General features: G+C 45.7%; 2 protein-coding genes and 1 non-coding gene across 3 annotated transcripts in view; 1 reads left to right on the top strand and 2 right to left on the bottom strand.

The window, feature by feature from the left end:
• Positions 1–9,708: 9,708 nt before the first annotated feature.
• LOC113597187 (U1 spliceosomal RNA) lies at positions 9,709–9,872 on the top strand. Its single transcript, XR_008295690.1, has one exon. It is a non-coding gene; the product is annotated as a U1 spliceosomal RNA (small nuclear RNA).
• A 6,533-nt stretch (positions 9,873–16,405) lies between these two features.
• Positions 16,406–49,006, bottom strand: LOC113599164 (neuroblastoma breakpoint family member 6). Its single transcript, XM_053214830.1, is given in 17 exon segments — positions 16,406–17,567; positions 20,714–20,928; positions 23,132–23,371; positions 24,955–25,136; positions 25,927–25,978; positions 27,289–27,464; positions 28,306–28,357; positions 29,419–29,594; positions 30,384–30,435; positions 31,422–31,636; positions 32,472–32,532; positions 33,560–33,774; positions 38,208–38,304; positions 40,585–40,795; positions 40,896–40,943; positions 46,765–46,926; positions 46,928–49,006. Coding segments are annotated over 16 exon segments (2,277 nt in total). The 5' UTR covers positions 47,060–49,006; the 3' UTR covers positions 16,406–17,567; positions 20,714–20,722.
• Positions 49,007–70,748: 21,742 nt separating this feature from the next.
• Positions 70,749–72,089, bottom strand: part of LOC106970854 (cornifin-A) — a 1,809-nt gene continuing 468 nt past the window's right edge. The window contains exon 2 of the mRNA XM_015067538.3: positions 70,749–71,341. Within this exon, the coding sequence (XP_014923024.1) occupies positions 71,053–71,322 (270 nt within the window). The 5' untranslated portion in view covers positions 71,323–71,341 and the 3' untranslated portion in view covers positions 70,749–71,052. The remainder of the gene's footprint in view (positions 71,342–72,089) is intronic.

Genomic DNA, 72,089 nt, shown 5'->3' with positions numbered 1-72,089 from the left:
AAATCTCAGAATTATCCCTTGGGATACCCATTCTTGAAAAAGAAACAAGGGCCTTGGGAACCTACCTTTCTAAGCAAATACATTACCATTTAACTGTCTCCTTAGAAAACACTGTTAGGGGACAAATGTCACAGTGGTATGCATTGTATTCGGTGTGATGGAATCTTATGACTTGGACCTGTTTTGTGTGAAAAAAAAAGGCGGCATGAAGGGTGTGACATTTAACAAAGACAGAGCTTTTGGAGTTATCACACATTTGGATTATAGTTTATAACTTCTCTCTGGAGACTCTGACAACCACTGTAGAGTTGATGCCACAGGTAGGGAAGGCTCTGTTAGCATCATTTCAGGTGAAGAAGCAGAGAAGGAAGGTCAAGATTTGCTTAGCACTAAGCAGTCAGTGCTCATTAAAACGAAAAGGAACTCACATTGTCACAATTGCTTGTACTGTCCCAGATCCCTAAGGGTTTAATATCCTCTCTCAACACAAAAGTGGAGCTTTGCAATTATGATGCTTGACCATCATGTAGGGTTGTGATACGTTTGGTTTACTCTTGTACCAAAGTATGTGACTTTAGTTGCTTATTTTATTATGCTTGTTATTGTTGAAATTTGATATCGAGTCAGAAAATATTCATCAAAATCATTAAAATGAGAATTTTTGGCCCTTTAGAATGCAAATTCCAAATGTTTAGGTAGCTATTTTATGCAGTGAAACAGATTGTAGAATTTTAGTCTGAAGATGTGCAGTATGTTTTGGGTAGTATTGTATGAATAATAGTGGTCAAAATTCAGTTCTTGACAGTTGTGCTCACCTTGATTATCTCTTCAAATCCTGGACCTTAGACTTGGAGGCTCAGAATCTCCACATCTGATACAATATGCTGACCTCAGCTACAGAAGAACCTGGCATCACATAGATGCAAATTACTAATGCCCTGTGGGAAATGCAACAACCAAATGCTCATATCTATTTGGTTTGCACATTTTATCTTTTCAATTAAGTTAAGACAAGTTCCCAAAGTGTGAATCTGATTTGGTGTTTGATGGTTTGATGACATCAACTTCAAAGATCATTGAGGTCTCCATTTGCACATCAAGGCTGAGCTTCTCTGTCACACCAGACACACTGCCATTGGCAAGGAGTTACTCCTGGATACCATGTGTGGATGGCCACAGCTAACATTCATCAGTGTGGCTCTTTTGACTAACCATAAACATTTTTTACCTTTACTTTTGGCAAAGATAGAGTTAAAGAACTGGATTTCTCCTCCTGCCTGGATAAAAGTGGGGACAAATTATTGGAAAGCAATTTAAGGACATTGTACCTAGGAAATGAAGCAGAGTGATCCATAATAACAGGGAAATAAAATGAAGGTGAGTTCTATGAGTGCCACAGCACACTACATGCAAAAAGTTTCCAGGGCAAATGGTGAGGGAAGGGGAGGAAACTAGGGCAAACCACAGCAGGACTTGCTGAGATGACAAAAGTAGAGTTGAAAATTTAGGAGGTCCAAGGCAGCTAGGATTTACAGGAAGCAGTACCATATGTGCAAGCAGCACATAGAGGAACTACAGAGATCTACAGATGGTCCTCATCTAGTAATTCAGTAAGTAGTGATTTAGTGCATTTGTGTGAGGAAAGTTAAAAAAAAAAGTGTTACTGTAAGCTCTCAACCACGACAACAAAAGGTGTAGCTGATAAGCCATAAAGGAGATGAAATGAAATATACGAATTCCTCAATCCAACATTTCTTAAAAGGAAATAGAAAACAAATAACCAGATTGGATAAAGAGAAAACAAAGGGCAGTTGTTAAGTCTTAAACAACCAAATCAAAATCATAATTAAATCTAAAACTGTTTATCCTACACTCCCAGTGAAGATTAGAGCTTGTACCAATTGGGTGTTAAAAATCAAAAAGGCAAATACACAAGTGTGCATGTGCATGTGCACACACACACTACACACTTAGATTATAGGTCTATAAGAATAGAAAAAAATATAGCATGCTATAATAATCAGGAGTCAATATTTGATGTTTAGATTAAAGTGGATTTCAGAGAAGAGTAATATTACTATGGAGAAAGAAAGACATTTTACATGGTTAAAGGGACAAATGTATACCACATAACAATTCCTAAATGCTCACTGACATAATTGCAGAGCTTCATAATACATGAAGCAAAACTGGTTATATCCGCAAAGAAACATTTTTACTTCTACAAATATAGCTGAATATTTCACACTCCTTTCTAACCCAATTGGTGGACTAAAATCAGTAAGAATATAGAAAAAAACTATAAACCAGATGTGACTGAAATTTGAAATTATGGAGCCCTTCTGAATGACAGCATACATTCTTTTCCAGTACATATGCAAAACCAAATTACCAAGACAAAGTATACTCTGAACCACGAAAATAAGTTTCCACATGCCTATGAAAGGCATCAATTCGCCCCCATATCCTCGCCCCTCGCATGTCGCAGCCTGACCACAATGGAATTAAGAAGAATCAGCAATAGAAAGATATCTGGAAAATCCTCAAATATTTGGGAAACTAAATAAACACTTCTCAATAATCCATAGATGAAAGAAATAACCAAAAGGAAAATTAGAATTTAAAACTGAATGAAAATGAAAACATTATTGAAATTTGTTAGAGTGAAAGCAGTATCTACTAATAATGGCATTATTATAACACTAATACAGATGTTTTTAAAAGAAGAAATCTCAATCAATGTTCCTCAACATTCACTTTAAGGAAACTGGAAAAATATAGTAAAGTAATCAAGATTAAGAATAGTGAAGGAGCATCACAAGATTCTATAGACCATTAAAAAAGCTGATAAGGGGATTATTCGTGAACTTTATCTCAAAATATATTCAACAACTTAGATGAATGATAAATCCTTGAAAGACACAATCACTAAGCTTACTAAGATGAAAATAGATAACCTGAAATAGTCTTTTTTATATTAACACAATTCAATTTTCGTAAAAGCCTAGCATTAAAGAAAGTACAAGCTCCTATGTGGCTTAATGGTGAATTCTATTACACTTTTAAGAAAAAAAATCAAGCCTACACTGTCCCTTAACAACACAGAAGAGGAACGAATGAATATTTTTCACCTCATTCAATAGGCCAGGCATTACCTTGATACAGAAACCAGCAAAGGACTTTACAATGATAAGAAAACTAAAGATCTATATCTCTCATGAGGAATGATGCAAAGACTATAAAAGAAATGTTTTCAAATTGAATTCAATAATGTATATTATCATGTGTGGTCTCACATTTAGGTCTTTAATACATTTTGAATTTATTTTTGTGATAGAGTAAGAAAGTGGTCCAGTTTCATTCTTTTTCATGTTGCTGCTCAGTATTTCCACACCATTTGTTGAAGAAACTGTCTTTTTTCCTGCTGGATTGATCATAGGGAACAGTTTTATTTAAAGGAGACGAGGCAAACCAAGAAACAAACTCTTAACTACAGAGAACAAACTGATGCTTACCAGAGGGGAGGGGAGTGGTGAGTATGGGTTAAATAGGTGATGGGATTAAGGAGTACACTTGTGATAAGGACTTGGGTGTTGTAGGAATAGTTGAATCACTATATGGTACATCTGAAACTAATATAACACTGTATGTTAACTAGTGAACAAAAAAAAAAAAGAGGCAGAAGGGACTCACTTCTTTCTGTCTGCAATATACTTCCATTGGAGCATTTTTTCTACATGGATTTATTCATTCACAAGCATTTTCTGAGGCACTACGATAGTGCCAGGGCAAAGGCTAAGAGGTGAGTAAGAAGCTGTGTCTTTCCCCATGAAAAAACGGCTCGTCACTCATCATCAGGGAAATACAAATCAAAACCATACTGAGATACCACCTCACACCAGTCAGAATGGCTAAAATTAACAACTCAGGAAACAACAGATGCTGGAGAGGATGTGGAGAAGGAACACTCTGCACTGTTGATGGAATGAAAACTGGCATAGGCACTCTGGAAAATCAGTGGGAGTTTCTCAAAAAATTAAAAAAGAACACCCTACAGCCAGCAATAACACTACTCAGGAATTTAACCAAGGATACAGGGTTGCTGTTAGAAAGGGCACATGTACCCCAAGGTTTATAGCAGTGCTTTCAACAATAGCCAAATTATGAAAAGTACTAAATGTCCATCAACTGATGAATGGATAAAGAAGATGTGGTTTATATATACAATGGAATACTACTTGGCAATGAGAAAGAATGAAATCATGCCATTTGCAGCAACGTAGATGGAACTGGAAGGTATTATGCTGAGTGAAATAAGACAGTCAGAGAAAGACAGATTTTGACAATAAAATTATGTTAAAAAAAAGAAGAAGAAAAAGCTGGGCAATTCCCTCTAAAGGAAGAACATTCAGGCATGGGGATAGGACAATTGAGTTGCAAGCATATACAATAACTTTAGAATGCTGGGGACTCAGGTTGAGGAGGAAATTAAGTTTCTGCCTGGGAGTGGTTAGAGTTATTCAAAGAGGTTCTTCCCATTAGAAGGTGCCACTGAATCGTCTGTGTAGAAGGATGAGGAGATAGAGGAAGGGGGTCTCTATGGGGTCAGATATGTGGAGGCTGTCTATTCTCCATACAGGAAAGAGCTCACATTAAGGACAAGAGAAAACTGCCCTCCTCACTGAACACTGTCCTTGGGACACAAGTTCCTTCACTCAACTTCAGAAGTTTCATGAAATGGACAACACAAAATTCTTGTGTGAAAGATTATGATGGGAAGCTCCACTTGTAGCAGTAAAAGACCTAGGAATTCCCATCAAACACCTACTTCAGTGGTCTCCAACCTTCACCATGTGACCCACAGACACCTCTTCACCTCCTCCTCTCCTCTCACCTAAGGCTAGCTGATATCAACACCTAGATGAGCTTGGAAGCCATATCTGATGACAAGTCTCTGAAGGGATCAGGAGTAGGCCACCCAGTGCAGGAGGGCGGAAGGTAGAGAGCCTGTCCTGCAGTTAAGGAGCACCATCAAGAGAACCACCAGCCAGGGTGCACTGGGCCTAGCACTGAGCAGAACAGGCATGGTTTGTACAGGGCCTTGTGACCCTGCTTCTAAACGCCACACTGGCCTGGGAACTCGCAACGGCCACTTCTCGCTTCAGTGCCCTCCCTCACGTGGTCACCCAGGGGAAACAGGACCCTGCTCCCTACGGATGGGACACGTGGTCCCCACACGGGAGCTCCTCAGCAGTTCTAAAGCACACGAGTGACAGCGGTGCCGAGGGACAGGGGGGCTCAGCCAGCACTATTCCCAGATGTACGCTTGCTCGGGGCCAGCTCAGCCCGGCCAGCGTGGGCTGGGCGTCCGTCTACACTGCAGCACCCGAGTGCTTTGAATCCACGTGGCGAAAGTGGTGGCTTCCCACGTGCAATGTCCCGCTTAGCCTGGCGCCTCCTATTTCCGTTTATGGCCTCCAAAGTGTGGCGATGACCGCGGCCTAGTTACCCTTGCCCCTTTTAACTAAGTCCTCTCTGGGGACCTGGGACTCGTGGCCAGACCAAGCCCATTGAGAGTCCTCTGTAAGACAACCCAGTGATCATACTTAAGTGGCACCTGAGAGGCCCCCAGTTGCGTGAAAGCCTCATCTGTGTCTTCGCAGTGCTTTAGAACGCGTGTCTGTGTGTATAAATGTACCATAGATATTTCTATCTGTCGCTATAGCGATATGTTTTGGGCAACATAACTGGTGGACAGAGTCTGTTAGAGGAAATGAAACACAGTCTTTTCGGTGGCTATGAAAGTAAAACGTGTATAAAGAAATCAAACATTTTTCTTCAGCTGCTTTATTTCCGATCTGGGCACCGTCTCTAGGCTGAGTGTGAGAGAGGAGCAAAGTCACACTGTCCCTAAGAAGGTCACGGTCCAGTGTTTAAAGTCTTCGGAGTAAAGGAAAAAGTTTGGGCTTCTTTGATCATTGTGTAAGAATCCCCAATCTAAAAGTAAAAGAGAGTGGTTCTTAGGTTGGGAAAGCCTTAGAGTCAGCAATGGAGGTCACAGAAGCTACCACCTGGGCTCTAACCCCAAGAGATGTAGTTGGTGTGAGGCCCCAGAATCTGCATTTCTTACATCAAACCCAGGTGATTCTGATGCAAGTGGGCTGCAGACCAATTTCAACATATTGCTCTCTAACATCGACCCAAAGGTATGAATAAAGTGGGTTTCCTTCAAGGGAGCATCTTTAACTGCAAAGCGTGGAAGTCCTTCCCCAAATGTGGCACCGAGATCTGCAACTAACCCTCGGCAAGTACCTTAGTCATGTCCTTCCAGGAACTAACACAAAGCTATCGCCCCACAATGATTTCCTAGAAAGAGTTCAACAACACAGACAGCAGCAACCACAAAACCCTCAAACACCATCCTCCCCACCACCTCCAGTAACAAATAGATCCATCCAAAGACTCACACCTGAGGCAGACACGGGTCCTACTTTCATGGTAGACGGAGTGACCCCACGTGTGCTGTCACACTTGGTTGTTTAAGTCTTCCCATGAGTGCCTTTGGCTGTCAACAGAGCAACTCGCTGGCCCAATCCACAGAACGGATGACGAGTCTGTAAACAAGTAGGACACAGAAGCCCAGAGCGAGGCTCTGCTGCCCCGGGATTATTCCAGGATCCGGACAATTCCTCCCCCATCCCTGTGCTGCCGGGCCTGGTCGCAGAATCAGTACTCATGAGAACTCGGTGCTTCCACAAAGTTCGTTTTATGTCCGTGACATTTACAAAAGCAACAGCCTATGACGCCCTATAAAGCTCAGGTCTGCTCGGGATCCAGTCACAGATCACTTTTGGGGGAAAGCCGTAAACGCCATGCTTGCATGTTCGCTCTCTGTGACATGCTGAAAAGTAGCTCTGTGCCTTAAGAGAACTCGTGCAACAGAAACGTAGCTGTGAGAGGAGGGGGTTCTCCCGTATTTTTCCTTTTGTAAGTTATGTCCTTGCCCTCCTTGGGAAAGGAGCACAGCCCACTCTTGAAAAGTGAACAGTCAATCTGTGTGACCACCAGTGGCTTCCACTTTGCAATAAGAACGTGCTGAGCCTGTGTGCAGGGAACAGACTTTGAATGTTACAGAAAAGAAGGGAAAGAAAAAAGATGGCGGGTGATGAGGTGAAGAAAGGCAAAAGAAATGTAGATGCAATTCAATTTCCTTCCACCTTGCAGCCCACTGGTCAATAGCTGACACAGGACCTCCTCAAGGAACTCACAACTGCCTTAATGTTAACGCTCTGCTGGACGCAAAAACCAACCTCTGCTTGAGGCTAACCAGACCTCCAGGGTCCTGTAAGCCTTCTGGAACGTATGGAACTCCTGACGGAAACTTCATTGGGCTCTACGGCCCCATCCTCCCCTACCCCCAAATTAAAACTTTATAACCAGTCCCACCTCACCATCCCAGTGCAGCTCTTCCTGTCCCCCTGTCCTGTCCTGTCCTCACGCTTTTTATACACACCTTTTTGCACCGAGAACGTCTCACAAAGTCTTTGTTTTGTTTTGTTTTTTAGTTTATTTATTTTGAGAGAGATACAGGGAGAGAGAGAGAGAAAATCCCCAATAGTCTCCCTGCTGTCAGCACAAAGCCTGACTCTGGGCTCAATCTCACAAACCTGTGAGATCAGGACCTGAGCCAAGAGCAAGAGTCAGATGCTGAAGCCACAGAGCCACCCAGGTGCCCCGAGAATTCTTTCTGAACCTTTCACTCCTGGCGCACCTCACATCGGCAGGTACCTAACCTAACACTTCACCGTGGAAAAGCAGCGCTTGGCCGGGCCACCTAAGACTCACGACCTGCAGCATTTATACAGAATTGATTCCATCCTGCAGATCTAACTACCGCTGACGTGATGAGCCAGACACCTGACATGGGTTGTCTGTCGCCGGGGTACCGACTCACCGCGAACTTAGAGGCTTAAAAGGACACACGTTTGTTACCTGACAGTTCTGTGGGTGAAAAGTCCCAAAAAGGATCTCACCTGACTCAGATGGAGATGTCAACAGGGCCACCGCCCCTTCTGGAGGCTCAGGGAGACTGAGCAATTTAATCCAGGGAAACCTCACTACAGTGCAGTCGGGAGGTTTTGGCAAGGGAGCGCCTGTGTCCCGCCCGCCCTGGTTTCCTCTGTCTCCATTTCCGTACCACCAGCTACAGCAGGCAGACATCTCCTCCTCTGCCTCCTCCAGGTTGAAGGCACCCCTGTAATTCCAGGGGGCCGCCCGGATATTCCAGGACGATCTCCCCATCTCAGGGTCCTTGACCTAAGCACCTTCGCAGAGGCCCGTTTGCTGTGTGATGGATCATTTTCACAGGATCCGGGATGAGGCTGGGGACCTCCCAGGCAGGGGGCATCCTTCCGCGGACCACCACACTATTGACTCAGGTGACAACTAATGTCAGACGCCCGCCCCCCTCCCCCCCCCCCCCCCGTCTCTTCTAATTTCAGCAGTCTAGTAAAAGTCAAGCACACGTCAAGGCCCAAGGGAGACAAAGGCAAATCAGAAACCAGAACGCGAGGGACAGGACCAGGAAATTGCCCCAGGACTAGTCTCTTCCCAGTAGGTGCTGCTTGGCTTTCCAGACCTGGCTTTTCCCCACGGAAGGGGGACTTTGCTGGCGGAAATCTCCTCCAAGGGGAAGCGCGCTGGGGGGGAGGAAGGGACGGCAGAGGCAGAGTGGGGCGCCCGGGACCCCACTAACCCCTGCTGTGACCTCTGGCAGTGGGCGGGAGGGTCTAAGTGAGCTCAAGGCAGGTTTCCGTGGACCCGCCCCCGCCTCAACCCGGGCATCCTGGTGCGCCAACCCCCGGCGTCCACCAGGGGGCGCCGCGGCCCCGCCCCGCCCCGCCCCGCGAACGCACCTGTAAAGCAGCAGGCACGCGGCAGTTCTCAAACGACAGGTGTGGGTTCGGTCCCCCCGCGCTGGTGTCCAGCCCTGGTGCGGGGGGACTGGCTTGGCGGCTGAGCCCCTCAGGTGGAGCCATCGCACTGTGTCTCCTTCAAACCGGGCTCTGGGCAGAGACAGAGCGAGAGACAGAGCGAGCGAGGTGTGTGGGCGCTTCTCCGGCTGGGGGACGTCCTCCCTCGTGTTCCTCTCAGGCGGGCGCAGTCGGCCCGGTGCTGCCCGCCGCGTGGGCGCCACGACGGGCGCAGGGGGGGCTGCGGGAGCTGCATGGAGAGGGAAGACGAGCGGGAAGCAAATCAGTGTGGAGGGGAGAAGACGGAGGAGACCCGCAAGGAGAGGAAGGAGGCGGGGGGCGGGAGGAAGAGGAGAAGCCTCAGCGCTGAGATCCCGGCGGGAGCGGAGCTGGGGGCAGGGAGACGGCGTGCGCGTGGAGCCGGGTGACGCGGGGAGGGGCGGGGAGTGAGGCGGGGCCGTTGCGTCCTGACCGGGGCCGTTGCGTCCGGACCGGGGCGTGGCCTTATGGAAATGAGGCCGCGGTGGGCGCGGTAGAATTCTACCGGGCGGTAGAATTCCCCGGGCTGTGGAAGTGCCCGAGCTGTGGCTCGGCTTGCCTGAGGACGACGTGTGTGCGGTGAGGATGGTTGAGACGGGAGTGGGTGCGGAGGGTTTTGGGGTGCGGGGAGGCCAGTGACCGTGTGTGTACAGTGTGGTGCGTGTGAGGCTGGGTTGGGGCGGAGGAGGAGGAGGTCATACTTACCTGGCAGGGGAGACACCATGATCAGGAAGGTGGTTTTCCCAGGGCGAGGCTTGCCCATTGCACTGCGGGCGTGCTGACCCCTGCGATTTCCCCAAATGTGGGAAACTCGACTGCATAATTTGTGGTAGTGGGGGACTGCGTTCGCGCTCTCCCCTGGTCAGCGGTCTTTCAAAGTCAGATGTGTCTGAGTGCTTCGTTGCCTTGTTTTTCTCCTTTTCCTCCTTACTTTAAGGTGTCTCTTCACAGCAGAGTAAATTGCTGCTGTTGTAGGCAGTTCTTTACTTGTTCTAGCTTTGGTACCGGTCTCCTGTGTGGTTGGTTGTTTCCCCCTTTTGGCGGTGGGAGCAATGTCCCTTGGGGGGTTCGAACTGTTCCTTACTGCCACCCTGATCCTGATACAAAGGCTTTTTTCCCAAGGCCTTTTTAAAAAGGGCGGGAGGGTTCTGATCCCTCACCACACACGTGGCGCCAGGACTGGCAGTGGGAGCTCAGGACCTGACCTCAGCTGGGTTGAGCTGGAGCCCAAGTCAGATGCTCGGGATGCTTGCAGTCTTGATGCTTAACCAACGGAGCCTCCTAGGCGCCCCACGTGTTCGCATTTCTTAGGGATGGCCTCAGTGCTTTCTCTGCAGGAGGGGAGGGAAGTGGGGCTGCAGTGAGTGGTCAGCCATTGCCTGACCTCCCCATTTTCTGCCAGCAGGTACAAGAGACCTCCCAGGAGCCTAAGGCCAGTGCTACTCAGAGGGGTCTTTGGGGAAAAAAAAAAAAGAAAATCACTCCAGGGCTGCCTGGGTAGCTGAGGGGTTGAGCGTCCGACTTTGGCCCAGGTCATGATCTCAGGGTTCCTGAGTTTAAGACCCACCTCCTGCTCTGGGCTGACAGCTCAGAGCCTGGAGCCTGCTTTGCATTATGTCTGCACTGCGCGCGCTCTCTCTTTCAAAAAATAAATAAGAACCATTAAAAAAAGAAAAAGAAAAAAGAAAAACACTCTGAAAGGAGGGGATTATATGGAAAAGACAAAAAGAATCACAGGGGGATTTGGTTGGGTTCCCACAGGGTCCCCATGGGTTGGGGGAAAGGGGACTCTCACACAACAGGAACTCAGGAAACATGCACGCAGGGATTGGAGCATATGGAAGGCATCTCACACATCTGTAAACATTTTGCCTCACGTGGAAATCGTGGTATGTGCTTGGCCGTCATAAGGTGCCTGAATCAGGAAATCTGGAGGTACTCTCCCTGAGGAAAGGATGGGGCAACTACCTTTGTCCTTGCAGATCCAGAGCCATTCTGAGCCCTGAGAGAATCTTACATGTTGACTGACATTCCAATTCAAGATCAACGCAGAGACCCTACACTTTTAAGTTTGTTGGGTTTCCCGTATGTGGCCAGAGGTCCCCTGGCGGAGAACAGTTGACACGCGGAGTACAGAAGTAGGCCAAGAAACAGAATATGACCTGCATATACCACATTACTTACCGCCCTCGCTAGTCTCACTGAACATGGGAGTGGGCATTTCAATACCTGGTATTCAACGAGGTTTATGGAAAAAAAAAATAATGGAAAGTTTGGGTTAATAGTTTACATTGTTGTGTCCACATTGAATTCCATGGGCAGTGAAGAAAGTTTTCTAGGTTCCGAGTGTGGAAATGAGGGACTAAAGGATAAAAAACAATTGTACAACTCAATGTAACTTTGGTAACTTAGTATCTTTCACACTTGACACAGTTTTCTTTCATTTTGTCTGATGCCCTGCTCCCCTGAGTAAGTCTAAGTGTATTTGTGCAGGAAAGCTGCTATCAATACGAAACGTAAAATCCATACCATTGTGTTTGGCCCTGCTTATTCCTAACGGTGTTTTAGGCTGGTTTCTAACTGCTTGTAGCCACGTTATGGCTCACTCTGAAGGCAGCCCATTCTAGCCACAGGCACACTTCTCCTTGGCCCACCTGTAGTCTAGGTTAAGCAGACCCTCTGAGCTGGCTCCCTCACTGGGGGAAGGATGTAGGTCAAGCAGGTAATAAAGGGAAATGGAGAGAGGATGCTTAAACCAGGCATTGTCATGAGTGGGATGGACAATGTGGGAGGACCATGGCATTGCTAAAATAACATGCCTGGCGATATCTCTCTCACTCGCTCTCTCTCGCTCTCTCTCTGCAAACTTGCACTGCCCAATGAGCAATGCTGGGAGAAACCATTGTATCTCTTCTCGGAGGAAGAAGATTGGATTCCTGCTGATTTATAAGCTCAGCCTAAAAACTCCACCCAGACAATTTGGACAGAAGAACAGGAACTGGGTTCCTTGCAGTTGCTCAGTTCCTTCAGTGACGCTGGCCTGGAAAGAAAGAAAGGTACCCCAGTCAACTTTCCGCATAAACATCGAGTGAGGAACCTCTTGGCAAACACACTCATGGTAGTTAGTGTAGGGAGAGTCCTTACCTACGACATGCCTGTAAGTGGGAGGGATCTCGTGTGAGCAGAACCCTGTAGGGACTCAAACATATGCCCGTGGATTTCTGTAGCTTAGTTTCCTGGAAACTGTCGCATCAGTTATGTGAGTATCAGCCTAGCAGATGACTTCTACCAGGTTCATCGACTTCAACCAGATTCATTGGGTACAAGTGACGACTTCATGCAGCACTTAGAGAGCACGTATGTTAACTCGGGGCCAGGACACGTCCTAAGGTGGGAAGAAGTTTCTTGCAGTTAGTGTTGGTTGTCCAAGATTTCTTGTTGCTTTGCTTGCGCCTCACACAGTTAATTTTATCCTTGAAAATGTACATCAAACTTGATACCAGAGAAGATTTTGGGTTTGGTGGGTCTGATTTGGCAATGCAGTATTTTATGTGTGTCCTTTTCAGATGGATGTGCTCTGATGCAATTCTCTGACTGTTCTTAAAGCACTCATCATGGCCAAGATAAACAGGGATAATCTGTGAGCAAAGCGACTGGTGGATCATGGATTAAATACGTAGCGGCCTTTATGGCCACATTTCTTGCTGGCACGTCTTCCAAAATCACGTATTGTTCTTTTTGCATGTGCCCATTTGTGACTCCCAAAGCCCAGAGCCACCTTTCCCTGCTACCTTGTGGTCCTTGTCCTCAGTTCCCTACAAATTCAGGATGATGACAGCTCTCATTAAATCCCACACAGGAGAAAGCCCATATATCGTAACTCTCTGTCCCTTAGTAAATGTTAATTTCCCATATTAGGAAAGGAGCAGAGATAAGAGAATATCAAGTACAGTGAGCACTCTTACCTTGAGGAGGTACATCGACCTTGGGGAAATCTGCCACACCACGAGTGAAAAATTGTTCCCTGTCTCCCCTGGCATAATCTTAGGAGAAACGTAACCTTAGGAGAAATTTCGGATTTGTCTTCAGCCAAATCAGCAGGAACGTACATCCCATGAAACAAGTGGGGGTTTATAATCATTGCAGCCAGAAAGATCACACCCCACGGTGTCAGTAAGAGAGTGGTAGAAAGAACCACACATGACAGGATTAGGGCTGTGGTTGGTTGATGGCGGGGAGGCTGGAAGGAAGCAGGGTCTGCTCTACCTTGAACACTGGTAGTCTGCACTGGCCCTTCTTGACTGCAGTGAGAGTCAGCAGTCATTTCCTTACGAAGAGAGGAGGGTGTTTGGGGCGTTGTAGTTTGCACGGTGACCTGGTGTTTGTGGGGCCTGCTTGGAATAATCAGGTAGTCTTGTTGTGTCTCATTGTCTCAGGGTTCAGAGTCTCTTTGAGGTTGAGATCCTGTATCTGAGACTGTTTATTCCCAGCGTGAGAACAAAACCGTCAGGCCGGGATGTCAGCAGGGCCATTCAGGACATCAGAGGCTGGACTTGTTCTTTCTCCCTGGAAATCCCTAACCTAGAGGTCAAGAAAGAGAGCACTCTGGGCTCACAAGCTGTAGGTGCGAGCCTGGCTGAGTTACAGTGTGACTTTGCCTGAGTGTCTTGAATTTTCCTTTCTGTGGCTCAGTGTCTCATTTCAAAATGGGGCCAATGGGGTTTCTTCTACACGAGTCGTCCCTGGTGTTACAGGAGAGGTGCAGGTGAAGCAGTGAGCCCAGTGCCTGGCGGGGAGTAAATACTCAGCACGTATTAGGTCCGCTCGGTCCTCTGCCGTCAGCATTTTTATCATCTGCCTCATTCTTTTGTTTTGTTTTGTTTTCCAAATATACTTTATTGTCAAGTTAGCTAACATACAGTCAAAACAGTGCGCTCTGGGCTTCGGGACTGGGTTCCCATGATTCATCGCTTACATACAACACCCAGTGCTCAACCCAACAAGTGCCCTCCTCAATGCTCATCACGAAATTTCCCCTCTCCCCGACTCCCACCATCAACCCTCAGTTTGTTCTCTGTATTTAAGAGTCTCTTCTGGTTTGCCTCCCTGTCTGTTTGAAACTATGTTTTCCCCTTCCCTTCTCCCATGGTCTTCTGTTAAGTGTCTTAAGTTCTACATGTGAGTGAAAACATATGGTATCTGTCTTTCTGTGACACTTATTTCACTTAACATAATACCCTCCAGTTCCATCCACCTTGTTGCAAATGGCAGGATTTCATTCTTTCTCATTATCAAGTAGTGTTCCATTGTATATATAACCCACATCTTCTCTTTCCGTTCGTCAGTTGATGGACATTTAGGCTCTTTTCTTAAGTTGGCTATTGTTGAAAGCACTGCTGTAAACATTGGATTATACGTGCCCCTCTGCATCAGCACTCCTGTATCCTTTGGATAAATGCCTAGTAGTGCTCCTGCTGGGTCATAGGGTAGTTCTATTTTTAACTTTTTGAGGAACCTCCACACTGTTTTCCAGAACGGCTGCACCGGTTTGCATTCCCACCAACACTGCAAGAGATTCCCGATTCTCCACATCCTCGCCAGCATCTGTTGTTTCCTGAGTTGTTCGTTTTAGCCACTCTGACTGGCGTGAGGTGGTATCTCAGTGTGTTTTGATTTGTATTTCCCTGATGATGAGCAATGTGGAGCATCTTTTCACGTGTCTGTTAGCCACCTGGATGTCTTCTTTGGAAAAGGGTCTATTCGTGTCTTCTGCCATTTCCTCACTGGATTTTTTGGTTTTTGGGGTGTTGCGTTTGGTAAGTTCTTTATAGATTTTGGATACCAACCCTTTATCCGATCTATCATTTGCACATATCTTCTCCCCCTTCGTCGGTAGCCTTTCAGTTTTGATGATTGTCTCCTTTGCAGTGCAGAAGCTTTTTATCTTGATGAGGTCCCAATAGTTCATTTCTGCCTGTATTTCCCTTGCCTTTGGAGATGTGTCAAGTAAGAAGAGAGAGGGGGACAGAGGATATGAAGTGGGCTCTGTGCTAAGTGGGCCCTGTGCTGGCAGTAGATACCCCACCTTGAGTATTGAACTCACGAAACGTGAGATCATGACCTGAGTTGAAGGTGGACGCTTAACTGACTGAGCCACCCAGGCACCCCTAGAACTAATAGATTTTCCAGAAAAAGGAGAAAACCTCTGATGCTGCATACACCTTCCCCACCACCCAAAGAAGCTAATTTATATCGCATGGAGAGAAAAATCAATCTTTCGTCTACATGCCCACCAAACATACAAAGCAAAGCCATATATGTTAATACCACAGCAAAAACTCATTGTACAAGCACTTTCTATTCACCTAAGATGTCCATGTACAAAGGCAGTAGAAAAAGAGTACTAAATATGCACCACTCAGGGGGTCCTGATTCCGTCACTAGGAGTCATTTAAAGACGAACTCTGCCCAATAAGAGAAGTTTTGACTTTTGTACAACTGATTGTCACTGAATACACTTCATTGTAGATCTGAGACAAAAGTCTGGGAGTGGAACCAGTGGGAGAAATAGGATGTAAATGGCATCCGTTTCACCGGGCGGAAACAATACTATAAGAAGTGGCAGGTGGAGACAGAAAATAGAATAATGTCAGAAGTCTGAGGCTGGGAGATCACTTAAAACTTGTGTTGTTTTCATTTATTTTTGAGAGAGAGAGAGAGAGAGAGAGAGAGAGAGAGAGAGAGACAGTGTGAGTGTGGGGGCAAGGCAGAGAGACAGAGAGGGAGACAGAATCTGAAGCAGGCTCCAGACTCTGAGCTGTCAGCACAGAGGCCGATGCGGGGCTCGAATTCACGAACCGTGAGATCATGACTTGAGCTGAAGTCGGACGCTCAACCAGTTGAGCCACCCAGGTGACCCTGTGGTTATTTATTTTTAAGAGAGAGAGCATGCAAGCGGGAGAAGGGCAGACAGAGGGGAGGATGGAGAATCTGAAGGTGGTTCTGTGCTGACAGCACAGAGCTCGATGCGGGGCTCAAACTCATGAACCGATAGGCCATGACCTGAGCCAAAGTTGGACCCTCAACCTGCTGAGCCACCCAGTCACCCCGAGATCGTTTAAATCTTAGAATGGCGATGTGACAAGTTTCACAAGTTAATACAGAACCAAACATGTCCCGCACTTGTGATGCAGTGTTCAGCCCTACATATACAACCTTTCTAAACAACAGGTGCACATCCAGACACACATATGTACTCTTGCCCGTAGGGAAAAGAAATATAGCCTAAAAGATACAGAGACTCAGCATTAAATACCAGAAGAGAACCAAGAACATTTACATCACGATGGTGATGGATTGGAGCCCTGAAGGAAACGTAATTCACCAGTCCCCAGTGATTGTCAAAATAAACACTTTAATGATATAGAACGGGGAGGGAGTGTTCTTTTCCACAGCACAATGCGAGCAAATACACATACACAAGGATGATACAACTAGAGTTTTTCCAACATACAGATACGGTTGTGACACACTGCAGGGATCACTAAAAGATGGTAACATTGTAGAGACAGACTTTAGAGACAGCATCTTCGCACATTCTCAGATGTCACACCCAAACAGAAGACCATGAACGATCTGATAGGCCCCCCATAGAAGGCAACCAGGGCTGCTCTCACAATGATGGTGATGGCAGACTGGAGGCTCTGGGTCTCTGGGTGGGCGGGGCTGGGACACACACAGCATTCACGAGGGAACGACCCGGGAAAAGGTTAGCCTGAATTTAATCAGGAGGAAGTGATCAGACACCTTCAGGATGTAGACCATCAAGCCAGACATCTGGCCTGTCCCCTACAGACAAGGAAGTGTCACCACCACCAGAGACAGCCACAGAAAGGGGAGGAGATGTTTGGGGTTCGAAAGGACTACAAAATTACGATAGCACAATCTTCTGAGTCCCTTGGAACCCAAGATATCTCTTCTCCTTTTTGTCGTCTTATTTGTGCTGTGGACACTGGCTGTTTGAAGAAAGACAGGCCCGATGTCTTGTTCGATGGTCGAAATTCTGCAGTTGTCTGATCCCTACCTCGTGCTCAGATTCAGGCTAAGCCTCTTCAGCAAGAACGCTGCGTAGTTAATGCTGTCTGCTCCTGGCACAGCCCAGCGGGTGGCCCAGAATGTCCAGTTTGACATGGGGTCTATTGCCACGTTGCTCCAGCCTCCGCTTATCCACAGGATGGAATGGAGAGGAGCCAGACTGAAGGTGTCTCACAAGGGCGTGTGGTCTGGGCATTGGTTGCCTCGGCGACTTATCACGACTGGAGTCAGAAGAGCGAGAATTCCTCTCATCAAACCAGACTTTTGGAGTAAAAATCCCAGAGAGTGGCTTGTGATCGAGATGTCGATTCTCAGCAAAGGATCCCTCGCATGTTCTGTTTGGGCTTTAGCTTGATTTGCTGCTTTAGAGTTCTTTTCAGCAAGTGGAGAATGATGGGGTTTTATGATGGGGTTTCGTTTAAATGAGGAGTATTTTTTCTTAGTTCCTGAAGTCCTTGGTATCTGAGACAGAGAGTGAGAGAGAGAGAGACAGAGGAATCAAATGTGAGTCTTGTTCAGGTCCTGCTGATGGCTGAGCCTGGAGGGATGGCTCCGTGGTGACAGAGGCCAGGGGCAAGCTGAGCCCCCGCGCAGAGAAGGAGCTGAAGGGGGGTCTGCAGGCAGGCTGAGGGGGAGAGTGAGAGCCACAAGCCTGAAGCAATAGCCCCCTCAATTGCATCCAGCCTACACTGTAGGATGCAGGGACCCCTGTGCTCCCCGCAGCAGGCGCCTGGTGGCATCCCAGCTCAAGGCTGCCCTGAGCTGTTGCCAGGTCCCGACCATCCCTCCCTCAGCAGCCACCCCACCCTGGAACCCCCTTCATCAGAAGCAAAGTGATGGCTTTCTCATGTCTCCCACGGAGGGATGTGCTTAGCGCCCGACACACACGTTCAGAAACAGACTGCCGAAGGAAGGAGGGGCCCCTCTGCAGACAAACACACCCTTCTCACCCTGCCCTGGTCTTCTGAAGGGGGAGGCCAGGCTATGGAACGAGCCCCAGGATGTGAGATGCAACAGGGGCCTCAGACTATGTCCCAGTTCAGTCCTGCCGTGTGCAGATGAGGAACCGTGGGCCAAGGGGCTGATAAGGACCACCTGTAGCGGTGTGACCTGTGCCTGACACCCTGGAACTGAAACCCAGGCTTCGGGCCCTTCCCATCCTTGTGGGGGTCGGGAGATGAAAGCCTCCGATCTGGGCTACTGCCTGCCTGGGGGTGTGGGCAGGCAGTAGACGCTGTTGGCCGCTTGGCTGGACGGAAATAAGGCTTTGCACAGAAATCCTGCCCCAAAGGGGCTGAAAAGAACCCCAAAGGGAGAAACTCCAAGGGGAATGACGAAAAGAGCGGGGAGTGTAGCCAGGGCCTCACCCCTTTCTGCTCAGGGACCCCAACAGCCCCTGCAGGGCACCTCACGCCAGGATACACCTGAGGGAACGTCTAGGAATATTCTCAGTGGAGACACTCGGAACTCTGCAGAGAAAACGGAAGAGCCTTCCTTTTAGTCGTCTAGGTTCTCCTCGCACGTTTCCCAAACTGTCCCTGAGGAGAGTCTCTCGGTGTTGACACTAATGTAAACGAGGGCCTGCAAAGGGCAGAGGGAGACCTAAGCTTCTTTACTGAGGTTTTATATAAGGAGAAAGTTTGATTAAAACATTTCCTTTCCATGTGCAGTGCACCTGTCAGGAGGCTGGGAAACGCATTTAGTGAAGAGTCAACCGTGATTTTCATTGCACGAGGAGGAAAAAGAGCCCTGAATTCCGTTACGGGTAATCAGGGAAGGGATTGTTGTTCTTAACACTGGGTTTCTAGGCAACATTTCTTTCTTACTGCATCCTATAGTATAAAAATTGTGAGACACTTGGATCCGGAAGAGGGAGTATTCATCGAATTCATTCATGTGTCTTTGTCCCCTTCTTTCTCTGGGCTCTATTGAGGGAGGAATGTCAACTCCATCAGGGGCTGATACTCAGCTTGTCCACAAAACGAGTGACACACACACGGGATCCTTCTATCTGGCTTATGAGCATCCTATAGCTCCACAGTCCTTCTGATTCCTAGGTGCATACCAGCAGAGCTTTAAAACATCTCCCGTTACCCACACCCCAGCCCAGAATGTTGAAATCAAAATCTCAAGGTATTGGGTGACGGCATTCACGTGAGTTCAAAGCTCAGTGTTTCTTTCACGACAGCATGATTTAGAACTATTAGCTAAGCTACTCTGTTTCAGACCACGGTGTTCTTGTCCTCATCTCTGCCACCATGACGATACTGGCCCTAAAGATTTTGGTCTTCCTTCGGACACCCTCCCATGAATCCCCGTTCTCAGCCGGACTTGTATGAGGCACAGATTGTCTCGTGTTCCCCTGGATCTCGCGGGGACTTCACAGAGCTGCCCAAAGTTAATTCAGTCAATGCTCGTGAATGTGCTCTGGCCTGAGACTCAACTCAGTTCCTTTCGGTGGATCCTTTTATGAACCAGCTGAGTATGTAGACACGGTAACGGCAGTGAAAAGGGAAGACAGGTGGATGCCTGAACACCTCATGTCTGTGCAGGTTGGAAACCTGGCCTCTGCATCTGTGTTTGGCCAGTGTCCCTGTAGAGTGCCATGACTGTCCTCCACCTGATGCCAGCTCTCTTGAGGTCCCAAGGTGTGGGTGGACACTGAGTCCCGGAAACCCCACACACATTAGCACAGGCCTGCTCACCTGGGACCGAGGACAAACCTGACCCCAGGCAGGCTGTGTGGCAGTCCCAGAGGTGACCCATGTTGTCGTGGAGTTTTTGTCGGGGTGCTCTTTCTCCTCAGTTTTAACACTTCTTATTCACATGGAGAAGCTGAGGGGTAAGTGTCGTTCTAGGTCGTGTTCCCGGAAACACCCCAGAGGAGAAGCCATGTGCAAGAGACATTAAGACGATGTTCCTGATGGGGCGTCTAGGTGGTTCAGTCGGTTAAGCGTCTGACTCTTGGTTTTGGCGCAGGTCACAAGCCCACAGATTGAGGGTTCAAGCCCTGCATCTGGCTCTGTGCTGACAGTTCAGAGCCTGGAGCCTGCTTGGGATTCCCTCCCTCTCCTTCTCTCACTGCCCCTCCCCGACTCGTGCAGTCTCTGTCTCTCTGAAAATAAATGACTTTAAAACAAAAATTAAGGAGAAAAAAGACAATTCTCTGGGAGAAAGAGGTCATGGAGCTGGGGAAGCAAGGAAGGCAGTCAAAGAAGCCACGAAAGTGTGTGCCTTGTGCCAAAGTGCCATGTGTTTGGCGACACGTGTAAATGATGCTGGTCTGCTGAGGGGGGCCGTGGGGCCTAATTCCCCGCGGCCGTGAGGACACGGGAGAGGGAATCCCAGGACAGCCCCCGTGGGGACACAGCACAGCTCACATGCCACAGCTGATGGAGATGGGAGGGCCCCCAGGGTGGCAGTCCCCATGGCAAACAGAGGCAGGACCAGACAGAGGCAGGACCAGTGAGAGGCAGGAACAGACAGAGGCAGCGGCAGCTGGCAGAGGGACCAAACGAGGAAGAGAAGAACAGTTTGGGGTGTGGGCGGAGCTATAATCTAACAGAGCAACAGGAATCCATACTCCCAAGAGCCACGGATGCCATTACCTCTGTGCCCTATGCTTGAAGGCCACGGAATCTGCACGCGAATCTGCCCTCGCCGAACTGCACTTTTCTCTTGATCATCTTCTGTTTCATCACACCCAGGGCATTAACGTGGCCAAAGACTTGACCTGCACACTGGTTGGCCACCGAGCCCTCAGCAGCGTCACCCTCCAGCTTGGGAGGGTTCTTCACACCCATGGAAGCTTCCAAACCCTGCTCTGAAAATAAAAGCACATCAACAGGATCCACTGTTAGTCATGATCTTCCTGTGACTAAATCCTCTACCTACGCTGACATCGAATAAGGACGGTGGGCAGGACGAGAAAGGCCATCGGGAAGTTCACGTGTGAGGGGCGCCGAGGGACACGCTTTGACCGCCTGTGTTGTTGACCTCTCTCACGCTACCCTGTAAGGATAAGAGTGCGGGGAGGGCAACATGCCCCCAGAGCCAAAAGTGAAACTGAGAAAAGTAGAATTGGTCAAAACACACAGTTCTGACAAAGAAGAGACAAAGGCCAGGAGATGGTGCTCGAAAGAGGCTGTCCTATTCAAGGGAGGAGTCAAAGTTGAAGGCAAGCCTTTTGAGAGTCACCGGGGAAACCAAAGCTGGGGAATTTACAGAACACGCCCCAATATTTGATATATTTCATATATGTACACTATGCAGAGCATACACACCGAATACACGTAATGTGTGTGACATAAGACGTAAATATGTGTGTCTATAAGCACATTCTTATCTAATTGAGTAAATGGGCAGTTAAGGGTTGGGGGACATCGAGCATAAAGTTCTAAACACTCTTCGGTCAGTTGCAAGTGAAAAATATATACAAATTTGAGAAGGATGAGAAGAGTTGTGGCAAGAAGCAGGTGACCTTTTAAGCACCAAGGAAGAATTACAGGCTGAGAATCAAACAGAGTAAAACCACCTGCCCCAGAGTGATAGTTTGTCTTCCTCCAAATTCATCTGTGGAAACCCAATTCCCAACGTGATGCTGGGTGGGGTGGGCCTATGGGAGGCAGATCCCCCCGTGAAAGGGATCTGTGCCCTATGAAATTGACCCCACAGAGCTCCCTCACCCCTCCACCCTGTGAGGACAGAGCAAGAAGGCGGCCACACATCACCAGGAAGGAGGTACCACCAGGCGCCCAATGTGCCACTGTTCGATTTTGGTTCTACTCAGCCTCCAGAACGGGAGACACAAATCTCTGCTCTGACTAAGTCACCCGGTCTATGGCATTTTTGTTATCACAGCCTGAATGGACTAAGAAACCCTCCTTGGACAAAAGTCTGGCATGGAGCCCCGTTTCCTGCTGAGGCCTGTGGGGAAGGTGAGCCACAGAGAGGGACTGAGCCACCAGGAGAGTCTGGGCCGGGACCACGGGAGTCAGGGAGAAGTGGCAGAGAGGCAAGAGGGAGAAGACAGTAAGAATCTCCCGTCCTAAGCCACCTGTCAGGGCTGTGCTTCCCTGAACTCCCACTGAGGCGTCCTCTGGAGCATCTCCACGGGGCGACAGGGCTGCGCCCGCATCACCTCACTTGGGAACTGTGTCTCCTCTTTTCACAGATGAAGTCGGTGCCTGTAGGAGACCCAGGCTCCAGGAGGGGACACCAAGGGTGGGAGGGTAAAGACGACACAACCCAGGGGAACGCTGAAACGCTCGGTCTTCATGAAATGTGAGCTGACGCGGATCCTGATGACAACGAAGCTGGGGACGTGCTCGTGGAGATGAGGGGGGACAAGAGGAACTAGATGAAGTATTGGAGAACGGAGTGTGCACTTTAGGAAACTGGCCCCTTATAGTTGCAGGAAAGGGAAACCAGGCAAATGCATGGGAAACTGTCGTGGAGCCAGTATTTCCACTGTTACTGTGAGCGCCTAACAGGGAATATTGGCTGCCTGATGGATGTTGAAGGAGAGCAAACACTGGCCCACAAGCCTTGCTGAGAGAGTCCGGGAAGATGGGGTCCAGCGAAAGCGGAGCCAGATAAGAACAGCTCTAGCACACGTGAAACTATGCCACGGAACCATTTTCCAAGTGTTCAGACGCCACAAAGACACAAGAATTACGCATTACAGATTCATCGATGCTCTCAAGCCATTTTGCTCACTCGGGTCCCTGGAAATTATGTAGCTTCATGCTCCCAGCATTGATGGGATGGAGATCCCATTTTCAATGGTTTCAGATGAAGGGACCGAGGGGGACATACATGAGATGATGAATAACTTGGCCAGTAAACAGCCAGGAGGCTGAAACCATGGCACCTGGGCAGACAGAGCTGACCCTCAGCCCCAAGCTCTTTGGAGCTGGAGCGTTGTGAGTTTGGAGCTGGGCAAAGCAAGCCTGCAAGAGGCCCCATTGCTGCCCCCGCCCACAACCCTGTGACTAGAGCTTCCTGCTCCCCCCCGCACCTCTCACCTTGGAAGAGCGGCCGTTGGCTCCCAGAAACCATCGTGGCTGCCAGTCTCCTGATGGCGGGGGAGGGGCGGAGCCTGGCTCTGCGGTCACCACAAGCCAACTGCTGGTCCGGCTGCCCTGGCACAGAATTGGCCACCTGGGTATTTGACTGTGGCGGTGCTTGTAAAGCTTGCACCTCCGTCCTTGGGAAAGTCAAGTTTCCACTCGATGGCCCTTGGGGACCGGGCACCTGCATCGGGGCTGAAGCAAGAAGACACTTCAATGGACAAACCCCAGTTTTCTTAACTCAGCACTGCCAGAACTTCCATTTGTGATGTCCTCCCGCCTCGTCCCCCACCGTCTGTGAGACCAGCCAGTGAGCAGGTACAAAGGCAGACATCATGGATACGAAGGCGATGTCACCGTTGTGTCTATGCCTGGGCATGCTGAGATGGCAAGTGTCCAGGACGCAAAGTCCCTGAAGGGAAGGTCACCCCCTGGAGTCCAGACGGCTTTGCATGGGAGGCGGGCTCATGCCTATTATTCTGTAGTAGTACCCTTCGTCCTACAGCCTGGAGAGAAGGTTCTAGAGAGGCCTCAGGGCAGAACGAGAAAGTACTGCTGATATGTGCCCCAAAAGAAAAAAGAAGAGGGGCAGAATTTGGCCTCAAGGCTTCAGATGCCTGTTTCTCCCTGGCTAGTCCCAGTGCAGGGAGGCTGGGGCAGGGCAGCGCTCCTGGGGCGCCCCCTGCGGCAATCACAGCCCACACACACTGTTCCCACGTTCCCACCAGAACCTGCACCGGGGGACGGGCTGTGCCTAATGGAGACGCTGCCTTCATTCATCTCCGCCCATCCTCATAGCCTCTCATGGCCCAGGCTTAATGCAAGGCCATGTCACACACATCACCCTCCTGAGACGCGTCTTAACCTGTCCCATCCCTGCCCCCATGGAAACCCAGACCTGGCTGTCAGTGTCTCTGACACAGAGCTCTGCAGGGTGACCAGGGTGCCAGGCAGCCAAGTGAAGAGCCACCATGGGAACCCTAGTGAGAACAGAAATCGTCTGGGACCTCTCAGCCCTGATTGCTTTTCATGGAGCGTCTCCTGGAGACCTTGAGCTCCTGGAGGGGCTGGATGAGCCCTGGCTCTGCTCACACCACAAAGTGCACTGACAGGGTAGGAGCTGGCACTCCTGCAGGGTCACAGGGGTCGTTGGGGCGTCTAGCAACTGTTCTCTTTGCATTTACGACTGTTTCAGATCATTTGGGTAGAACTGGGTGCTCTGGTACACAGGGAGGCGGGCGCCCCAGGAGAAACAACTAGCAGCTCAGCAACGATTTAACAGATGCAGCCAATGTGGAGCTGACCACAAACGTGTGTGGAAAGCCAGGGAGTTTGTAGGAAGCCACACAAGAAATACAATCGGCAGCAGAATTGCACAAGTAGCAGAGGTCTCCTTTTGGAACAAAACAAAATCAGGAAAAAACAAAGGAGGACTGTCACCCAGCTGTCTCCGGGTAAGATAGCGGTGGCTGAGATTCTGAACGCTTTTTTCCATTTTCCCCATTTCTCCTCTCGAGCCTCACTTGGTACCAACAGCCTGCATGTTGGACGGGGCCGGGGGACAGAGGGCAGCCTGGGACAGAAGGAAGGAAAGGGCTCTGAGCCACAGGATGCCTTTTAAAGAGTGAATCCGAGAGCAGAGTTCAAACCGGTACGAGCCTACAGCGCCTGTTGGCAGGGATGCAACTCTCAGCCGATTCAGGTTGTTGAAGACACAGAGGACAGGCTTCCTGGGGCCCCGGCAGGAACTTCGTGCCCCTCACAAGAACAGGACTCACCATCTACATCCACGCCCAAGAAGACTTCCTGTTTATCAAAGGTGAATGAGGCACTCCTATAAGGCCTATAGGTGTCTGACAGGTCATGGCCAAAGGAAGGAGTCAAATTACATTCCCCCACTGAGTCCTGTGGGACTTCATCCTCTGGGGCCACTGGCAGCTCCCTGCAGAGCCTGGTGTTGCTGGGAGGACGAGACATGCAGAAAGAAGGTTTAGTCAACATGCAGTGCCAGCTAGTTTTGAGGGCAGGACGGAGGGACTGGTCACAGAACACAAGCGGGATCCCCACAAAGGGAAATGAAGCAGTCTGCCTGAAGCTGGGGCCACAGTGTGGGTGCACCCGGGATAGGTGCGGGGGGGGTGGGGGGGGCGGGGACAGGCAGGTGCTCAGGGCATGGCCAGAGCGCCAGCTTATGGGGCAGGAGTCGGAACCACCCCAGGGCACAACAGTCATGACCCACAGCACACCAGAGGACGATAAAGCAGCATCAACACTTTGGCATACACTGTGTGGAGATTTACACAAAGCACCAAGAGAACCCCAGGCTAAGGCAGCATTGTAGACTCCTGGATATCTCGTGGGCCCAAGGCCGACGTGTCTAAATACTGAGACGTGAAAACTGTTTTCCTAAAACCATCCTTGCTGTGAATGCCCGCCAACGTGGTAATGGCAACCGGCAGAGAGAGCTGTGCATCTTACACGGGACCTAATACGAGGAGAGACCGGGAGAGTGCAAGGCTTCCTGGGACTGCTTAGTCCACCTGCGTCAGTGGACGGCAGATACTCCATTTGAGAGGGATTAATAACGGGGCCTATGAGAGTACCACATGACACAGAGGACCTTGCCGAAGGACCACCTTGTGGGTGTCGGAAGGGATGAAATAGGTGCATTTAGCACTTTCTAGATTGGCCTAGATCTGAGATCCCCAGATGTCACCACTGAATTAAAGCCCATGATTCTTCAGAGTTACCTGGGGCATGTCGGGTCCTGGTCTTCTTCATCGCAAAGATCATTATGATTGTCTACAAGTAAAGACAGACCGGCCAGTCACATAAACAGAGCAGCACTTGGACATGAAAATTAAGTGTCCCACGCAACTAGCACACGGGCACTAATGTCCTTAGTTGGGTAGCAGGGCATTGAGAGAAATAATCCAAGAGGCCTCAAGCAAGGTCTTGGGAATGTGCCTTGGCTAGCTTTCCTAAAGCATCGGGCAGGATTTCCCTGATCTGGTAGAGCCCCATCTCAACAGTCTGTCTGCAGAGGTCAACCTCTGTTTTTTTTTTTAATTTTTTTCTTTTTCAACGTTTATTTATTTTTGGGACAGAGAGAGACAGAGCATGAACGGGGGAGGGGCAGAGAGAGAGGGAGACACAGAATCGGAAACAGGCTCCAGGCTCTGAGCCATCAGCCCAGAGCCTGACGCGGGGCTCGAACTCACGGACCGCGAGATCGTGACCTGGCTGAAGTCGGACGCTTAACCGACTGCGCCACCCAGGCGCCCCGGTCAACCTCTGTTTTACTGCAGATTCTGGTGAACAGCTTACCTGCATTCTCAAAACTTACTGCAACCTTCTCTCACTAGCTTCCCTCATGAGATACTCTAGGTGGCAGGGTTTTAGGGAATTTCTACAGAGGCCAGACTGATGCACGGAATCTGCAGACCCTCAAATCAAAGGAAATCTTTTGTCCGTGATCCCTTTTGCTACACAGGCACATGGGCCATGCACGGGGTGGGGCCATGCCGGGGCTCAGCTATGCTTCAGGGAAACGTACAAGCAAGCTGATGGTAGAGGTGGTTATGTCCTGACACTCAGACGACGACTTAGGGAAGACAACCAACACAGAGGACACAGAGGACAACCAACCCTGGGGACCAGAGCAGCGAAACCAGGGAAACAACAAACCCAAAGACATGGGTAAGGCTGACATCGCCTTGACAGGCACAAAACTTCAAGGAACATTGTTTGGGATGAAAGTGAGAGGATGGCAGTTGAGGAGACACATTGTGTGGAAATCAGGAACAAGACAGACTCCTCTGCGTGTGCCTCACAGATGAGTGTGAGTTTGTCACACCCGCCCTGACCCCAGTGTCCTGACTTGTGTCAGGAGCCACAGGCATGGCCTGAGATGAGGAACAGAGGGCAGGGCCCTGATGCATCTGATGTCTGTGCTTAGAAGTCTATCCTAGAGCCTGACTCAGATCCATATGTCTACGGGGCTGAAACAGCTGGATAACAAATTCCAACATAAGCAGAGTAGGGATACCAAACTATGGGGTCGACTTGGGAGTCCAGTTGGAGCTTTATCACCTTCACAGTGGAGGACTCACTAGCTATTTCCAGAGCAGGACAGACATCCAGATCCTCATATGAGTTGATGTTGGCCCTCCTGTGGGTCCAGGGGGAATCAGATGGGTCAGGAAGAGCTGAGTAAGTCAAATAGCGTTCATCCAGTGAGTCCTGTTGGACATCCTGCTCTGCACTCTCCGGCAGCTCCCTGCCGAGCCTGGTGGGGAGGGGAGGTCTGAAGATTAAAACAGGAAAAGCAGACACCACAGCATCTTACTGGTTTTCACGGGAAGCCGAGAAGTGTGGTCATAACGTAGGGGCAACCCCATCATTGACAGGGAAAACTATCCTCCTGTTTCAGGGGCACAGTGTGGATGCTCTGGGGGCAGGAGAGACAGAGAGGGAGAGACAGGGAGACACACACACACACACACACACACACACACACACACACACAGAACAGAGGTGTTCAGGGCACTGGCCACAGAACCAACTTCTGTGCACCAAACTGAACTACTGTGGAATGGATGTCATGACTCACAGCACACATGGAGAATCCTAAACATGAGTTCAACCCTTTTGCATAAATTTTGTTGATATACATTCAGTGGCTAAGTGAACACATGTTAAAAGGCATCATCCACATGGAGAGATTTGCGTCTTCAAGGATTCTTTCTCTTACTATCGTGACATCATGTGAGGTTTTTTTATTTTTTTTGCAGTTATCCATTTGCTACAGCAGATCCTCAAAGAGGTAACACCAGAGTGACAGAAGTAGACACATCTGTCACTCTGGTGTTTCCCAAAGGAGAGATCAGGGCAATACAGAGCACCTCAGGGAGTGACAATTCACCTACTTCAACTGACTGCCGGTTATCGAAATTGAGGGATCATTAAAGGAACTTATCCACATAATACATGAAGACACACGTCATGGCCAAAAAAGATATTCTGAGACTGGAGAATGGATGAAATAGGTAAATTTGGCGGTTTCTGTTTTTCCTGTGAAATGTAGAGTTGAACCACTGAAATAACAACCCATGATTCTTCAGACTTACCTGGCGCATGTCAGGTCTTGGTCTTGTTCCTCCTCTTGATGGGTCTGATTTTCTGCAAATAAATACAGATGGGGCCAGTCACATTAAACAGATCCCTGCTTGCACATTAGTAACCCAGTGTTCGGTGCCACCCGGGGACTCAGCTATGCTCAATGAGAGCACAGGTTGAGTGAGAAGGATATTTCAGGGTGCCTCGGATAGTGTGACAACTGGCTTGATTTCCTGGCCTGAGCCATTGGGAGAAATTTGCTTTCTCCAAGAGATCATCATCACAATTTCCTCTGTTTTGAGTCTGTGCAAACACTTTCAGTTCTCTTTTTCACACAGATTCTGGGGACCTGGCCTCTCTACCTTCTAAAAGGATAACTGCAGTTTTCAGCCTTCTCTCGTGAGATACCTGGTTGGTGACGGCTTAGTGGAATTTATACACTGTGATGGAACAGAGAGCATGCAAGTACAAACCCTCAAATTAAAATGAGTCTTTGGAGCTACACAGAAACCTTGGCACAATTCCTGTGATGAGGGAATGCCAACGCACAGCTCTACTCCTGGAAACACACACACGAGCTAACAGTAGAGGCACGTAGGGTGGGTTTTCAGACGAGGCTTAGGAAGACAAGCCAAAGCAAAGAGATAGAGAATGAGGCTAAGAACAGGAAAGCCAAGGTTACATCTTTCACCCTGGACAAGGATTCCGACTGACTGTGGCAGGCATGGATTCTTAAGGGACCTGGCTCAGAGATGAAATGTGGAGCATGAAAGGTGAGAAGAGGCATTGCATCCAAGGTCTGGCAGACACCTTCTATGGTCGTGTTGCTGAGGCGAGTCGTATCTGTCATGCCGCCCTTGGGTCCAATGACCTGACAGTGAAGCCCAGGGGACATGGGCATGTCCTGGGAGTAGGAAGGGAGAAGAGTTCCCTGACCCACATGATGTCTGTGCTTGAAACTCCATCCATCCTGGAGCCTGGCTCAGATCAAGATGTGTGTGCAGGGCCTGCACACAGGGATGAGCTCTCTCAGCACAGCACAGCACAGGTGTGGGGCACAAAGACCAGGAGATGTACGGGGCAGTCCAGCTGGAGCTTGATCACCCTGACAGCGGAGTACTCACTGGCCATTTCCAGAGCAGAAGAGACTTCCAGTTCCTCAGGGAAGAAGATGGCGGTGCTCCTGTAAGGCCAGTAGGAGTCAGACAGGTCAGGAAGAACCGAATATGTCCAGTAGCGTTCATCCAGAGAGCCCCATGTGATTTCCTCCTCCACCACCTCTAGCAGCAGTCTACTGAGCCTGAGGCAGGGGGAAAACTGAAGATTAACCAAAGAGGGATCTGAAATCCTACGTCCTGTCTGGCTTTGATGGAAGGCAAAAGGCATTTTCACAAAAGCAAAGAGAGTGCCTCATTAATGAGAGAAACAACTCCTCTTTTTGTGTGGGACGAGGTGTGTCTGTCACAGGGGCGGCAGACAGAAAGGACAGTAAGTGCTCTGTACACTGGCCACCTAGCAAGCTGATGAGGAAAGAGCCTGAATGAGCACCGTGCCATCCAGTCCTGACTCAAACACACAGAGTCACAGGACAGCAGTGGCTCCCTCCCTTCCGTTCAAATGCCCTTGAGTCCTGCATGGACTGGCCCAGTGCGTGCAGCTTCGGGGGCGGGCTACTGTCTCAGAATTCTCATGCCATGAAGGCCTGTCTCTCTCAATATCACGGCATGATGGCACATTTTAGTCTACGTACATGCTTGCTCTGAAATACATGCCCACCTGCTAAATCAAACGGGGCAGAAAGTAGATTGCCTTTCTCTCGAATGCTGGGGAGAATGGTGAGTAGAGGAATGAATCCCTGTGCCTTTAGCTCACCTGGGCCAGCTGACTGTGTGTTACTCAACTTGAGTCATAAGTAAGAAATGGGAGCGATACAAGTACCACAATGAAAACAGAAACCATTGTGAAAGCCGATAATTGGCCATTGACCGAATGGATAACATGGTTCTATCCAGCACTTTCTCCCTTTCCTTGGATCTGAGGTCTGCAGACGCCACCACTGATTTCCCAGCCCCCAAGTATTCAGAATTACCTGGGGGCATCTGACTCTCGCCCTTTCAGCCCCTCGTGACCCATTTGGTTGTCTGCAAATAAATGAAGAGAAAGTTCCATTAGGCAGATTCCCCTCCACAAAGGCTCACTCCTATGTGCCGTGTAGCAGAGGACAGAAATAGAAGCACAGTCATAACAGGCAATTGTGAGAGAAATCATTTGGGAGGGGTTCAGTAGGGCCCTGGAAAAAATCGCTGGGATTGCCTTCTTGAGCAAATAAATGTCCCTGATATGACAGGCCATGATCACAGTGTTCTAAGACAGGTCGACACACACAGAAAATTTATCCTTTTTCCCAGAGATCTTGGGGAAGGACCTGGCTGCTTCCTAGAACATTGCTGCAATATTCAGGCTTTTTCCTTTTGAAACGCTGCAGGCCAACGGTTTTGAGGAATCAGCCGTTGAGATTAAACTGACGATTGGAATCTACACACCATCAAAGCAGAATAATCTTCAAAGCTGCAAAGCACCAGGGGCCGTTCATGGGGTCGGGAAGTTCCAGGGCCCTGCCTTGCTGCAGAGAAACATACAACGTATGATAGACGTAGTCCTGTCCTGGTTCTCAGCTGACTTGAGACAAGAAGAAAAGGAAGAGACAGACCAGGTAGAGACAGTGAACCTGGATCATGACATTTCCCATGATACAGAAAAGGCTTCCAACAGCCTTGGGTGGCCATAGATATCAGAAACATGGTTCAAGGATGGAAATCAGAGCCTGGCAAGAGAGATAAGAGATTAATCCAAAATTTGGAGGTCTGATAGCGACCTCCTGTGTCTGGGGTAGAGAGGTATAGGAGTCTGGCAGGACCACCTTCAGAGCAGCGATGGGCGGCGGCTCAGACATAAAAGTGCCACGGCTTAGACATGAATCGAACAAAGCTCACTGACTCATGGAATGTCTTATTTCAAACTCAATCCTAGAGCCTGGATGGAAACTGTCTGTGAGTGCATGGTCCACTCTGCGGGTTAAATATCTTAGTCTACACAGGGTGTGTGCAAGAAAGATTATGGACCCTACCTGGGGAACCGGGTGGAGTTTCATCCCCTTTGGAATGGGAGCATTCACAGGCTACATCCAGAGCAGAGCCGAATTCCTGTTTATCCGATGGGAACGTGCCATCCCTGTAAGGCTGGTAGCAGTCACGCCCTTCTTGGCCAATGGAAGGAGTCAAAACACATTCATTCAGCGTGTCCTGGAGGACTTCCTTCTTTTCAGCTTCCGGAAGCTCCATGCTGTGCCAGGTGGGGCAAGAATGACAGAAGAGAAAACCAGGAGGATCAGACACCATGGCTTGCTACCTAGCTGGTGTTGATGGGAGGCAAGGGAGTGGTCGCAGAAAGGGAAGGGACCATAGCCTTGAGAGAGAAAAGGTTATCCTACAAGAGGCAGAGTGTGGCCAGGAAGGGTGGGAGAGAAGCAACAACAGATAGATACTCAGTCCACTGGCCACATAACGAGCAATGAGGAATGAGACTCGACCATCCCAGTATGGTACAGTCACGAGACGAAGGACAAATGGGAGTCCATGCCAGGGGCAACCGCCACGTGCCTGAGTCATGTTGAATTTAACATAGACCGATCAAGCGGTTACAGCTCTTGAGTCACTGTGCCCTGCAGAAACTTGTGCCCTCCAGGCACTTTTCTATTCATAGTGTCACATGACACCCCAACTTTTTGGTTTTGGTTAGGTAATTCCGTGTTAATTTTGCCAGCTGTCTGTCTATCAGTTCCTTTGCTGGTTACATTCCTACCAGGGACCTTTGAGAACTGTGTAGAGATGCGTCTCCTCCTGGTGTTCATTTACAGGCGAGAACGGGTATTTTGTGCGTACGGGGAATCCTAAGGCTGCTGAGTTCATCTGGGGCTCCCCCAGACAAGCAGCCCCACGACAGCAGACAACCGAGGGAACAGGGCCATTTGCCGCTGAGGGAATTCAATCACTACCATCTGCAGCTCTGCTGATCCCTGCATCTGCCACCTGGACTCTTGTGACCTCACCTACTGTTCTTTCTGAGTCCCTATCCTTTTTCACCCACACATTACCGGGTCGCCAGTATTCATTGTTACCTGGTGGTGAGGGATTCTTCTGCTTGTTCATCCTCGTCCTCCTCCTCCTCCTCCTCCTCCTCTTCTGCAAAGAAATTCAGAAATCTCCCGTGAGCGAGCTCCCACATCACCACTATAAACACAGTGGCTTGTATGCCCTAGCGACATAATTATCTATGCATGACTAACTCTTGTTCTGAAGCTCCAGGGCACTGCCCTTGAGAACTGTTGCGGTATGGATTTCAGATCCAGCAGGGAGTGTCTATGATTCGGAGGCTCACCATGACTGAGACTGGGCAAAAGTTTAAACTGTCTCTTGTCCAGATCCGTGGATGCCTGTCCAGTTTCGATCCGACTTCTGCAAACAGTGTCTTGCAGGTGCCACAGTCATGCCACAGGCGCAGGCCCTGTGTGCTCCCAGTGCTCACGTAGAGTCTCCTCCTTGCCCCGAGGACAGCACAATCACCCGGTCCCAAGTCCCTCCACATGTGGACTCATGGGTCCCCAAGTGGACGTCATTGTTATGGACGGGCCGTCTGTATGAAAAGTGTTTCAGTCTAAATGACGTTCCACCTCCAAGGCCTACTACATCCAATACCTCATTCAACTCCACACAGTCAGGGGCTTTATTTTTCCTGAAGTGCATTCGTGAATTTTCCGCATGTGATCACCACAGCTATGACAGATTACTTGATAGACAGATGAGGAGACCGTTATGGAGAAAGCGAAGATCACTCTCTCGCCCACAGTTCATAAAGACAGCTCCTGGGCGGGAGCCTGGAACTGCCCGCTTAGCTCAGGGCTCCCTGCACTCGAACAAGCTGCCTCCTTCCTCGTCCTCCCTTCTGGGCTCTGACACTGGTGGAGGCTGCCTCCTGCCCTAAAGGCAGTTCCCTCGGGGAGGACACAGATGGCTGGAGCACCGTGACCTCCACCCTGTGCACTTCTCCTCTCCTTTCTCACCTGCTAGTCCAGGTCCTCTGGTGGCCCCATGTGTCACATGGAAACCAAGACAGCGGCTGCCAACAATGTGAGGGGAGGCGAGAGATGTCTGGGGAGCCCAGGACCTCGGAGCAGCTCAGTGCACTCAGGGCCTGTGGCCGCCTTACCGGGGCTGAGCTGGCGGGCAAGGCGTTCTGCCAGCCTGCGTCCCTCGGCCACTTGCTCCTGGAAGCCCTGGCCTTGGGAACGCTCGGGGTCATCGTGGGTGAGGAGGTCCCTGAGGTGCTGATCGAGTGGCTCAGAAACTTCTCTCCCTTCCCGTAACTTCTGCCACAACTGGGTCAGCTCTTCAGCCTGAGCTTTAATCAGGATATGATATTGCCTAAGGTGGGACATAGAGAAAAGTTTAAAACACAGAGTTGAATAGATTTTCTAAGAGCTTTCACGGACGTTTCTGTGAGAATTTCCGCAAGGAGCCCTCAAGGCCACGTTCTGGCACGTGTGTGGGGCCCTGCCTGTGACACAGAAAGAAGAAGGTAAAACAAGGCTCCTGTGTGTCGGGGAGGCTCCTTGACCTCCTTTGCAGCTCCTTCTTCTGTAAACAAAGCCAGGTGTCTTCCTCAACACCCGTCAGAGAGATGTCCCTTCAGCCCCTCGCTGCGGCACAGCCATTTCCTGTGAACCTACACGGTGTGCATCATGCTGTGCATGGACCCAGCGCCAGCCACAGAAATGTGGACAGGACAGCTGGTGTGGACTACACAGGTCAGGAGAACGGCAGGGTCAAGAGGACAGCATTGTCTGAAGGAAAACATGACCGACAAGCTGTCATCCCTCAGGAGGTGACTGTGTTACAGGCAAATGAGGTGGTGATCCCACAACATTGTGAATGTGGCCAATGCCACAAATTGTTCACTTGAATTTGGTGACTTTCAGCTCAATAAATGATATTTATTTGACACAGAGTGAATGATACATGGAAGCCAATGAAAATGAAACACGACAGTCCAAAACCTCTGGGATGCAGCAAGGGCGATCCTAAGAGGGAAGCATATAGCAATCCAGGCCTTCGTAAAAGACGAAGAAAAGTCTCAAATACACAACCTAACTTTACACCTAGAGGAGCTGGAAAAAGAACAGCAAATGAAGCCCAAAACCAGCAGAAGAAGGGAAATAATAAAGATGAGATCAGAAGTCAATGATATGGAAATAAAATAAAACAGAACACATCAATGAAACCAAGAGCTGCTTCTTTGAATGAATTAACATTATCGGTAAGTCCCTAGCCAGCTTTATCAAAAGAAAAAGGAAAGGGCCCAAATAAATAAACTCAGGAGTGAAAGTGAAGCGACCACAACCAACACTGCAGAAATACACACAAAAAAGAAGACATTATGATGAGCAATTATATGCCAACAAATGGGGCAATCTGGAAGAAAAGGACAAATCCCTAGAAACATATAAACTCCCCAGACTGCAATAGGAAGAAATAGGAAATTTGAACAGATACATAACAAGTTGAGAAATTGAATCAGCAATAAAAAAACTCCCAACAAACAAGAGTCCAGGGCCAGATGGCTCCCCAGGGGAATTGCACCTGACATTAAAGAAGGGTCCGTACCTATTCTTCTGAAGCTGTTTGAAATAGAAATTGGGGGAAAACTTCCAAACTCATTCTACAAGGCCAGCATTAACTTGACCCCAAAACCACTAAAAAGGAGACTTGCAGACCAATCTCCCTGATGAACACGGATGCAAAAATTCTCCACAAGATACTAGCCATCCACACCCGACAATACATTAAAAGAATTATTCACGGGGTGCCTGGGTGGCTCCGTCGGTTGAGCGTCTGACTTCGGTCAGGTCATGATCTCAAGGTTTGTGAGTTCGGGCCCTCATCGGGCTCTGTGCAGACAGTCCAGAGCCTGAAGCCTGCTTCGGATTCTGGGTCTCCCTCTCTCTCTGCCCCTCCCCCACCTGCGCTCTGTCTCTCTCTGCCTCTCAAAAATAAAGAGAAAATTAAAAAAAAAAAACAACAACAAAGAATTATTCACCACAATCAGGGGGGGATTTATTCCTGGACTGCAAGGGTGTGTTAATCTCTGCGCATCAACCAACCTGATACATCACATGAATAAAAGAATGGATAAGAACCACATGATCCTCTCAATCGATGCAGAAAAAGGTTTTGACAAAATCAGCATCCTTTCTTGAGAAAACCCTCAAGAAAGTAGGGATAGAAGGAACATACCTCAAGATCATATATACCGATTACAAAAGACCCACAGCTAATATCACCTCAGTGGGGAAAACCTGAGGTCCCTAAGGTCAGGAACACGACAGAAGGTCCACTCTCACCACTGTTGTTGAACATAGTGTTGGAAGTCCTAGCCTCAGCAACCAGACAGCAAAAGAAATAAAAGGCATCCAAATCAGCAAGGAAAAAGTCAAACTTTCACTCTTTGTAGACAACATGATACTCCACATGGAAAACCGGAAAGACTCCCCAAAACACTGCTAGAACTGATGCATGGATTCAGCAAATTCGCTGGAATATGGTCAACGTACAGAAATTGCTTGCATTTCTGTATACCGATAATGAAGCAGCAGAAAGAGAAATCAAGGAACTGATCCCATTTACTAGGGTACTGAAAACCACAAAATACATGGGAATGAACCTACCAAAGAGGTAAAAGATTTGCTGTAACTACAAAAAGCTGCAAACTGTAGAAAGCTTAGGAAAGAAATTGAAGACACACACACAAAAATGGAAAAACATTACATGCTCCAGGATCTGAGGAACAAATATTGTTAAAATGTGATTACTGGGGTGGCTGGGAGGCTCAGTCGGTTAAGCATCTGACTTCAGCCCAGTTCATGGTCCCGCGCTTCGTGGGTTCGAACCCTACCTCGGGCTCTGTGCTGACCGCTCGGAGCCTGGAGCCTGCTTCAAATTCTGGATCTCTCTCTCTCTCTCTCTCTCTCTCTGTCCCTCCCCTGTTTGCACTCTGTCTCTCTATCTCCCAAGATAAAAGAAATACTAGAAAAAAATGTTTTTAATCTCAATACTACCCAAAGCAATCTACAGACTCAATGCAATCCCTATCAAAAGAACACCAGCATTCTTCACAGAGCTAGAACAAGTAATCCTAACATTTCTGGACTTCAAGCCACATTATGAAGCTGTAATCATCAAGACACTATGGTATCAGCACAAATACAGACACATAGAACAAGGGGACAGAAGACAGAACTCAGAAATGGACCCACAAATGTATGGCCAAATAAGCTTCGACAACACATGAAAGATTATCCAATGGAAAAAAGACGGTCTCTTTGGCAAATGGGGTTGGCAAAACTGGACAGAGACGTGTGGAAGAATGAACCTGGAGAACGTTCTTACACCGTACACAAAAATAAACTCAAAATGGATGAAAGACTTAAATGTAGGACAGGACACCATCAAAATCCTGGAGGAGAAGACAGGTGGCAACCTCTTTGACCTTGGCCGCAGCAACCTCTTACTACACATGTCTCCTGAGGCAAACGTGAACCACTGGGATCTCATCAAGATAAAAAGCTTCAACAAACAACAAGCTCAAAGGCAATCGAAGCAGTGGGAGAAAATATTTACAAACAACATATCGGATAAAGAGCTAGTATTCAAAATCTATGAAACACCCTTGATCAAACTCAAAACTCAACACCCGAAAAGCAAATGATTCCGTGAAGAAATGGGCAAGAGACAGAAACAGACACTTCTCCAAAGAAGACATCCAGATGGTAACAGACACATGAAAACTTGCTCAACGTCATTCATCATCAGGGAAAAGGAAAGTAAAACCACAATGAGATACCACTCCTATCTGTCAGAATGGCTAAAATGAATAACAGATGGTGAGGATGCAGAGAAAGGGGACCACTTTGGCACTTTTGCTGGTAGAAATGCAAACTGGTGCAGCCACTCTGGAAAACAGTGCGGAGGTTCCTCAAAAAATTAAGAGAAGAGCTACCCTACAACCCGGCAATGGCACTACTAGGTAGTTATCCAAAGGATTCAAAAATGCTGATGCGAAGGGGCACCTGCGCCCCAATGTTATAGCACTGTTATCAACAATAGCCAAAGGATGGAAAGAGCCCAGATGTCCATCGACGGATGAATGGATTGAGAAGACACGGTACATGAATTGATACAACGGAACGTTACTTGGTGATGAAAAAGAATGGATCTGCCCTTTGCAACACTGTGGATGGAACTAGAGTGTATTATGCTAAGCCGAATAAGTCAATCAGAGAAAGATAAAGATCACATGATTTCACTCATATGTGGAATTTAAGACACAAACCAGATGCACCAGGGGAAAGGAAGGAAAATTAAGATAAAAACAGAGACAGAAGCAAACCATTAGAGACGTTTAAATGCAAAGAATAACCTGAGACTTGCTGGAGGGGTTTTGGGTGGGAGATGGGCTAAATGGGTGATGGGCATTAGGGGGGCAGTTTTCGGGATGAGCACCGGGTGTCACTTGTAAGAGGTGATACCCTAAAATCTCCTCCGGAAACCATTTATACACTATATGCGAACTCATTTGGATTTAAGTAAATTAAAAAAAAAAAAAAAAAAAACAAACATTGAGCGAGGCCCCGAATAATTGGAGCCCGCGATACACCAGATACTGCTGTCTTCACTGTTTGACAGATGTGTGTGTGCACCTGTGTGCCAGGCAAGTTTCTGCCCTTCTCCTGGCCCAGACCTGTCGCTGACAGGAGTCAGAGATGCCTACGGCCTCCCACCAGCCACGGAGCCCTCCTTACCTGAGCTTCTCGGTCAAGGTCTCTGCCAACTTCCCCTGCTTACACTGCAGCGTCTCCCCCAGCACGGATTCGATGATGTCTTTCAACTCTTCACACTCTGAGAACACAGACACCGGCCTCAGTGGACAAGCTACACGGGCCGCTGTGCTCGCTGCCTCCAGGGAGGGGGCGGGGTGTACCCCAGGACAATGTAACTCCAGCATCGGGCTCTGCGCATCTCATTCCTCAGCCCCCCAGCTACACGGTATTTGATACCTCCCTGTTTTAGAGCTGAGGGAAGAGCAGCTCCGAGGCGTGGACAGGAACTAGACAAGGTGAGTGAATGGTATTTGGCAGAATCAGAATCCACATCCCCTGACACTCACCCTGATCATGGCCACTCACCCGAGCTTGCAGCCTCTCAGGTAGGACACTAAGCAGGGCCATGAAGTGAGGCCCTTAGGACCACAGGACTGACTCATGGTTCCCTTGAGTTGGATAATGAGCACATATCTCAAAGGCAAAAAGTTCACCCGCATACTCTTGTGTGCACTATGATGCGTAAAACCAGAAGCACCTGAAAGCGATACGGCCAAACACTAACAAAGCTTGTGGTATCAGAAGCAGCAGACGGGGTGGGGCGCCTGAGTGGCTCAGTCAGGCGAGCTTCGACTTGGGCTCGGGTCATGACTTCGTGGTTCGTGAGTGCAAGCCCCCGCAGCAGGCTCACTGCTCTCAGCGCAGAGCCCACTTCTCGGATCCTGTGTCCCTCTCTCACTGCCCGTCCCCTCCACTCAAAGCAGCAGGGACTATGACAGCAGCAGGATCACAGAGGAGGAATGTGAGGCACGGAAATCGGGGCAGGGCAGCATGGGGGGGAGCACAGGAAGACTGGCCCAGAGCCATACTGTGTTCCCTCCACCCCAAGCTCCTGGGTGATGTCTTCCTTCGTCGTCTTCACAAGTGGTTTCCCGCACTTGTGTCATGGTTATCAGGAAAGATGCAAAGAAAACTCTGCTTGTCCTTTCCCCAAAGCTCATCATCTCTTCACCTTGCTAAAGAGCCGCTTCCAACATTACTTTTCTCCCCATCAGTCATTTGTAATCCCACCTCCCCTTGTTTTATGGAAAACTCTTGGTAAGGAAACGGCAACAGTTCGGGCTCAGAGTCGTCAGGATTCCTTCCAATTGCCCCGCTGCACACATGCCCCTAACTCAGGATTCCTCCCGCCATGGCAGCCCCCTCTGAATGAACAGGCAGCTGGCCTCCCCATTCCAGGCTGACTGTGGGGGAGGGCCAGCTCCACACACTGGCTTGGGCGGTCACCGGGGCTGTGGTCTCCCCCGCTCACCCTCATTCTCACCGGGCCACTTGACTCCTGGCCCAGGCCTGGCCCTGCTGGCCATCCTGCATCCTTGAAGGTTCCCCAGCTCAGGGAGAGACACAGGAGGGAGCACAGATTGTCTGATGGGCCTTGAAATGCCCTCTACCTCGCCACAGGGTGTCAATGGCTACCGAGGACCCAGGAAGCAGAGCCTGTGCCCAGGAAGCACGGCTTCCCTCTCATCAGGGGAGTCACTGTCTGGACGGCATCGCTCGTGGATACTGCAGTTTCAGGGAAAGCAGACCCATCTTCCAGCTCCTTGCAAGCTGGCCGTGTCCCCTGGTCCCCACCCGCGCCCCGTGTGCACCATCAGCAAGTTTCCCCAGTGAGCCAGCTCGCTGCTTTGCCAATGGAACCTCAGAGAAGTGTGACGTGATGGAGTTCATTAGTCCGAGACACGAAGGCCAACAGTGATGCAGGATGTGACACACACACACACACACACACACACACACACACACACAGAGGATCCTGAGAGGACCAGGCATTTCCGGGTCTGCGTCAGGAATCAATCACTAGAAAGTTAACTCTAACCCCGCCCTATACAGCACTGCAAACCAACCTGGAGAAACTGCTAGTCTCGTTTTCCCCATTCTTCCCATCCTTAGCAAAATGAGGGTAAGACACCCACTTCCACTGGGTCGCCCGGGAGCTTTAGTCTGTTAAGTGCCCAACTCTTGATTTTGGCTCAGATCATGATCTCACATTCCTGAGATCGAGCCCCACGTCAGCCTCTGTGCTGACAGCACCGAGCCTGCTTGGGATCCTCTATCTCCCGCTCTCTCTGCTCCACCCCGACTAACACTGTCTCTCTCAAAACCAACAAACATACATTAAGAAATACCCACTGCTACTCTTCCTGGATTGTGGTCACAATGGAATTTATCGTGACGATGGAAATAGAGAAGACAAAGTCCGGAGAGGGCTTTCGTTTTCTCCCCACACAAAGCCAATTCCTGTCTCCAGGAATACAGACAGTCATCACTTTGGTGACCTTGACCTTGTAGGACTTACTGTATTTCTGCAGCTGGTTGGCCAGGGAGTAGGCAGTAGCTTCGGATACAAGGAATTTCTCTCTGAGGTCTCGGAAGTCCTGCTGGCTTGCTTCCAGCTTGGATTGAAGCTCCTGGTTGAGTTCCAGGAGGCTCATTTCTGTCCCTGGATCAGACACCGGGTCAAAAGGTGCTGCCATGGTGACATGTGGCAGAAGAGGCAGAGCTGGGGACTGGGGAGAAGAAACCAAACACATGACGGGTTAAAAACAAGTGAAATCAAGTAGGTTCAATCAGGACTGAGGGGCGAGGACACAGGAATTCTTTACTTACCATTGGGAACAACTTGAACAACACCCCACAGCACTGGAGAGTCAGCAGCTACAAAAAGAAGGTTCGAGATGCCAGAGTCGAGAGCCCAAGGCACTGCCTGTAGCTCAGACTCCAACCGGAATGACAGACCGAGCACCCGGCACGCCAGGTGACGGTCTGCAGTTGCAATAACAGAATCGGAACGCGGGGGGTGTCATGGAACCTTGGGAGCCACTGCCTTCCAGGTGCCAAGGCTACGCGGATACCCAAGGCTGCCTAGTCTCCCCTGAAGGTCACCACTGATGGGACCACCCCTCAGCGGCCACTCTCAGTAGTTGTCTACCCTTGTGCTAATACCACAGATCCCATATCTCTCTCTGTCTGTCTCTGTTTTAAGTTTATTTACTTATTTTGAGAGAAAGCACGAGCACGTGAGCGGGACGGGGTGGAGGGAGAGGGAGAGAGAGAGAATCCCAAGCAGACTCTGTGCTATCTGCACAGTACCGTACAGGAGGCTTGATCTCATGAACCGTGAGATCATGACCTGAGCCAAAATCAAGAATCAGACACTCAACCCAATGAGCCACCCAGGTGCCACAGACCCCATCTCTTTCCAAACACATCTCAGCATCGTTCTCACTGTTCATTCTTGTGTGTGCATAAAAACATCAAGGCAGAAATAGTTTCCCAGGTTTTACTAAAGGGCTGTCATGAAGCCACCCCACTTCTCTTTAAAGTCAAACAGACCTTCAGGCTTTTCCAGTGAGTGAAAGATTCCAAAGTCTTAGACTGTCATGATGTTCTTCTCTGGGTCTCTCTAGTTTGTCCTCTATCCATTAGAAAGTGTAAGACATGAGGCAGAGCATAATACTAAGTGAATAAATATTTACTTGAGAAAAATGTTTTGTCCCAACTCTCACTGTTCTTCTGGCTGTTTTCCTGTGTTATGAGGCTTCCTTATCCCCTCTTGGGGCACCATGTTGGCTTTCCATTAAACTGATGTTGGATATCCCTATATCCTCGACTCCTTCTCTACGTGTGAGGTGCTTTTTTTGTTGTTTTTATAATGTCACTAAACAACCATATTTCATGCTTGTCACTTACGGATTTCATGTGTCTCTCACAAGATCTCTTTCGAACTGTGAAAATGTTAATTTATACGTATGTCCTTGAATACATGTAATGACCACCTATTTGGAAACATCTATAAACTTGATGATTTGATTACGTTCATTTGGCCTACCCTCATATTTAACAGAACGGAGGTTAACAAACCCTCAGTTTGCTCTCTATACTTAAGAGTCTGTTTCATGGTTTGCCTCTCTCTTCACCAACCCCCCCTTGTTCATCTATTGAGTGTCTTAAATTCCACAGATGAGTGACATCATATGATATGTGTCCTTCTCTGGCTGACTGACTTCACTTAGCATAACACACTCTCGCTCCATCCGCATCATTGCTAGAACTGATACACGAATTCAGTAAAGTCCCAGGACACAAAATCAACATACAGAAATCTCTCGCATTCCCACACATTAATAATGAAGCAGCAGAAAGAGAAATCGAGGAGCTGAAACCATGTACAATTGCACCTAAAACTGTAAGATACTTAGGAATGAACCCAACCAAAGACGTAAAAGATCTGCACTCTGAAAACCAGAGAACCCTTACAAAAGACACTGAAGAGGGCAGAAAGAAATGGAAAAACTTCCCGTGCCCATGGATTAGAAGAACAGATATCGTTAAAATGTTGATGCTAACCAAAGCAATCCACACACTGACTGCAATCCCTATCAAAATACCACCAACCTTTTCCACAGAGCTACAACAAGCAATCCTCAACTTTGTATGGAACCAGAAAAGACCCCAAAGAGCCAAAGGAATCTTGGATGGCCTCGAAAGCCAACCTTGTACCCCATATCAAAGCGACTGACAGTACTTTTGCTGGAATACGTCTCAGTGTTTATTGCTCTAGAGTGACTTTCCTAAGGCAGCAACATGCCATTCTAATCTGATTTGAACTTGTCATTCTCACTATCCTGTTTTTCATGAAATTATACTTTTTAGTGTTTGTTCTGTTGAATCGCTTTGCGTTTCTCCTCAAGACATTCTTATTGTGATGTGCATGTTCAGTATTTGTTACCTATTTCCTGTCATTTGTCATTCTCTTTTCGGCTCGGTCATCTCTCTCTTTTTCAATTCTAACAGTTCTTTATTGGGGTCGAATTGACCTAGAGCAAAATGCACAAACCGCAAGCACACAGCTCAATGAATTTAACGTACGTATGCATCCTGTCACCACCCAGATCGAGATATAGAACACTTTCCTCCGTGGCGCAAAGTTCTCTTCTGCTCCTTGCCAGTCAATACCCATTTCCAAACACAAACGCATTCTGAATTCTCACCCTAGACAACTTTTCCTTGTTCTTACACTTCATATAACTGCAATGATGTCGTATGTTCTCCTATGTTCTGTGTTCTCTCACTTGGTGTCTGGTTTTGAGATTTCGTCCTGATTAGCTGTGTGTCAGCCATTGGTTCTGATGCTGCCGAGAAATACCCTGCTTGGGGATTATAGCACAATTTGACTATCCGTGTTCCTGTTGGACAGATCTAGTTTTGGTTATCACACATAGAGTAAGGACGAATGCTCATGTACAAATTGTGTTTTGTGGAGACACCCACTGGTTCCTCCCAGGTATACACCCTAGGAATAAAATGCTTGGGGAAAGCAGAGAAACTGACACAGACTTTCGCAAAGGCTTTGTCTCCTTTTAGATTTCCGCCCAAAGATAGGCAGTCCCAGTTTCTCTACATTCCCACATACCTGGTATTCTCGGTCCTTTTGATTTTAGCCATTCTGCTAGCTGTTAGTGCTCGGTTTAGTTTTCGAATGCTGTTGGTCATTTGGATATCTTCTTTTATGAAGCGCCTTTTGAGATCTTTTCCTCATCAATAAGCTCGGTTCTCTGCAGTTTTCTTTGTGATGTGTGTAAGTTCTTTCTGTATTTTGGATAAGGTCGTTGCCATATATGAGGTATTGCAAGGAATTATTCCTGGACTGTGGATTGTGTTTTCACTGTGTATTTTATGATTACTTTTTAAATTTTACGTATTTTGAGAGGGGGAGGGGCAGACAGAGAAGGAGAGGGTGTGTAGTGATTTATAATCAACGAAGGATTTAATACTTTATGAAATCCAGGTTTTTATACTTTTTTTCTAAGTTCTTTATGTTGATAGAAAAAGTGAGTAGGGGAGGGGCAGAGAGAGAGGGGGAGGGAGAGAGATTCCCAGGCAGGCTCCACACTGTCAGTATGGAGCCCAATCCCCCCGGGGCTCAAACCCGTGAAGTGTGAGATCATGACCTGAGCCAGAATCCAGTGCCGGACGCGGACCTGACCAAGCCATCCAGGCACCCTTCCACATACGTTTTAGAATTCGTTGGTAACTTCCCCCCAAAATGCCTACTCCAATAGGAATCAGGGTAATACTGATTTGGTATTCCAACAATATTGAATCTTCTCATCTATGAAGGTGCTGTATACACGTTTATATGTATCTAGATCTCCTTTAATTTCTCTCAGCAATAGTTGTCTGGAGTCTTCCTTGTATGTGTTCTTATGCATTTAATGATTGTGTGGATGTGAATCTCTATTGCGTTTATTGAGTTTAATTTTATTTTGTTTCTAAATTTCATTTTCTAAACGCTCACGGTTGGTATGGGGAAATACACTAGATTATCACACGAATGCTACCGAGGGATACTTTGGGTACCTTAGACGGCATTTTTAAAGTGTACCATGCGGGGTATGGGTGGCCCAGTTAGTTAGGCATCTGACTCTCTGGACTTTGGCTCAGGCCATGATCTCACGGCTAGTGATTCAAGCCCACACATCGGGTGCTGTGCTGACAGTGTGGAACCTGCTTGGGATTGTCTTGCTCTCCCTCTCTCTCTACCCCTTCCCTGCTCAATCTCAGAATAAATAAATAAACATTAAAAAAGTAAATAAGGCGTACAATTCAATGCACAGCAAAATCAAACTCCAGCTACCATCAAGACACGGCATTGCTTCCAGCTCACAACTTCCCTTGTGGCCCTTTGCAGTCCATCACTGTCTCCGCCTCAGCCCCAGGCAACCACTGACCCTACAGGTGGGTTTGCATTTTTTAACAACTCTAGGTAGGTGGAACGCTTTGGTGCCTACATTCCTTGGTGCAGCATAAGGATTCTGAAATCCGTCCATATTACTGCGCGTATCGCCAGTTCGTGCTTTTTTATCGCTAAGTAGTATTCCTCCGAATGGCTACATCCTGTCGATTTATACAGTCACCTACTAGTGACCTCTGTGTGGTCTCCAGGGTTTAGCCACTGTGAAGAAAGCGATGGGGACTTTTCATGTACAGATCGGTGTGTGGACATATTGTGTAAATACTTAGAAGTGAAATGGCTGTTCATGTGAGTGGTCAATGTTTAACTATGGTTCAGCCTCTCTACAGGACTGGACCAGTTTTCATTCCCACAAGTGTTGGAAACTTCTAGTGACTTCACATCCTCACCACATACATTTCCGGCCTTCTTCATTTTAGCCCATGGCGATGGACGTGTAATGCTAACTCACGGCATCATTAACTTGTGTTCCTCCTGATGACTGAGTGTGTTCTGGAAAACTGACCTCCGTGCTTTGGAGCCAAAATATACCACAAAGACAGAGTCTGAGATAAGGAGGAACACTAACAGCTTTCTTGCTTTCCCAGGCAGAGGACGACAGCAGGCTAAGGCCTTCAAAAACTGCCAGCTCCTGCCCCCTGGAGGAAGGGGTTGGGGGTCTTATCGGGAAAATCAAGGTGTGGGCGGTAGTGACAGCAACTGTGTACATGCTGCTACCCTCCTTCCTCATGTCCTGGGGTGTACCTACTTCCTGATACACAAGGCTAAGAAGGGAGGAGGGGAGCTTTGCTGAAGACAAGAAAAAGGTTACTTAGTTTAAAATCGAACCTGCGGAAACATCAGTGAAGCCATTTTGGTTTTTCTTCAACTTTATGCCTTTAAGTGGTTTCAAGCGGAGCATCTTTTCAAGTGCTTTTTGGCCATTTGTATATCTTGTTTTGTGAGGTATTTCTTCTTCGAGACTTTTGACCAGGAGCGCCTGGGTGGCTCAGCTGGTTAAGTGTCCGACTGATGATTTTGGTTCTGGTCATGCTCCCACAGTTTCTGAGATCGAGCCCCACTTCAGGGTTTGTGCTCACTGTGTGGAGCCTGCTTGGGATTCTGTCTCCCTCTCTCTCTGACCCTTGCCTGCTTGCTCTCTATAGCTCTCTCAGAATAGATAACAATAAACTTAAAAGACTCTTGACCAATTCTCTTCTTGCACTGTCTTATCACACAAAATACGTGTCAGAACAGTACACTGAACACTACACAGCATTACCTTGAGAAATTAATGAACTAAACACATGGAGAGGTAAAATTTGCTGTGGATTGGAAGACCTCAATATGGTTTACATGTCAATTCTTCCCAAATTGATCTACAGATCTGATACAAGGCCAATCAAAATTCCAGCAGACATGCTAGGAAACATTTCTAAGCTGATCCAACACTTCATATGGAAATGGAAAGGATCTTGAATTATCAAAGTGATTTTAAAAAGAAGAAGAATGGTGGATGACTCAAGTGCCTATTCCAGAATGGCCATACACATCTTTTACGCAATTTCGGAGCGATGTATCCTATTATTATTCAGTTGTAAGAGTTTCTGTACGTTCTCACTGAAGCTTGGAAGTTGCTCTACTCCCTTTGTACGTGAATTCCTTGTTCTAAAATTTGGCCAATATTTATATTAGTTTTTATGTGGCGAGAGAATACGGAAGACCAGAAAGCATTTAACTTACCAGAGAGGAAGACAGACCATCACTGGTCATTATGGAGAGGATGACCCTACGAGATTTAGTGAAGTTGCCTCTGTTTCCCCCGCTGGCCAAGACATAGTGGGTAGTAGCTACAGATGCCAGCCGTTTCCTCTGGACACCTTGGCAGTGTTGACTGGTTGGAGCCACCGTGGATCCCGGGTGTCAGTTGTGTCCTAAAAGGCTGAAATCTGGCTGAGGCTCCAGGGCTGTTGGGCCAAGGCAGGTCACCCAGCTGTTGGAAAACACACAGGCAGACCAGGACAATCACCGAGGTCATCGCCAGGCAGCTTTGGCCATTTCCTCCAAGGAACCCACCACCACTACACTTCTCATGACTTCCTGTTTCCAGACTGAGATCCCCAGGACAGTTGGGAGAATGTGTTATTCACCACTGTATTCGGGGTTCCTAGCACCGAGCCAAGCACTGAGGAGGCCCTCAGGGACTTCCTTTCACGGATCAAATACAAGTTGCTGCCAATCTCTGACCATCTCAACTCCATTCCAGTCACAAATGTCCAGTCAGGGGTCCCCTGCTTTCTCCCAAGAGGTAGCGAATCCCCTCCCTCAGAGAGGAACCTGCCCTACCCTCTCCATGTCCCAGGACACTGCCCTGTGGTGAGCTCTGATGAAGACGGGGTTCTCCTCGGGGATTCCTCTCAATGGCTCACTCTGTCATTGGGAAGAGATGTCCTGGGCCTGGCCCCCCACTCCAATCCTCTGCTCTGTCACAACACAACACCCCAGTGCAGGAGAGCTACCACATTGTGTTTGCATCGTTCTCCCACTGCTTTGTCCTCCTCGGGAAACCGTATTGATTTCCAAGTTCTGAACACAGCCTCAGGAAAATGAAGCACTCAACCAATAGTCAAGAAAATCACTGGTCAACAGATATTATGTGTAAAGCCTTCCACGCTCCTGACCAGAAATTCAGAAGAATGTTATTACCATTACGACTTCAGATGCAAGGGTCCCCTGCCCTGGCCCCTCCTGGCCTTAGGGCAAAACGATTTGTGGTAAGAATGGACATCTCCAAATCTGATCCAAACGCCACTGATCCCTCCAAACCCACACTTCCTTGGAGGCCATCCACTGTCAGGGCAGCTCCAACGTCGAAGCTCGGGGACTGGGGCAGAGTCTCATGGTCACACCATCCTACCCTTAGAAAGGGTGCTTCCCGGCAGTGCAAACCAACCCCCGTCCGTCCTGTGGGGCTCCCTGGCAGGTGCACCGTTCACTGTGGAGTGCGTTACACCCCCAGTCCTCACTGCTCACCTCAGGCTGCTCCTTGCAGGGTTGGATGCTACTGTACGCATTCCTCAGTTTCTCCAGATTGTCCTGAGCTCAACTTGCCCGTATTCTCAGGTCCTTGGGCAACCACCGTTCCGCCATTACCTTGGCCTTCTCTGGGTTATTCTCATGCTCCACACCTGCTGATTTTCTGTCTTCCATAGGCTCCCTCGGTCCTCTGTTTCCAGTGTGGGCTCAGCCGGGCTCCTGCAGGAGACACACAGACAAGGGACCAAGTCAGGTCTCAGCCGCAGTCCCCAGAACACGTTTAACAGGCACCTCAGTCCCTCGTGCTCTCAGAGAGACTGAGCGGCAAGGGACTTTGGAGAAGTGAATAACAACCTTATGTTGCAGGGGAAGAAACTGAGGCCCAGAGAGATGAGGAGATTTTCCCAAACTCCCTCATCGCTTGATGGCAGCAGACACACCAACAGGTGTCTTGGCCGCAAGCTTCCCTTGGGCTCTCCTATCACACCCTCCAGGAACCCACATCTGAATTTCAGGGGACACTGATCAAACATCAGTACCCCCTCCCCCGCTCCCCGTTAAAACAAAAATGTCGCAAGGACCTTTCCTGGGACGGTTCCTTGTCACACCTCTACAGTCCTGTAGTTTATACTCAGTTGATTTTCAAGCCTGGCTGATACAATGGGCCCAAGGAACTCAACAATTAAGTAAAATTCATCACAGCAGATATTAAAACGTATTGATGTGGTTATCTATAAGACACCGATCTCCTGGGCTGGAAAATCATCTTTCTGACAGCGGGCGCTCTGCGTGCCCTGTTCATCCCGTCTCCGCAGCGCCTCCATTAAGAGCCTGCCAGGGAAAACGTTCAGTAAATTCTTGTCAAGCAGATAAATAACAGTTATCAGGAACAACTGCCTTTTACCGATCTCTAGTCCCAAACACAGTTCCAAACAAACCCTATCCAGGGTCTGTGCTGAGGCGACAAAAGCACAGCCTTAAGAAAAGCAGGCCCAGATTCCAAAACCAGCTTGACCACACGTCACATACACTCTTGCCAAGTTTCTGTTGAGAATCTCCAGCTAGCATTATGGGTCTTTCCTTGTAAGTTAAGGACTTCTTTTGTCTGTGCTTTAAGATTTATTTTTTCTTTATCACTATATTTTGCAAATGTAATTGCAATATGTCTTGTGTTGGCCTCTTTGTTGATTTGGGTGGGAGTTCGTTGTGCCCCTGGAACTGATGTCTGTGTACTTACCCAGATAGGGAAGTTTTCAGCTAATATTTCTTCAAAAAATTTTTTTCTGCCCATTTTCTCTCTCTTCGTCTGGACTCCTATATTGACAAAAGTCATTATGTTTGATGGTTTCACTGAGTTCCCTATGTCTGTCTTGCTGCGTATTTCTCTCTCTCTTTTGTTCAGCTTTATTATTTTTCATTATTTTCACTTCTAGGTCACTAATTCATTCCTCTACTTCTTCCTGCCTGCTGTTCATTGCATCAAACCTCTTTCCAATCTCATTTATTTCATTTTCATCTCTGGTTTAATTTTTGAGTTAACTCTCATATCTCTGTGATAAGGTTCTCCTGATGTGTTCTATTCTTTCCTCAAGCCCCATGCATATTCTTATGAGATTGTTGTTTAAATTCTCCATTCATCATGTTTATTTTTTTTCAAAATTACCACCCTGTTTTGCTTGAATCTCTGGCTATGGCCTTACCTTGATTTCTTTCATTTGGAGCATAAATTCTTCTGGAGTTTGGCCTTTTTCTAAATCTATGCCTTCTCCTCTATGTTACAGAAGACTGTTTGCTTCCTGCTCCTGATAGGTAATGGCTTTTATGGAAGAAAGGTTCATGTAGTTTCAGAGTCTGATGCTTCAGTGAATGTTTCCTTGTGTGTTATCCTTGTATTTTGCTGTGGTATTTGGCTGCTCTATCCTTCATCCTATCAGTATGCAGCAACTTCCTTGCTGCTGTGGGAAGTGTGTTTGGTCACTTTTGCCTTAATAGAGTGTGATTTTAACTAAGCGTGCTCCATCTGCTTGTGAGAATAAGACATGATCCCTACTTCCCACAAGAACTGAGGCCCCTGCGGAACTCTTCCGCCTGAGAGAAGTGTTGTGGCATGGTTGTGCCAGTCTATTGGTGGGAAGCACCCATCATACAGAGAGTGAGGCAAGCTGAGAAAGGCATCCTCTGAGTGCAGGGATGTGGCTTGTGTAGAGAAAAGGCAGGTATTCATGGTGGTTCTGTGCTGTTTTCCCACAGGTGGCTGTGTTATGCGAGGGGTGAGAGGGAGAATGGTGCCATACAACTACTGTTTTCATGGAAGAGAATTGTCTCTGTTAATGTGGCCTTTCAGGGAGGAAATCATAGAAAAGTGAAAATGCCCCTTTCTGTGCCTGATGCATTCTTCAGATGCTGTTTCCCATGCCCTTCTGCACTGGGTTTTTGCCTTCCTTCTCTCCAGGAGTAGGCAGCACCGTCAAGGCTCCATCCCAGCAAGCTGACTGGCCTTTAAAACCTAGTCCTTTAAGCCCTGCTGGTTGCAACAACTCACGGAAATTCCAGTCTCTCATTTTCCCAGTCCAATCGCTGTGGGAAGTGTTTCTTGTGCATTTCTCCTCTGTGTTCCTCTTTCCTCCCCCTTTCTCTGTGACCATAGTTTCCCTATACTCTGCAATGCCTGTGATCCATTGCTCCTCCAATCCACATTTCCACACTTCTACCTTCTTGATGTGGCTTCTTCTCTTCCTGTTGGGGAGTTTTGGTTATGTCTTCTTCAGGTTGATTTGTCAAAGTAATTAGGATGATTTGATAGTTTTTCATTAGTTGTGTCACTGGAAGAGATGAGCCTAGGGGTCCTCATAACGTGATGACATCTTCCCTCCCATGCTTCCAGCTTTGTTAAGGTAATAATTGCCAAGTAAAATTGCAATATGTTTAAAATTAGTATAACATAATTTGACATATATAAGTACATCGTAGAAATGATTACCAAAATCAAGTTATTTAATGCATCCATCATCTCACATTGTTTAACTTTTTGTTGCTGTCTGTTGTTGATATGGTGAAACTCCAATTTATTCCCAAGCAAATTCGAGACACAACACTGTGTTATTAACTATGACACCATGCTGTACATTAGGTACCGAGAATTTATTAATCTATAATTGACAATTTTTCTACCCTTTGGCCTTCATCTCATGTTTTCCTCCACCCCTTATCCCTGGTAGCCATTATTCAGTCTCAGTTTCGATGATTTTGTCTGTTTGTTTGTATGTATGTTTGCTTGTTTGTTTTTGTTTTTTTAAATATTCCATATCCAATGATACATTTAGTACTTGTTGTCTCTGTCTGCTTACTTCACTTAGCAAATGTCCTTAATGCGCATACATTTTATCACAAATGGCAAGAGTATCTTTATCTTTCCACGGTTTGAATAATGATCCACTGGATACACATTCATCTTTATCCCATTCTCTGTTGATAGACATGTATGTTGTTTTACATATCTGGCTATTGTGTATATATGCTGCAATGAACTTGCTTGATTCATTATCCGAAAGTCTATACCTGGAAGTTGATTGCTGGATGATATATATTCTATTTTAACTTTTTGAGAACTTCCATACTGTTTTTCCAAGTGGCTATACAATTTACATACTACCAATAGTATATAAGGAGTTCTTTTCATCCACATGTTCACCCCATCACATTTTTCTCTTGTCTTTTTGATAGTGGACATCCTAAGAGATATGAGGTGATGTCCTCATTTTAGTTTTGATTTGCATTCCCTAGTGATTGAGAGAATATTGATCTACAGTGAATATTACATAGAAGTTCTTTGAGTCTCCAATCTAGAAATTATTTACTATGCTCCTCAGTGATTTTCATCAGTGTTTTGCATTTGAACATCAGCTCTTCAACTGATTTTGGTACATTAAACCCAATGTCTGCCTATCTTTTCTTTCATGAGCAATTGTAAATGGTACGCCTATGTATATGTACATTTGTTCATTCTAGTGAGATGGAAAATAAGATAGAAATTTTTGTGTATACTTTGTATATTGAAGAACTCACTAACTTAATTATTAGTTCTAGCAGTGTTTCTGTGAATCACCTAAGATTTTTTTATTAATTTAGAGACAATCATGTTATCCATAAATAAATTTTTACATCTTACTTTTCTTATCTGTATCTTATTTTTTACTTTTAAAATTTATTACAAAAGTAAAAATGAGATATAGATGTTGTATTAGTTTCAGGAGTACAAAATGCTGATTTGAAATTCTATACATTACTCAATGCTCACAAAGGTAAGTGGTAGTCACTATATTCACCATACAACGTTATTACAATATTATTATTATTCCTATGGTTTACTTTTTGATCCCAGGATCCTGGATCATGACCTGAGCTGAAATCGAGAGTTGGACAAGCTCACTGACTGAGCCACCCAGGCACCTCTTTCTTTCTTTCTTTTCTTCTTCTTTCTTTCTTTTCTTTCTTTCTTTTTTTCTTATGGTGTAGCTTTCAATTATTTTATAACTGGAAATTTGTACCCCTTAATCTCCCTCACCTATTTTTGTCCATCTTCCAACCACCTCTCCTTCTGCAACCACCAGTTTGTTCTCTGTATTTAGAGCTCTTTCTTGGTTTTTTATATTTCCACAATAAGGAAATCATATGGTATTTACCTTTTTTCTGCTGAACTGATTCACCTTGTGTAATATCCGCCAAGATCCACCCATGTTTTGTAAAAAAAAAAAAAAAATAAAAAAAAAATGGAAAAAGTGTATTTGTTTATTGCCGATGAACTTTCCAGGGTGTGAGTGTGTGTGTGGGTGTGTGTGTGTGTTGTGACATCATTATCCATTCATCTATCTTGACATTTAGGTTCTTTTCATATCTTGGCCTTTTTTCTTTTGGAGATTAATGTCTGTAATAACCAAAGGGGTGCCCTTTCTTTCAAGTTACTGTATTTAATATTTTGGAGGATATACCCAAAATAGTGGAATTACTGACCATTAATTTTGGGAGGAATCATCCATACTTTTCCACAGTGTGTTGCACATATTTACATTCCCAACCACAGTGTACATGATTCCTTTCTTCCACTTCCTCAACCAACACATGATAATTCTTGAGCACTTTTTTCTTTTTAGCATTCTGACAGGTGCAAGTGAAACCTTATGTGGCTTTAATTAGTATTTCCTGATAATTATGATATTGAGCATCTTCATGTTCTTGCCATTTGGAATGCCATTAAATGGAAAAATACCTATTCAGGGGCTCTTGCCCATGTTTATGTTTGGATCATTGTTTTTTGCGTGTGTCCTGAGTTGTAGAAGGTCTCATATGCTTTCGATAGAAACCCTCTATCAAGCATACATTTGAGCAAACATCTCCCAGTTACGGGTTGCCCTTTTGTTTTCTTGATGATTTCCTATGCTGTACATAATTTTGTTTATTATTTTGATGTGATGTATATTATATACTTTAAATAGATAGATAATAGATAGAATAGATAGAATAGAATATGGATATGGGGGGGGGGGGTGGGGGGGGGGGGGGGGGGGGGGGGGGGGGGGGGGGGGGGGGGGGGGGGGGGGGGGGGGGGGGGGGGGGGGGGGGGTATAGATATAATAGGCATAGATATAGATACAGATACAGATATAGATAATAATAAAGAGATAGATGTAGATGTAATGTATATATAGGTATAGATATAGATATTGATATAGATAAGATATAGTAATAGATATAAATAAAGACATAGATTTATGTTCTTGCCTTTTGCCCATGCCTGAGGATATAAGTGTATTTTTATATTATATATTTATTATTATATTTATATAACAACCTATATAAAGAATATACAATGGGGTCCCATATTTTCATTTTGCATTTGTTCCCTTGCCTCTGGAGTACATCAAGATAAAAATGCCTCTGCATTGGTGAAGGAAACAATCAGCATAAACTAAAAGGCAGCCGATGAATGAGGAAGAAGATATTTGCATATGACATATCTAATAAAGGGTTAGTATCCAAAATTCTATAAAGAGAACTTTATCATACATCAATGCACCGCCCAAAACAAATAAATCCATGAAGAATTGGGGCAAAAGACATGATAGACACTTTTTTCAAGAAGACATCCAGATGGCTAACAGACACATGAAAAAATGCTCACATCACTGATCATCAGGGAAATACAAATCAAAACCACAATGAGATACCACCTCACACCAGTCAGAATGGCTAAAATTAACAAATCAGAGCAATAAAAGATTTTGCAAGGATGTAAGAAAAGAAGGAACACTTTTGCACTGCTGGTGGAATGCAAACTGGTACAGCCACTCTGGAAACAGTATGGAGGTTCCTCAAAAAATTAGAAAACAGAACTACCTTACAATCCAGCAATTGCACTACTAGTATTTATCCAAAGAACAGGTGTGGCTGTTTCAAAGGGGCACATCACCCCAAGTTATTAGAAGTGCTATCGACAATAACCAAGTATGGAAAGAACCCAAGTCCATCAACAGATAACTGATTAAAGAAGATGTGGCATATATACAATGGAGTATTACTTGGCAATCAAAAAGAATGAAATCTTGCCATTTGCAACAACGTGGATGGAACTGTGTATGATTATGCTAAGTAGAAATTAGTCAGAGAAAGCGATCAACAAAAATAAAAGGCAACTGACAGAATGTGAGAAGACATTTGTAAATGACGTATCAGAGTTAGTATCCAAAATCTATAAAGAACTTATCAAACTCAACATCCAAAAAGCAAATAATCTAGTAAAGAAATGCAAAAGACATGAATAGATACTTTTCCAAAGAAGACATCCAGATGCCTAACAGACACATGAAAAAAAAAATGCTCAACATCACTCATCTTCAGGGAAATACAAATCAAAAGAAATTGAGATACCACCTCACACTTGTCAGAATGGCTAAAATTAACAACTCAGGAAACAGCAGATATTGGCATGGATACAGAATTGGGAACCCTCTTGCACTGCCAGTAGGAATGCCAACAAGAACCGAAGGGGTGTGTGTTATCTCTGATTACAGGTGGATAAGTGCAGAGGTATCTTTCCCATACTCCCTTGATTTCCATGCTCCTATACCTGAATTCAGAGAAGGGCAAAACACTCAAAGATGGTGATACCATGTGAGGGGAGAAATCTGGCTTCCTTTATGACTACATGGAGCAAAGATCTTGTCAACCCATACTGGATATGGACATAAGTAAGAAATAACTTCTATTAGGCTAAGACACAACAATTGTGGGGTGGGGGTGTTTGTTATAGTAGCTAGCGTATGCTGGAGAATAAACATAGCATGATCAGAACACTTTTTTTTCCTGTTTTTTTGGTTAGTTGGTTATGGTGTTAGGAGGCAAGATTTACTTGGATATGATAGTAGACTTTATATACTCATTAAACACGAAGACATTTAGGATCATAATATTTTTACGATGAATATTTTCAAATAGATGTCATAATCTTAAAGAATGTAATCAAGTAAAAACATTAGGAACAAAAGATTCACAATTCCTTGAGTTCTACCAAATGTTCATGGTTTGCTCATTGTTTCATTTTCTAAGCTTAGAAAAAATATGTCTTTTTATACTGCTGCAGGAAAATTTGCTTTTAACATAAAATTTTCAGCAACATAAAAAAGAAACATACGTTTTATATAAATATTTACCCACATATATGAATATACAGTTCACAATTCTATTTTGTCACTGTAAACATTTCTATACTCTAGAAAGATGCGATGATGGGCTTCACATCTTCACTTCCTGTGGCTCCTACCACACCATGTGTGAAGTAAACAGTCTCCAGAGGCTCAGCTCTTGTGTTATTCTGGGAGACTCCCAATCTAGTGTGGAAGGGTGTGTGCATGTGTTTGTGTGAGGCATGGAGCAGGGAGTGAATTACGCCTCTACAGAAGACTGTAAATGTCCAAGACAAGCACCATGAGTCCTCACTTCCTTTCTGGCACAGAGGGGGTACCCAGTGAAAGGAAGAGGATTGATGGAGATAATACAGGTGAAGGCTCTGAGTTTGGGTATATTTGAGAATCTGAATTATGGGTATCAGGAAGAAATGAGGAGAAGAGTCACATATGTAGACTTCATACTCTGAAATAATCAGGGATCGGCTGGATAACTCAACAATCTGGAAGTCAGATTTGAGGGCAAAGAATCAGAGTCAGCTTGGACAGCACTAACTAGACTCTGGTGTTACTGAGTTGCAAGAGGAGCCCTACTCTAGTCCTGGATTCCCAAAGCAACAGCCTCTGGGTGGCATTGCACAACCTCCCATTGCCATCCCAGGAAGACTCCATGGGGGCAGCCCCCCACCCACCTAGTACCAGGACCAGATGCCTCTGGACGAGGCCTTCCTCATTACAAATCTATCTGTGTATAGGTCCTACTTCACAAGGGAAAGAAAAGCATTGAGTCAGACCATAGCACACGGTCAGGAGTAGAATTGAAAGTACATTTAAAGGGGGAAGAACAGAGCTGATCCACTTGTTTTCACCATAAATCCTTCTTCAGATGAAACCTGCACAGCTGGAACTCACGTTCTATGGTACCAAGACCCACAGCCAAAATCAGAGGCTCAGGAGCCCAGAGTGTTTGGAAGGAAAACTTGGTAGAACATGTTTTTGGTGCAAATGAAGGAGGAGTTATGACTATGGGTGACAGCATGCTGCAAGGCAAATTGGATTCATAATCAAAATAGAAAGAGGCTTAGCACCCAGTGGTTGGTTTCCCAGGGGGTTGCTAGGCTGTGGATACCATTGCTTCCCCTGGGATTTCTGCTGAGCTGTCACCAGAGTGACCACTGAGGGACAGCGTTCTGGAGTCTTGGGGTGACCTGGCTCTGGCACCTTGGTGTGGCACGGCTCCTTTGTTTTGGAAACACATGGTCCCTGGGTTCAAGGCTGGCAGGGCTGTTTCACCTGCTGCTGCTGAGGTGTGGGGAGAGGGGTGCAGGGCTGCTTCTGCTAATGAGAACTCATGCTTCCCAGCAAGCTGGATCTATAGACAGAACAAATGACTTAAACAAGGATTAACTAGGGTAGAAGCCACGTTCCATGCTGCTTCAATTCTCTTTTTTCTCTTTCTACCACAAAGGACACTTTGATGATTTCTGAGCCTTTGAAGAGGAATATAAAGGCAATTTGGTTTGTCTTATTTAAGTAGGGCCTCTTTCTTCCTGGTACATCTTAAAACCCATTTAATAACACAATACAACAGCAGGCTCCTGGCAGGGATGTGAAATCCCAAGATTGGATCATATGGAGATGTGATATTATTAAAAAAAAAAATACAACAACAACTGAGTAACTTCAGCATGCCCACACATTTCTGATAAATAGAATGCGTTATCATCTGTAAGATAATTTCTGACTTCTCTAGAACCCACACCATCTTGCCTCTGGCTTTGCTCCTACCCACCCTACCTCAAATATTTTCATCATTCCTACTTACTCGAGTACGACCGACCCAGCCACCATGGATCATAGACCACCTCATGTGACACTTGTATGATGCTTTTCAAGAGCAAGAGTTCCAGAAATCATTCCTCTCCCAAATATCACAGTATTTCACTTGCCCCTCTCACCTCAGGCTGATGACTTTCTACATTGAATTTTAGATCTTTGTGCCCATGTCTTTTTTTTTTTTTCTTAACAAACTGTAGTTTCATGGAGTGTATTCCCGGTTGTCTAAATGTGTTTTAGCAGACAAAGTATCAAACATAATAAATTCTCACAAAATTATTTATTGAAAGAATAAAATTCTCTGTATTTAAATTATGCATTAAGCAATAATTATAACGTCACTAAAAGTGCTGTGGAGCTCAGTTCTCATCTTTATCCTGCTGATTTTGGGTTTTTGCACAACCCAGCCCTCTCTTACTAACCCAGCAGGAACCTGTGGCACAGAATTGGTAATATCTTAAGTCCCTTTAAGCCCAAACTATAATTACCTTTAAAATAAAGATATTTCTAGAGGCTATAACTCTGATGACTGAACTCCAATAATGGGGGAAAGATACCAAGATAACCAAGGAGGTTCCAATAAATGTCAAATACCCTGAGTGAAAGGTAAAGAGTTGCAAGAAAAGAGGCTCACCTGGTATGCAAAGAAGAGCAGGCTGTGTGGTCACTTGGATCTTATGTGGTGTCCCCAGCCAACTGGCTTTTTATACAGTGATAGAGACCTGTCTCAAGGAAATGGGATCTTTTTGGGGCTGCTGTGTCTTCATTCTTTGCCTGCTAAACATGATTCACCTCAAAGCCCTGATTTACCTGTTGGCTCAGCTTTTGTGATGAAACCACCCACTTGACAATTTATTTTTTGGCACTTGTTGTCTGATAATGATGTCACCTTGGCTGAAACCCCACTGAACATCCTTTTAACCCAGGTGTAGTGTTGATGGTGAGAGTGGTATGGCTTGAAAGGAGAGAGAAAGAAATTCTAGGGCTGCTGGAACTAGAAACGGCCCTGTATTCTAGAAGATCTTAATTCTTAGCACAGACCAGTCTTGTTGGGCTGCTTAATACATGAACGGGTGTAGATGGAGGTCAACAAGATCTTTCTGGTTCTTCTGGGAGGCCAAGGGCATGGTGAAATGAATTTCGCCCGGTGGAAAAAAGTAATTCTGTTTATCCATCACTCAGTGTAGTCAGGCTTGGGGTTGCAGGGGGTGGCGGGAGGAGAGAAAAGGCTAAAATGATTCTTTGGGTCATAAAAATGCTTAACTCCAAGAAAACTCTCAGAGTCAATAGCCAACAGGGCATGAAAACCCTGATCAGTGAAAACAGGGGGGAAAGCAATCAGGTTCAACAGCCTCAAGTAATGCAGTCCTGTCAGCCCATCCCCTTATTCTGTTGATGTAACAGCAGGCCCTGAAGACCATGCATGTAATGGGGATCCCTTCCTGGGGCAGCACAGGGGCAGCACAGGGGCAGCACAGGGACAATATGGGATTGTCAGATCCTTTATTTATTTTTTTAACTTTATTTTTTTTTCTTAAAATTTACATCCAAATTAGTTAGCATATAGTGAAGCAATGATTTTAGGAGTAGATTCTTTAATGTCCCTTACCCATTTAGCCCATCCCCCCTCCCACAACCCCTCCGGCAACCCTCAGTTTGTTCTCCATATTTGTGAGTCTCTTCTGTTTTGTCCCCTTCCCTGTTTTTATATTATTTTTGTTTCCCTTCCCTTATGTTCATCTGTTTGTCTCTTAAAGTCCTCATATGAGTGAAGTCATATGATTTGTGTCTTTCTCTGACTGACTAATTTCACTTAGCATAATACCGTCCAGTTCCATCCACGTAGTTGCAAATGGCAAGATTTCATTATTTTTGATTGCCAAGTAATACTCCATTATATATACATACCACATCTTCTTTATCCGTTCATCCATCGATGGACATTTGGGCTCTTTCCATACTTTGGCTATTGTTGGTAGTGCTGCTATAAACATGGGGGTGCATGTGTCCCTTTGAAACAGCACACTTGTATCCCATGGATAAATGCCTAGTAGTGCAATTGCTGGGTCATAGGGTAGTTCTATTTTTAGTTTTTTTGAGCAACCTCCATACTGTTTTCCAGAGTGGCTGCACCAGCTTGCAGTGCCACAAACAATGCAAAAGAGATCCTCTTTCTCCACATCCTCGCCAACATCTGTTGTTGCCTGAGTTGTTAATGTTAGCCATTCTGACAGGGGTAAGGTGGTATCTCATTGTGGTTTTGATTTGTATTTCCCTGATGATGAGTGATGTTGATCACTTTTTCATGTGTCGGTTGGCCATCTAGATGTCTTCCTTAGAGAAGTGTCTATGCATGTCTTTCACCCATTTCTTCACTGGATTCTTGGTTTTTGGGTGTGGAGTTTGATAAGTTCTTTATAGATTTTGGATACTAACCCTTTATCTAAAATGTCATTTGCAAATATCTTCTCCCATTCTGTCGGTTGCCTTTTAGTTTTGCTGATTGTTTCCTTCACTGTGCAGAAACTTTTTATTTTGATGAGGTCCCAGTAGTTCATCTTTGCTTTTGTTTCCCTTGCCTCCCAAGACGTGTTGAGTAAGAAGTTGCTGTGGCCAAGATCAAAGAGGTTTTTGCCTGCTTCTCCTCGAGGATTTTGATGTAAGGCTTCCTGTCTTACATTGAGGTCTTTCATCCATTTTGAGTTTATTTTTGTGTATGGTGTAAGAAAGTGGTCCAGGCTCATTCTTCTGCATGTCGCTGTCCAGTTTTCCCAGCACCACTTGCTGAAGAGACTGTTTTTGTTCCATTGGATATTCTTTCCTGCTTTGTCAAAGATTAGTTGGCCATACGTTTGTGGGTCCATTTCTGGGTTCCCTATTCTATTCCATTGATCTGAGTGTCTGTTCTTGTGCCAGTACCATACTGTCTTGATGATTACAGCTTTGTAGTTTAGCTTGAAGTCTGGGATTGTGATGCCTCCTGCTTTGGTTTTCTTTTTCAAGATTGCTTTGGCTATTCCAGGTCTTTTCTGGTTCCATACAAATTTTAGGATTATTTGTTCTAGCTCTGTGAAGAATGCTGGTGTTACTTTGATAGGGATTGCATTGAATATGTAGATTGCTTTGGGTAGTATTGACATTTTAACAATATTTGTTCTTCTTATCCAGGAGCAAGGAATCTTTTTCCATTTCTCTGTGGCTTCTTCAATTTCTTTCATAAGCTTTCTACAGTTTTCAGTGTACAGATTTTTCACCTCTTTGGTTGGATTCATTCCTAGGCATTTTATGGTTTTTGGTGCAACTGTAAATAGGATCAATTCCTTGATTTCTCTTTCTGTTGCTTCATTGTTGGTGTATAGGAATGCAACCGATTTCTGTACATTGATTTTATATCCTGCAACATTGCTGAATTCATGAATCAGTTCCAGCAGTTTTTTGGTGGAATCTTTTGGGTTTTCCATGTGGAGTATCATGTCATCTGCGAAGAGTGAAATTTTGGCCTCCTCCTGGCTGATTTGGATGCCTTTTATTTCTTTGTGTTGTCTGATTGCAGAGGCTAAGACTTCCAATACTATGTTGAATAACAGTGGCGAGAGTGGACATCCCTGTCTTGTTCCTGACCTTAGGGGGAAAGCTCTCAGTTTTTCCCCATTGAGGATGATATTAGCATTGGGTCGTTCATATACGGCTTTTATGATCTTGAAGTATGCTCCTTCTATCCCTACTTTCTTCAGGGTTTTGTCAAGAAAGGATGCTGTATTTTGTCAAATGCTTTCTCTGCATCTATTGAGAGGATCATATGGTTCTTGTCCTTTTCTTTTATTGATGTGATGAATCATGTTAATTTTTTTGCGGATATTGAACCAGCCCTCCATCCCAGGTATAAATCCCACTTGGTCGTGGTGAATAATTTTTTTAATGTATTGTTGGATCCAGTTGCTAATATCTCATTGAGGATTTTTTCATCCATGTTCATCAGGGAAATTGGTCTATAGTTCTCCTTTTTAGTGGGGTCTCTGTCTGGTTTTGGAATCAAGGTAATGCTGGCTTCGTAGAAAGAGTTTGGAAAGTTTCCTTCCATTTCTATTTTTTGGAACACATTCAAGAGAGCAGGTGTTAACTCTTCCTTAAATGTTTGGTAGAATTCCCCTGGAAAGCCATCTGGCCCTGGACTCTGGTTTTTTTTGGCAGATTTTTGATTACTAATTCGATTTCCTTACTGGTTATGGGTCTGTTCAAACTTTCTATTTCTTCCAGTTTCAGTTTTAGTAGTGTATATGTTTCTAGGAATTTTTCCATTTCTTCCAGATTGCCCAACTTATTGCCATATAATTGCTCATAATAGTCTCTTATTATTGTTTTTATTTCTGTTGCGTTGGTTGTGATCTCTCCTCTTTCATTCTTGAGTTTACTTATTTGGGTCTTTTCCTTTCTCTTCTTGATCAAACTGGCTAGTGGTTTATCAATTTGGTTAATTCTTTCAAAGAACCAGCTTCTGGTTTCACTGATCTCTTCTACTGTGTTTTTTTTTTTTTTTTTGATAGCATTAATTCGTATTCTAATCTTTATTATTCCTTGTCTTCTACTGGTTTGGGGTTTTATTTGGTGTTCTTTTTCCAGCTCCTTAAGGCGTAAGGTTAGGTTGTGTATCTGAGATCTTTCTTCCTTCTTTAGGAAGCCCTGGATTGCTATAAACTTTCCTTTTATGACCTCCTTTGCTGCATCCCAGAGGTTTTGGGTTGTGGTGCTATCATTTTCATTGACTTCCATATACTTTTTGATTTCCTCTTTAACTGCTTGGTTAGCCCATTCATTCTTTAGTAGGATGTTCTTCAGTCTCCAAGTATTTGTTACATTTCCAAATTTTTTCTTGCGGTTGATTTCAAGTTTCATAGCATTGTGACCTGAAAATATGCATGGTATGATCTCGATCTTTTTGTACTTACTTTGGGCTGATTTGTGTCCCAGTACATGATCTATTCTGGAGAATGTTCCATGTGCACTGGAGAAGAATGTATATTCTGCTGCCTCGGGGTGAAATGTTCTAAATATATCTGTTAAGTCCATCTATCCAATGTGTCATTCAAGGCCATTGTTTTCTTGTTGATTTTTTGATTAGGTGATCTGTCCATTGCTGTGAGAGGGGTGTTGAAGTCTCCTACTATTATGGTATTACTATCGATGAGTTTCTTTATGTTTGTGATTAATTGATTTATGTATTTGGGCACTCCACATTTGGTGCATAAATGTTTACAATTGTTAGGTCTTCTTGGCGGATAGACCCCTTGATTATGATATAATGCCCTTCTGCATCTCTTGATACAGTCTTTATTTTAAAGTCTAGATTGTCTGATATAAGTATGGCTACTCCGGCTTTCTTTTGTTGACTATTAGCATGATAGATGGTTCTTCATCCCCTTATTTTCAATCTGTAGGTGTCTTTAGGTCTAAAGTGGGTCTCTTGTAAACAGCATATAGATGGGTCTTGTTTTCTTATCCATTCTCTTACCCTATGTCTTTTGATTGGAGCATTGAGTCCATTGACATTTAGAGTGAGTGCTGAAAGATATGCATTTATTGTCATTATGATGCTTGTAGAGTTGGAGTTTCTGGTGGTGTTCTCTGGTCCTTTCTAATCTTTTGTTGCTTTGGTGTATATATATATTATATATATATATATATATATATATATATATATATATATATATATATATAATATATATGTATTTTCATCTTTTCTCCCCTCAAAGAGTCCCCCTTAAAATTTCTTGCAGGGCTGGTTTAGTGGTCACAAAATCCTTTAATTTTTGTTTGTCTTGGAAACTTTTCATCTCTCCTTCTGTTTTGAATGACAGCCTTGCTGAATAAAGAATTCTTGGCTGCATTTTTTTTTCTGATTCGGCACACTGAATATATCCCACCACTCCTTTCTGGCCTGCCAAGTTTCTGTGGATAGGTCTGATGCAAACCTGATCTGTCTTCCCTTGTAGGTTAGGGACTTTTTTTTCCCTTGCTGCTTTCATGATTCTCTCCTTGACTATTTTGTGAATTTGACTATGATATGCCTTGTTGATGGTCGGTTTTTGTTGAATCTAGTGGGAGTCCTCTGTGCTTCCTGGATTTTGATGTCTGTGTCTTTCCCCAGGCTAGGAAATTTTTCTGCTATGATTTGCTCACATAATCCTTCTACTCCTATTTCTCTCTCTTCCTCCTCTGGGACCCCTATGATTCTGATGTTCGTTTTTAATGAGTCACTGATTTCTCTAATCCTTAAATGGTGCTCTTTTGCCTTAATCTCCCTCTTTTTTCCTGTTTCGTTATTCTCTATAAGTTTGTCCTCTATATCGCTGATTCTCTGTTCTGCCTCATCCATCCTTGCCGCCGCTGCATCCATCTGTGATTACAGCTCAGTTATAGCATTTGTAATTTCATTCTGGCTATTTTTACTTCTTTTATCTCTGCAGAAAGGGATTCTAATCTATTTTTCACTCCAGCTAGTATTCTTATTATCGTGATTCTAAATTCTGGTTCAGGCATCTTGCTTGTATCTGTGTTGGTTAAATCCCTGGCTGTCGTTTCTTCGTACTCTTTCTTTTGGGGTGAATTCCTTCGTTTTGTCATTTTGAAGGGAGAAAAGGAATTAATGAGGTAGAAATTTTGAAATAAAAAAATTAAAATTAAAAAAATATTAAAATTAAAAATTAAACACACAAACACACACACAATTCGAACAGATGATACTAGATCCTATGTGGGTTTTTGTCTGGGTGTTGCAAGTGGTTTCCCTGATTAGAAGGGAAAAAAAGGGAGGGGGGAGAAAAAAAGGAAATCATTTGAGAATTTGAAAAAATGAATACACTAAAGTAGACTAAAATGAGATGATGTGGGTAAAATAGAATTTGAAAAAATACATACACAAAAGTAAACAATATGGTAGAAAAAAAATTAAAGAAAAATATTTTTAATAAAAATTAAAAATAAATGATTTTTTCTTTATCTGTATTGCAGTAAAAAGAAAAGAAAAGAAAAGAAAAAAGACAAAAAAAGAGAAAAGAAAAAAGAAATTGTTTGAAAATTTGAAAAAGTGAATACACTGTAGTAGACTAACATAAAATGATGGAAGTAAGATCGAATTTGAAAAAATTTTACATAAAAGCAAAAAATATAGTAATAAAAAATAAAAATATTTTTAAAAGAAACTGAAAGTAAAAGTGAAGTTTTTCTCTTCAAGAAAAAGAAAAGAAATGAAAAAGAGAAATAATGAAAAAGAAAGAGAAAAGGAAATTGTTTGAAAATTTGAAAAGGTGAGTACACTGAAGTAGACTAAAATAAAATGATGGAAGCAAAGTAGAATTTGACAAATTTACACAAAAGTAAAAAATATAGTAATAAAAATTAAAGACAGGTATTTTTAATAAAAATTGGAAAAATGAATTTTTTTATTCAAGAAAAAGAAAAGAATTGTAAAAGAGAAAAAGTAAAAAGAAAAAAAACAAAAAAAGAAAAGAAATTGAATAGATGAACCTGCTAACAGATTGAAGTAGGACTGAAATTGCTTCATTTTCCCCTACAGGTCAGTCTATTTAGGTCTTTATAGTCCATAAATTAAGCAGGCAGTGAGGCTTGCGTTCTTGAAGAGCAAAATTGGTCCAGTTGGGCAGCGCTCAGTGTAACAGTTCTGCTCTCCACTAGAGGGCGCTGCTAGCCTTCTCGGATGGATTCTTGCAGAGCTAGTAGGTGCGGTATGCACATGCGCTGGAGCAGTGAAAATGGTGCCACTCAACCACCCAGTCTGTTCTCCCAGATCAGTAATCACGCACTGGTCCTCCATCTTCAGCTCTCATCCACTCCCCACTTTTCCATTCTCCATGACCAGGCCCCAGGCAGTACCTCTCTCCCAAGTTTTGTCTCAGATGCAGCTGTTTTCCCCAGCCCCTTCCAAAGGACTGTGGTTTTGACCTGTTCTGCCCCCTGTGGGAGGGTCTCACCAAGCAATGACCGAATGTCAGCTGCAACCAGGAACACCCACTGGACCTTGCTGTTGCCAGTGCCCTGAGACCATGGCCAGGTGCCAGCCCACCCCCCAAAAAAGTTCATGAGACAGTGGAGCAGCAGCATTTCAGGGATTATGGAAAATCACAACACACATCTGGCACCAGGCTTCACTCTCAATGACCTTGCCCAAGCACCAGTGAATGTGGTTACCTTCCAGGGTCTGCTGGGACCAGGTGGCTTCAACAGTCTCTACCAAATGCCCTTCCTTCAGTGGAACCGCTTTTTCCCATGTGGCCCAAGAACCTCCCAGACCCAACTCTGTTCCTGAGGATTCACCTTTCCCACAGAACACCGCCAAGTGTTGAGCTGCGGATTTGAAGACTTTGTGCTCCCCTTATTTACAGCCTTGATGGAATTTAAACCCTCTTTTCTCCTTTCTCCTTTCTCCCTTTTTTAGTTTAGTCCCTGTGGCTGTTTCCAATTTTCAACTTTCTCTCCAGCTGCTTTTGGGGATGGGTGCTTTTCCCTTATGCTCCTCCCTTCCCCAGTCTCTGTCCTCTTTCCACCTGCAAAAGGGGTTCCTACTTTTCGTGGCTTCTCATTCCCCAAGTTCAGCTCTCTGCGCCAAGTATCTGCTGAATTCTGTGGTTCAGGTTGTGTAGGTTGTGTTAATCCTCCAATAAGTTTTCTAGGTGTGTAGGATGGTTTAGTGTTGGTCTGGCTATATTTCATGGATGCAAGACACACAAAAAGCTTCCATGCTGTTCTGCCATTTTGGCTCCTCTCTTTAGAGCAATTTTAAATGTATCACATTTTTTATTTCACTTTTTACTTTTTCATTGTTAGTATGTAGAAATGCAGTTGAGTTTTTTTGTGTTGATCTTGTATCCTGTAAGCATACTAAACTCACTTATTAGTTCTAGTATTCTAAAGAAAATTCCTTGATATTTTCTACATAGACAATAATGTTGTCTGCAAATAAGGACCATTTTATTTCTTCTTTCCAGACCAATGGTTTTATTGTAACAAAACACAATTAGTTAACATGGTTTAAGATCCCACTTTGACATATTAGTTTTTTTTAATTTTTAAAAATTTTAAAAATGTTTATTTATTTTTTGAGAGAGAGTGAGAGAGCATGAGCAGGGGATGGGCAGAGAGAGAGGGAGACATAGAATCCAAAGCAGACTCCAGGCTTTGAGCTGTCAGCACAGAGCCTGATGCAGGGTTCAAACTTGCCAACTGTAAAATCATGACCTGAGCCAAAGTCAGACACTTAACCAACCTGTCACCCAGGCACTCGAGCTATTTTAAATAAAAGTTACTTAAGAGAGAGAAAAAAAGGATACTCAGGCCCTCCTCCACCCCCCTAAAAGCAAGGGAGGAAAATCTCCCATGTGAAAGGTACCCTCCCTGTAGCAGGAGGTAAAAAGACACCCTTATCACCAGAAGTGGGAAATTTAGAGCAGAGGAGGTGGTATAACAGCCTTTGTTACTTTTTACTAATGTACTACCCAGTCCAAACTCTGTTTAGAATCCCTTACTAATTGAAGCTCCCAAAGTTAAGTTTTCTTTGTCCTGCCAATTCCTCACAGATTTATTGTCTCTGTCTAAAATGTATAACAATTTCCTGCCTTGGTTACTTCCTTGGGTCTCAATTTCATTACTGGACTTCCATGCACATGTAATAAAACTTTTGACTTTTTCTCCTGTTAATCTGTTTCATCTAAATTTAATTTTTAGTCTAGTTGGAAGACCTTGAGAGTAAAGAAGAGTTTTTCCTTCTCTCCACAACTAATCTTTAGGAAGCTACTATTTGCTGAGTTGGGTGTAGTGTCAAAGGATATCCATACTTATATTAAAGTTACTAAAACACTCCTCTATTTCCCAACTACATATCTCTGTGAAGCTGGATTTTTTTGTATCCTTCAACCAAAACAGCATATCACAACAGACTGAATGCAGAAGTGGATGTGAGAAACCAACTACATTCCACTCACAAAGACATTAAAGGTATTTTTTAAACAGAGCTACTCTTATAACTAATTATTTTGTTTGGGAAAATATAGTTGTTTTTATATGAACATGCTGTGGATTTACATTTGCTGTTTTTAATGAATTAATAAATATTTGAAGACTTAACACATAAATTTAATTAAACTTAAATCTGATTAAAAGTTTAGTTCTTCAGTCATGCCTACTACATTTCATGTTCTCAATAATCATATGTGGCTGGTGGCCACTGTACTGGACCACACAGATAGAGAATGTTTCCGTGTCTACAGAAAGTTTTATAGGATGGCACTGGAATCTGCAGGTATGGCAGGGCTAAGAATGATGCTTTCTCAGCTAGTTCCTGGAATGGTACATGATAACAAATTCAAGAAAAAAGTCATTTCTCATCACTCCAAGGAGATTATGAGTGAAACCTATTGACCATGCCATCTCACGAAAAAGAAGAGGGTTTGCAACAAATGTGATGGAAATCCTCCCAAAAAAAGAACCATTTATGTTTGTTGTGTTTTAGTCCTGCAAGCCTTCATGCTTTTCTGTTTTTGTGGGGGCTGGGGGGGGGGCACTGTAGCTAGATGGATGGAGGCAGATTCAGAGAAAAACAGGTTGGCTGACATTGTGGACATGGCTAATGCTAAGGTGGGCACTGTGTGGGTGGACACTGGGGACGTGTTGAGCGCTGGATAAGTAGACACTGAAAAAATAAATGGCAACTATGGCAAGATGAACTCTGTGGGTGTAGGTAAGGTACTGGGTATTTTGGGGTCCCTGTTTCTATGTAGTAGAGGGGGCATGGCAAGGACACATGGTTGGGATAAGTCTGCACAGCATCTGCTTTTCTTTGAACTCAGGGAAGTTCAAAGGAAGCAAGTGAAGGTATTAGCGAAGGTGAGAGAAACCAATGCTCATATAATGAGCTGGGAAATTCCACGTCTAATCTGTGAAGGTATTCTTTAATCACCTAAATCTATGATTATAATGAGTAGCTGCCTTCCTATTTAGCATTTTTTTCCTTTTTAGAAATTTGTTCTATATTATAAAGATCTTCCATTCTTATGTCATAAGTCAAAGAAAAAAACTTTTTTCCGAAATAGCAAATATTGGTTGAATTCATCAAATAACTCCAGGGTTCAAATTCTAAATTGTATTCAGAATAAATTAGCATTGTTATGTACCATGAAACTAAGGGTTTTTAGAAAACCATGCACATATTTTTGCAAGATATCATACCCTGATTTCTGTCATGTTTTTTCTTGAAAAAAAAAATTCGTGAATATCAAGAATTCCAACTCACCCAATTCTCTACTACAGGTTAAGAATAAAATTTTAAAAGAGTGGCAATTATGAGGAAGGGCCATTTTTAGGGTCAGGCAGCCCCTGTCATCGAGAAGTGGAATGAGCAGTGGAGCCGCTGGGGTAACACATAAGCCCTGTGAAAGTCCTAACAGGATGGGACAGACTGGAGGCCCTTTTCCCCCTGGCAGTTTGAATGACAGAGGCTCTGAACATTTACAGAGAGAGGTTCAGAATTACCCTGAAATCAACAGCATCTTCTGAAGAAGGTACAGACTACTCAACATCCCAGCAGACATCATATAAGCTCCTACTACTTGGTGGACACCTGGTTCTGCAGAAATGTGGCATGTCTGGGGTGGGAGTGTTGAGCACACAGTAGAAAAAAGACAGGAGGAGAAGCAGCTTGGTGGAGAGTCAAGGACATTATCATGCCAACAAGCAGCAATTTTAAATCCCCTGAACATGCACAAACCTTGCAGACTCAGGTGACATCATTGTCTCCTCCCAGTCTGATGATTACTTGCCAACTTGCAAAGCTTTGCTGGATAATTTTTGCCTTACAGTCTCCAAATTTCTCTGGAGTTCTTTTCAAACATATCTGGAGCGCTTTTGCATCATGCAGGTGTGAGGCAGGTGATAAGCAACACACCTGTCATCTGACATCTGTTGTCTGCTTCATACCTGCTTCATGTTATTTTAAAAATGGGGTTCATTCCCCAGTGACCACTGCAGCCCGTCTAGAAATTCTGCTGGTCTCTCAGTCCCTAGATGTTTTGCTTGTCACCAGCAAAGTCAAGAAGACACGGCTTCAGGAAGAGAGCAACGGGTAGGAATCTGAAGAGCTGGGCTCTAGGTATGATTCAAAAACATGACTTCTGGGTGGTCTTGATGAATTATCTTCCCCTTTCTGGGGAAGGACATCAGTTTGTTTATCTGAAAGCTGAATAGGCTCGCTGGTGGCTTTCAGGTATCTTTTCACCCTAATATTTGCCCATGGTGACCTGCTCTCCCTCAATTCCAGGCTGAGGTTTTGTCTTATCTGCATTAACCAGTCTTCCTTCTGAAGCCTGCCTAAACTTCCATTTTCTTCTTCGGTGCATTTGCTTTTATTCTCTTCAGAGAAAATAGATGTATATATGGAGTGGGGAGGGCAGGGGGAGAGAGAGCATGTACCTGTGAGCAGAGGAAGGTGCATGTGTGCTCTGGTATCAGTGAGTATTTGCATGAGTGTATATTTACATGGGAAAGGGGTGGATATTACCCTCTTAGGCTTCTCCTAGGCAGGCACTGTGGATTCTACTCTCCATCCTGTTACAGCATAGAGGTCTCAGTGATCAAGTCAGCGTGTGTGTGTGTGTGTGTGTGTGTGTGTGTGATTTGGGGGGGAGTCAGTGTGTGTAGGAATTCATCTGTGTGTGGGTCTGGAGGAGAGTTTTAGGGCTTGGCTCCATGTATTGGGGCATCAAGCAAGGGAGGATGTATAAAGAATCATGATGAAATCCATATAAGCACTACTTCTTTCAAAGAAGAAGAACAATAAAGGAATAAACCAAACAGAAAAAGGGCAACTTGGGAACCAGGACTAAGTCACAGACAGCTTGAAACAGGCACCATCTACACTCAGGTGGGACTCACTCAGGTGCAGAAGAAGCCCTGCTCTAGGTAAAGGTGTCCAAAGTAACAGACTCTGGGTGGTCTTGACCCATTGCCAGCCCACGAACGACCTGACACACACACACACATGCGCACACACACACACACACGCGCGCACACACACACACACACTCAGTGCCTGTGCCAGACCCTTTGCTGCTTTATGTTGAAAAAACAATTAAGAAAGTGGAGTCAGCAAATGACACCCACAGCCAACTGTGGAGTTAAAAGTGATTTAATGGGGGCAGGGCAGGAAAGATCCACTTGATCCCCCAAACCTCTCTTTAGATGAGCCCTGAGAAGTTAGAAAAGTAGCTCAGCCAGTGAGACTCTCAGCGTCATTTAGAGGCTCGGAGCCCTCCAGAGCAGTGTGAGGGAAATCTTTGTAGAGGGTGCAAAGAGGGAGGGTTATGACTCAGAGTGGCAGCATGCTAATTGTAAGGAAGGCATAGAAGCAGAATGTGAGAGGGGATTCAGCATCCGGTGGTCAGCTCCCCAAGGGCTTGCTTGGCTGTAGACCCCATTACTTCTGCTTGGTCTTCTGCTGAGCTGGTGCTGGAGTGACTGTTGAGGGACATGGCTCAGGAACCTTGGGGTGGCAGGATTCTGGTGCTTTGGGATGGCAAGGCTCTGGAGCCTTGGGGTGGCAGGGCTCTGGAGCCTTGGGGTGGCATGGCTCATTGGTTTTGGGGACACATGATTCCTGGGGTGGTGGCTGGCAGGGCTGTTTCACCTGCTGCTGCTGAGGCTGAGGGGGAGGGGTGCAAGGCTGCTTCTGCTGATGAGAACTCATGCTTCACAGGAGGCTGACCCTACAGACAGAACAGACAGGTCAGATGATTTAAACAGGGATTAACTAGGTTAGAAACCATGTTCAATGTCAAATAGGTTTCTTTTCAGTCTCCTTTAAATCAAACAGCCTTCATTTCCCCTGGCTGTCTCCCCGAACACTTGAAAGTAAAGTATGCTTTGATAATTTCTGGGCCATTTCAAGAGAAGGAGCTAAAAGACAATTTGTTCTGCTCCATTTCAGTGGGTTCATTCCCCAGCAACATTTCTTCCCCAGACATGTCGAATCCCTCATTGACAAGTGCCCAGGACCACACTGAAGTCTTTTTGAAAGTGACATTGTAGAAACAACTGCAGTCTACCCACCCCTACAAACATGTAGCACACCTGTGACTTACAGAATGCCTCTGTGGGTCTTAACTCCTGTGACCTCGCTTTGCCTTTGCTTATATAGTCTGCTCTGAAATGTTCTTCCCATCTCTATTCGTCCAAATACACCTCCATTGTAGCCCTCATGTGCCATCACCAGGAGATCTTGAATAGGCTCTCCCAAACTGCCAAAACCCTTCCCTGTTCCTCTGTTCCCCTACCAATCACTATCTGCTTTGCATTTCATCTTTGTACATGCATGCACTATCTTCCTTGCTAGGCTGTGAGCTTGCTGAGTAAGTTGCATAACAGCCTGATTTACACAAAGTGTAACAGGCATGGTGCCTGAAATATAGCAAACACACAGTAGAGGTCCATCTCATGAATTAACATTTTTATGAG

Source organism: Acinonyx jubatus, chromosome C1 (genome assembly GCF_027475565.1).
Source record: "Acinonyx jubatus isolate Ajub_Pintada_27869175 chromosome C1, VMU_Ajub_asm_v1.0, whole genome shotgun sequence".
NCBI classification, from domain to species: Eukaryota; Metazoa; Chordata; class Mammalia; order Carnivora; family Felidae; genus Acinonyx; species Acinonyx jubatus.
The sequence above is the reverse complement of the archived record's forward strand: the minus strand, read 5'-3'. Positions and strand labels throughout refer to the sequence as shown.